The sequence below is a fragment of the Tenrec ecaudatus genome, chromosome 6, assembly GCF_050624435.1.
Source record: "Tenrec ecaudatus isolate mTenEca1 chromosome 6, mTenEca1.hap1, whole genome shotgun sequence".
Lineage (NCBI taxonomy): Eukaryota > Metazoa > Chordata > Mammalia > Afrosoricida > Tenrecidae > Tenrec > Tenrec ecaudatus.
In genome coordinates this window covers 81,159,013-81,228,385 of record NC_134535.1, presented here as the reverse complement: position 1 = coordinate 81,228,385, position 69,373 = coordinate 81,159,013, and the positions used below count along the sequence as shown (strand labels likewise).

At 53.7% G+C, this 69,373-nt stretch overlaps 3 protein-coding genes and 1 pseudogene across 3 annotated transcripts in view; all 4 read right to left on the bottom strand.

The window, feature by feature from the left end:
• LOC142451012 (keratin, type II cytoskeletal 6A-like) overlaps positions 1 to 299 on the bottom strand; it is a 4,283-nt gene extending 3,984 nt beyond the window's left edge. Inside the window, exon 1 of the mRNA XM_075552952.1 lies at positions 1 to 299. This exon is cut by the window's left edge and continues 226 nt beyond it. Coding sequence (XP_075409067.1) covers positions 1 to 299 — 299 coding nt within the window.
• Positions 300 to 17,167: 16,868 nt separating this feature from the next.
• Positions 17,168 to 24,309, bottom strand: KRT5 (keratin 5). The gene is made up of 9 exons (XM_075552950.1): positions 23,465 to 24,309; positions 22,695 to 22,909; positions 21,923 to 21,983; positions 21,714 to 21,809; positions 20,400 to 20,564; positions 19,912 to 20,037; positions 19,069 to 19,289; positions 18,281 to 18,315; positions 17,168 to 17,821 (listed from the first exon to the last, which is right to left on the bottom strand). The coding sequence occupies exons 1-9, from the start codon at positions 23,996 to 23,998 to the stop codon at positions 17,520 to 17,522; spliced, it is 1,755 nt and encodes a 584-aa protein (XP_075409065.1). The 5' UTR covers positions 23,999 to 24,309; the 3' UTR covers positions 17,168 to 17,519.
• A 16,045-nt stretch (positions 24,310 to 40,354) lies between these two features.
• On the bottom strand, positions 40,355 to 48,190 carry KRT71 (keratin 71). Its single transcript, XM_075552949.1, has 9 exons — positions 47,759 to 48,190; positions 45,889 to 46,103; positions 45,174 to 45,234; positions 44,583 to 44,678; positions 44,106 to 44,270; positions 43,855 to 43,980; positions 42,179 to 42,399; positions 41,293 to 41,327; positions 40,355 to 40,557 (listed from the first exon to the last, which is right to left on the bottom strand). The coding sequence occupies exons 1-9, from the start codon at positions 48,188 to 48,190 to the stop codon at positions 40,355 to 40,357; spliced, it is 1,554 nt and encodes a 517-aa protein (XP_075409064.1).
• Positions 48,191 to 61,064: 12,874 nt separating this feature from the next.
• LOC142451496 (keratin, type II cytoskeletal 74-like) lies at positions 61,065 to 66,637 on the bottom strand (annotated as a pseudogene).
• Between the last annotated feature and the right edge of the window lie 2,736 nt (positions 66,638 to 69,373).

Genomic DNA, 69,373 nt, shown 5'->3' with positions numbered 1-69,373 from the left:
CCACCACCAAAACCAAATCCACTCCCGGCTGCTCCTCCGAAGCCAAAGCCGCCTCCCATTCTGCCACCGTATCCACTCCTCATGGTACAGCTGCTCCCTCCAATGGCGATCCTCTGGGAGCCCCCCAGGCCATAGAGGCTCCTGCTGCCAAAGCCAGCCCCTCCACAGGCCCCACCGAGACCACCACTGCCCCTGGAGCGGGACACAGAGATGCTGCTGAAGCCTGAGCGGCAGGTCCCAGGGACTCTGGCAGAGCTGGTGCTGAAGCCACGGCGGCTCATGGTGGATTTGCTGGACATGGTTCTGTCAAGAGGAGGAGGTGAGCAGGTGCGAGAAGCTGCAGTGTAGGGCTGAGAGTTGCCTTGCTTTCTGTTTGTGCTTCCGGGCACCCTTTATATATAGCCAGAATGGACTGGTCCTGTAAGGTGAACCTGCAGCTTGGGATGGGCTGAGCTTTACAAATAGTGAGGTCATCCCTAGTTTGTAGAAAGGTATGAAATATGAAGATTACCTTTTTGGCTTCCTTTAGTCATGGAGAAATTCTCCTGCCTTCCAGCCTTGACTTGATCACAGCACAATAAGGGTGGATGCAAATGATCTGCAGTAATGAGTTAGTCATGTTTTCAAAAAAAGGAGCGAGGAGCTGATCTGTGATAATTGTCTCTTCCTTGTGCTTACTGCAGACACTCCCTTGTGTGCCCCCTTCCCACAGGGGCTCTCTCTGTCACCAGCAGTACCCTTCCCACTGGGTGGGACTCTTTACAGGGCTTAGAGGAACTTACCCAAAGGTCTGAACAAGAAGTGCCCTCGGACTTTATTTTTTCTTTCTTTCCTCCTCAGAGTTGAACCCTTCTTTCTGTTAGCCTGTCATGGAACTGGGGGCTCCTTTGCGGACAGAATCTTCCTTAGAAAGGCAAGAGAACCCCAGAGTTTCTAATGCCTAAGTCCATTTGTTTCTGCCTGGGGTGAGAAGCTGTTCAATTATTTATTTTGTAAGAGGACAGGAGCAGAGATGGCCCAAGGCCACCCTGTCCAGAAGTCTGACTTCTGTACGTGGTGGATTTAAGCCCTCTCTCCTCAATGTTCGCCCTTCCCATTGAGCTGATAATTCGATAGTTTGTCTTCCCCATTGAAATTCATAGACACCTTTCACTGCTGGTCTGAAAAGTTCCTACCCAACTTCAGCTTTAGGATTCCAAGTGAGTGGGATAAAAGAGTCACCAAAGAATGCCGGGGCTGTGCGTCTGTACACTCTCCAGTGTTCCCTCAGCGGTAAGGGTCATGGAGTTGAGTTGGGTGTGTGTGGAACGTTGAGGGGCACACAAAAACAATGAATCATAAAAATGTGCCCTTACAAGTGGGCTGATGTCACAAGTGAATTCCAAAATTTTTATTTCTAATCTGAGTGCTAGACACCCCAAATCCCTTCACGTTAGAGGAAGGGCAGTCTGCCAAATTAGAGTGGCGCCTGACTTAGGGGCAGTGAGGTTCCCAGTCAAGGCATAAAGTACTGTGTTTGAGGATAATGGGGAGCCGTTCTTGGAATGCTCTCAGAGAGCCCATCATTAAGGAGGTGAACGTGGGCGGGGTGGGGGAGACAAACTCCCACGTTGAGATGAGTATGAGGAAAGCTCTTGATGCTATTTTCTGAGGCCCCATCTCCACACTATTCTGGGGGACATGCATGGGGGAGGCTGGGTGTTTCCCGCCCCAATGAGGCACTTACTCAGCACTTGGGAGGAGAGGGCACTTTCCCAAGACAATGGAAGCAGCTCCTCTCCCCACCCTGGTTGCACAATGGCTGACCAAGAATGTGCTTCCACCCAGTTCTGGGAAAGCAATGTTCTTTCTTGTGGCACGTTGTTTTGATCACTGACCTGTCTAGGTTAGAGCCTTGGCACGGATGATGCCAGGATGGGTAAGGGGTTGGCATGCTCCTTTGGAACAGCAGCATTTGTCCAATGTCCTTTGGCGGGAGGCAGGGGGGTGGGGGTCGTCTATGATTCTGGTACTTTCTCTTGGTGGTTAGCTAGCGTGCCTAGCACCCCAATACTCATTCCCTAAGGTTGGACGTGTTTACACTGCTAGGTAAACAATTCAGTAACTGCTGATACCCTCTCAGTTGAAGAAGAGGGAAGGCTAGTGGACAGAGGTTTGGCTTGTTAGCGTGCTGAAGGTTCTCCTAGGACCAGAGCAATTCTGTGTCTCCCTAGATTGCTCACTATTGACTCAGGCATTTTGGTTGTGACCAGCATTGGTCCTGGCACTGCTTCTTCCAGCAATGTCATGTGGGCAGCATCCCTCCTGCGTTGCATCAGGTAGCTTAGTCTGGGTTCTGGGAACCAGGGTGAGGGCGGGTCCTCGGTGGGCTCAAATCCAGGAGGAGATGGCGGAGGGTAGAGTCTGTAAGAAGCAGCTCCCTGGGACTCCCCAGGAATGACTACTGTTCAAGTGAAGGACTTCAGACAAGCTCACGCAGTTCCCCAGTGAGGATCCCTCGGCGGTATCCAGGTCAGGGGGCTGGACGTGATGATGAGCCCCCCTTAGTGGAGCCCCATGAAGACGAGAAGGGTATTTGTGCCCTTGTCTTTCTCACAGGATCCTTGGGTAGCTTGCCCCTGCTGCCTCCACCGGCTTCCTAGAGCGCCGTCGCCCCTCTCGCTGCAGTCTTCGCATCTTGCCCTCAGAAGGTTGTTGAAAACCCTTGCGCTGCCCTTCCTCTCCGGGTGTTTTATGCGTTCTCGTTTCTCCATCGAGGATGCGGTGGTTGCCAGCTGGCCCCTTTCTTCTGGGCAGTTCCTCCTCACTTCTCAGCCCTACCTTTAACCTCCCCGATCATCCTGCGGACCTCGTGCCTGCCACTTCTTTTCTCCACTAACATGTACGTAGCCCAGGCCAGGGACTGGGTCTCCCTCTGCCTGGCACCTGGCACAGTGCCCTGCTTATTGTGCTTAGGAGGCAGAAACATGCCTGCTCAGACCACGAGGGCCTGTCATAAAAGCTATTGTGACATTTTCACCGATTCTGCAAGCCAGTTAAATCCAAGGCAGCTGGAACTCATCTGGGATAAGAATATTTACACCAGGGAAATGGGCAAATGCTATATAACAGGTTTCTACTTCTTTATTATCTGGTCTCTGTCCCAGACATCTGGTACCAGTCAGGAGCCAAATGATTTTCCCTGCTTCAACATGGGCAAATTGCCACCCTGTCTAGCCATTGGGCAATGCTCTGGGGACAGCAGTTCTGGAATTGATGCTGACAGGTGAATCACCACGGGGTGAGGCTGAGGTCCCACAGGAGCACCCACTTCCCTTTCCTCCACCTCCAGGCTTTAGGTTACCCCACTCTGCTGCCCAAGTGGGTGCTCAGAGTTCTACTTTGAGAGATATTCCAGGACGCCCCTTGCGCCCCTGGCCCACAGCCTGCGGGTGCCCGGTGATGTCTCCCTTTCACACGTTCCACAGCGGTGAGCTGGGCAGCAGCTCCCTTGCTATATGAGCTCTGTCACAACCAGCCTGGACAGGGCTTGGGGGGTGAACCTCCAAAGTAAACCCGAACGCCCCTTTCTTTCCCCAGCCCCTTTGGGGCCACACTGTGGGAAGGATGGTTCGTGGCATTCCTTTGGAGGTCTCTTGCTCCCTCAGCACCCAAACCACTGGCTGCCCATGTCATCCCACCCTACCTCAGGCAGTGGTGGCATCCCGGTGCCCCTCTCACTGGTGGGAGGGCCTGCACGCGTGGGCTGCGAGCCTCACTTCCTGAAGACACCAGCCTTTCAAACGGTCGCCTTGCTTTCGCCCTTTCCCCTCTCTCCCTTCCTTCTCACACTGTACATATTTGTTTCCCTACATTTCCTCCGGACCCTCTCCCCGCTGTCATTCCTCCAGCAACAGCCCCCATTGTGGATCACGTCAAACTCCACTGTCCCTTCTTGCCATTGCTGCCCTTAAAGTGCCTATGGTCGGGTGCTCGGTTTGCAAGCCCTTGCTCAGAGGGCAGGGGGATTCCCCTGGGGGCTGCGTGGTCCATAGCGCGTATTTCTTGAGCCCCTGGGAGAGGGACCTCGAAATGAGATGTTCTGACCTAGACCCTGGACTCAAATATACCACATTTGATGACGGGGCAGAGCCAGGCAGCGTTTCCTTAGATTGCACGTATGCTGGCCGTGAGGCACCGGCAACAGCCCTTAGGGAGGGAAGGAGACGAGGATTGGGATGAGGGTTCCAGCTCAGGCACGTGTGAGTTCATCCCAAGGGAAACGTGTTTGCACACGTGTGTGTGATGAGTGGAGAGCAGCGGACGAGCTCCCACAATAAGAAACTGATCTTGGTCTCGTTAGGGAGCCTTCAGGGAAAAGGGTTCTTCTAATCAAAGCAGTTGTTCAAAGGAGATCCACAGAGACAGTTCAATGCAAGGCAGAAAAGCCCATCCAGAGGGCTTTGCTGATGGTGTGGGAGAGTCCAGAGCGGTTTTTAAAATTGTGTGTGTGTGTGTGTGTGTGTGTGTGTGTGAGAGAGAGAGAGAGAGAGAGAGAGAGAGAGAGAGAGAGAGAGAGAGAGAGAGAGAGAGAGAATTGGGTGAAGGTTTACAGAACCGATCACTATTTCCACTCAACAGTTCATGCGCATTTTTTATCTCATTGATTACATGTGAGGGGAGACCAGCCCCTAACACTATCACGGGTTCATAGGCACAACTGTACAGTTATGATATAGAAAGCTTACAGTAAAGTCATAGAGAATAAGAGACAGAGTAAAATGAAGGAGCCAGACACATTTAATGGAAGCATGCTCATCTCAGCCCCTCTTGATGGTCCCTTGGAGGTGTGGGAGGAGAGGGAGGGAGCAGGGAAGGGGGAAAGGAGAGAGAGGGAAGGAGGGGAACCTGGAAGACAGCGATTTATTTCTAACAAGATTTCTATATCTTTGGGGGCATGTAAGCCCCCTGATTACAGATAATGACCTTTTGTCACAGGAGGGGTTGTACCATGGCAATACAGCAATAGGAGGGGGATGATCTAGGGGGTACATGCAATAGGAAGAGGGATTAAAGGTACACATGATAAGATGGGCAGACCCGAGATTCATGATGTCAGCCTAACATTGGATATCACTGAGTTGGTTTGACATGTTCTGAATTCTCCATCAGGAAAATAATCCTCTGTCCTTAACAGTAGGGAGTGAGCCCCACCTATGGTGGGACAGACAGTAGGGTCTGCTTGCTCTGGATGGCTGATGCCTTCAGGAAAATAGCTTGACAGTCATTTACCATTAGCTGCAAGCAGAGTCTGAGGTCTGACAGATATTGGGGGAGACCAGCTGGGGAAAGGCCTCTTTGTATCCCACAATTAACAGTCCCCACAATGAAACATCCCTTATCCCACTCGCTCCCTGTGTTTTCTATTTCTGCCTCCTTTCCTAGCCCTCTGATCTGGGTCCTTGGGTGACAACTGAGCCATGGGGGTGAGCTCATTTCCCTATCTGAAGTGACCAAGAGCTATAGTGTCTGTCTGTGTGTGTCTGTGTGGGGGTGGGGGGTGTTTCCACCCACCTTTATCAGACCAGTAAGTCTGATTTTTTTTATGATTTAAAATTTTGCTTTAGATGTTTCTCTCACACTCGATGGGACTTTCTAATGTGATCCCCTTCAGAGCAGTTGGATGTCATGGCAGGGAACCATCTAGTTCTCCTGATCTCCGGGCAGTAGAGACAGAGTCATGTGGTCCCTTAGTCCATTTGACTAATGGTTTCCAAGTGTCTTCAACTTTCATGCACCGGGAGAGGCCAGTGGCTGCGCTATAGATGACAAGTCACAAACTTTTAAGACCCTGGTCCTCTTTCACCAATGTAGAACGGAAGCCATTGCCTTTGTGGACTCTCAAGCCCCAACTGCCCATCATATCCTCCGAACGATTGTCTCAAAGGATTCAGGATGATTTCGGGGCTAATCATGAAGTAGTTTGGCAAAAACTTAAGAATGTATTGGTGAGAAAAGGGCCAGGAAAGTTGTGCTGAGGAATTTTTTGCTTTTCCCAACATGGTGCTCGTGCCCATTCTTTGATGGTAGCAAGGACTATCTTGGGAGAATCGTTGGGAAACCTTAAGCCATTCACTTTATAGCCCTGATCTTGCCTCTGCCAGACTTCCTTTTGTTCCTTCAACTCAAAGGACATCAAAAGGAACACAGTTGGAGACCCTGGAGGGTGTCATAATGCCTGTTTTGATGTGACACAGCACTTGGCCCAAGTGCCTGGAGGAGCACAAGGCTGGAGGCAGGAGGCCAGGCCCTTGCAGATGGTTCCTCCTCTGCTGGCTGCCCATCTCCCCTTGAGGCCATGAACACAGGGACAGGCAACCAGATGCCGCAGTGGCAAGATCAGGCCCTCTTTAGTGCTGAGCTTGCATATTTTTGAGGGCAGGGGTGGGACTCAGTCTTGAGTGAGGTACTGAATTACAGCAAGCACCTGCCATTCAATCACCGAGTCTCCAAATCCAGACCTGGTCTAGGCATCAGACAAGCGAGACCAACAATATCAAGTATTGTGTTTCATCTCCTGACACATGTATTTCTCCTCTTTACAGATGGACAAGAAGGTCTCTAATACATATACTCTTACTGGGAGCTGGACTTTTAAATTCCTCCCTACCACCTGCTAGCGGTGCCCTGGGAACTAATCCCTGGGGCCCTGGCAGAGCGTGAGGTCAGCTGAGAGGCTCCGGGAAGGTGATGAGAGCTTGCTGAGAGAGTAGAGTTAGAGACGGAGAGGAGACACCGCCCCCCCACCCCATGGCTCATCCATTTCTGAGTTCATGCATCACCAACTTCACAAACCTTAAAGGGGGACCCCTGGACTCAATTTGATCATCCTTGTTTTCGGTATCTCTTTTGTCTCCGTCCAGAAAGTGGCCAGGGTCCACTTTGTCCTGAGACTGAGCACCCTGCCCTAAAGTCCAGTCTCCTCTGCACTCTCCCTGTCCTGGCCCCCAGGAGAGGGCCATGTTCATGGGCAGGGGCAGGGCCCTCCCCCCACCCCGGGGGACAACTGGGAATCTCAATGAAAAATCGCTGGCACTCAGAATGGTGGCACCAGGGAAGCTCTGTTTTCCCAGGGGTGGGGAAGACTGAATCTTTATCCTAAGATGAGAATGAAGAGTGATAGTCCAGGTAACTATGTGAGGGAAACTCAAGCCAGCCATGTGAGTAATACTGATGACAGACCGCCTCCTCTGCGGTGGGCAAGTGAGCCCAACCTCTTCTCTGCCAGGGAAACTGCCTATGCTCCAGTGCTTGCTAAGAGTGCCCTGGAGCCCGGAGAGCCTCTGGGCTGGGTTCAGAGGTTGACCCGAATGTCTTGCATTTTTTCCCAGCATGGAGGAAAGCAGGAGGGAGAGCCTATGGAAATTCTGTCTCAAGGGATTTGCCTTGTCTTTCTGTTTCTCTGGGGTGTGGCTGGTATCAGAATGAAGGATAGGCTACTGTCATCATCCACAGCAACCTAAAACAAAGTGCCTAATCCCGCAAGCCGCAGGGGAGGAAGCTAGGCTTCAGAGGGAATCCCATGGGCTGGTTCTGGCCCTCGGAGTAGGAACACATGCACCTGCGCACAGGAGCAATGGAGACCGTAGCAGCCGTCCTGGAGTGGACAAGGCAGCCTTCTACAATACACAGTGTGACTCAAACGCTATTGGGGCCATCAAAATGCTATTACCTCGCCATCATTATTGGCGTCTACACGTGGGCTCTGACTCACGACAATCCCATACAGAGTGGAATGAGACATTGCCCAGCTCTCCTCCTCATAACTGCTGGCAGCTTCCAGTCTGTCACTGGGAGGACGACAACAATGCCAGTCCTTCTTGCCGAGGCTCTCCCTCGCTCTACTGGCCGTCTGTGACACCGAATGGGACTGGCCCCTCTAGGAACACATCCGCCTGATGCCCAAAGCAAGTAAACTGGATGATGCTCTGTTGTCACCCATAATGTTGTGTTGCTCGTCTGCTTTTCTGAATTGCCTTCATTTTGTTGTTGTTGGAAATACACACGCCCAAACATACACTTATTCGGTAGTTGTACATGTCCGGTATTGAAGGGACCGCGGACTGCCAAAAGAACCAACACCTCTGTTTTGGAAGAAGTCCGGCAGGAATGCTCCTCAGAGAGGCAGGTGCAGTCATCTTCTCATGTACGGTGGGCACATTGTCAGGAGAGATCAGTTCCTGGAGAAGGACGTCTTACTTCATACTTCTTAAAGTAGAGGGACAGGGACAAAGAGGAGAGTCTCCAACCAGATGGGCTGACACCGTGGCTGCAGCAGTGGGCTCAGTCATAAGGACAGTGGCGAGGGTGGCGCTGGACGGGCAGGGTTTCCTTCTGCGGTGCACAGGGCTGAGCTGACCCCAGGACCCCTCACAACAACACAGTCACCACATTTTTTTTTTTTGCTGCCGATTTTCTTTCTCCTATTTCTTTTCTTTAGAGAAGAAAACTTTGTATTGGGTAGGTATTAGGTGAAGGTTTACAGAGCACATCATTCGGCAACTTACACACCGTTGGTTTCCGCTCACCCACTTGAATCCTCTCCATGTACCCGAGGGGCTTCTGCTACTTCTTCTCTGTGCTGTTCGTTCCCATTCCTCCTTTCCTAACCCTCTGTCCTTGGGTCAGTGCTTCCCTTTTGATCATAAACAGTTGATTATTCAGGTCCAGACTAATGGGTGGCTAAGGGCTGTAGTCTTGGGGGTCACTCCCTGACCGATACTCCTGATCTTTTTTCAGATTTGGGGTTTAGGTCCACACTTTTATCTCAGTTGATTCAGAATCTTCTAATGCGATCCTCTTCAGAGTGGTTGGTGATGGTGGCAGGGCACCATCTATGCCTTCTGGTCTCTGGATGGATGGTGGAGGCTGGTGCTTGTGTGGCCCATTCATCCATTGGACCAATCGCTGCCATTGTTGATGCTTCTCCACTGGTCTTCCTTCTGAATGGGGAGAGGGCAACAGCTGGCTCGTAGATCACGTAGATGACTGCTCTTACATGGCCTCTTAGGTGAGCTTTGAAGACCCCATTGTTAATCATCCAGGTAAGCTGTAGAGCATTGTCTTTGTGGACTATGTTAGGTTGATGAGCCTTGGTGTCTCCGTAGGGTTTTTAATGGCTAACATTCAGTAGATCACCAGGCCGTTCCCCTGGTCTGGGTTAGTCTGGCACCCCCACTGAAACTGTCCCTGCTCGGATTGGAAAGGCTCGTGACAGAACGTCCAGCATCACAGCAACATCCAAGCTGGACAGGTGGATCGTAAACATAATTACTTAGTAACCAACATGCAGGGTTGCTGTGAGCCTGAATCCGCATGATGGCGGTGAGTTTGTTTTGTCTTGAGCATATTAATGAACGTGTAGCACCTACTATTAAATGATAGAGCTTCCCTTATATTTTTCTATTGCACTTCTTGTTTATTTTGAGAGCACGACCAAGGATGATGGGGCCACCTGTCGGAGCATACTAAAGGAGTGGTTCTCTCACAGTGACAGGAAGACTCTGACAACTCCATTTTCTAATGCAATTGGCGTGTTTCCTTGGGCCAATCATGGGATAAAGATCTCATCTGAAGAACACACCACAGTGCTTGAGAAAGCGATTGGTTCAACACATTGCCTGTCTGGGGAACTCTCTCTTGTCCCTAATCATCGATGCCTCTCCGCGTGGCTTCTTCTAGTGAGGATGTATACCTGCCTTGCTTGGACCCCCTGTCTTCCATGGCCTTGAGAAACTGGAGGAAAGCGGCGCGCCTCAAAACCAGTGGCGGGAGCGCAAACATGATGGCACAGGATTCCTGCCGCTCGTGTTCTCGAGGGCGAATCCCAGGGCTCCACAGTTACGGGATGAAGGCTCAGGGTTTGCTCACTTTGGTGACTTGTTCATGCACCACCCGGTCATAGACACACTGGAACAGGATGGTACTGAGCATTTGGGACATATTGCATTGAGCAGGGGCACCGTCACATGAGTGATTAAGTCAGTGATGCGCTCATCATGGAGCCGCCACGGGAGGATGGGCATGGGAAGGAGAGGGGGACAGTGCTTGGCTTTCCTGATCACTGTGGGGATGTTAAGACAGGTGTCTCCTGCATGAGGTGTTTTGACGCTCTGAGGTGGAACATCATGTCAGAGGTGGACAGGGGCTTGAGAAGACGATGCGAAAGTGGCAAGAATGTAGGCGAGAAGCTGCCCGTCAGGAACAGGGCAAAGGGAAGTGGTGAGGGCCGCAGGGGAGTATCTTGTATTGCCCCTGAGGTCCTAAAACACACAGGGCTGGGAGGACCAGCAGAATCTCCGCGGGGGTCCTCAGTCAGTGGGCTGTGTTTATTTTTATTCCTTTATTGCCCCCCTCACACCTCCGAACCAAACGGAACTCACTGCCATTGAGTGAATGCTGCCTCAAGTCAACTCCTGTGGGTTTCTGAGACCATAACTGTTTACGGTTCGCCCAAGGGGCTGCTGGTGGATTTGAACTGCTGACCGTGCAGCTCACAGCCTAATGAGTAACCACAGCGCCACCAGGGCTCCTTTCACGCCCAGATTCCCTATGCCCAGCTTGACATTGAGCCGCTGGCTTTTCACCTTCTTCCCACTGCTGGGCCCACCTCACTCTGCTGTACCATTAAAGTATAGTTAGGGAAACACTCCAACAGCCCAGGGGGATGATGCCATGTCTTCTTGTTAGAAACTTCCTTTCTCTAAGTCAAAGAAAACTGTCTGGTTAACAACCCATGTGGTGGGTAACTCATACCCAAAAGGTTCATCTAAAAATCATTTGGCTCTTACAATAGAAATATCCGAGAGAGAAACACAGCTTGGATGGCCTGCCCTGAGATTTCTTGGCATTTAATGGATCCCTCCCTCTGGTAATCCTCTGTAACCTCACTCCACGCCTAGGGTTGGGATGAGTGATAGATCACTGGTACCCTGGCACAGGGCTGAGGGGCTAAGTGTAAGGGAAGCCTCAGGGAAGCCTGATCCATTTGATTTTCATCCACGTTCCCTCCGTTGCTGTTGGGAAATAGCCTGGAGATTGGTTTTTCTTTCCTGGACAGTACAGAAGACAGCCCAACCGGAGCTGAGAGGCTGGGAGCGGTCGCAGACACCGTGGTTGGCTCATCTCTCCCGCATTCCAGTTCACGTCTTCCTTTCTTATTTCTGCTGTAGAAGCAGGGGACTGGAAATGCCCTTTGGCATGTTGTTGTTGTTTGTTGAGATGGAAACGGTGGAATACCCACAGTTCTTACATGTAGCGTGCCATCACTTCTGACAAACTCCTGCCCATCTTTAACTCACACTGTCACCAGGCTTTCCAGGCCGCAGTGACCAGGAATAAAGCTGGGACATGCCTGTAAGTCTTTTTGTTGCTGTGTGTTTTCCTTTTGCCTCAATAAACACCTCAGAAGGCAAGAGGTCATTCCAAAGATAAATGTACACCAGGTTTCCAAAGTGATGGGACCATGTTTTATTCCCATCGGCAACACACAAGAGTCCAGTTTGCTCCACATCTTGGGAAGCACTTGGTGCGGTTTGTCTTTTTCATGCTTGGCTTTCCAGAGGGTGGGTACGAATCCCTTGTGTGTTGGGTTGGGCCCTCTTGAGAAGCAAACCCAAAGATGCTGGCTTGAGTGTTGTACATAGAAAGAGAAGTGGGTCATGTTATGGAAATCGGTAAGCGCAGTCTGATGCAAGTCAGGCTTCTCCTGTCTGGTGGGAGCTGATGAATGGGAAGTGGGACAACACAGCAGAAGCAGCATGGTGCACAGGGTGGTGGATGCGGAGGTGTGCAGTTGGCAGAATGAATCCACCACTCATAGTCTGCTGGTGGCTCCAGAGATCAGCAGGCAACGCAACAGGAGATGGAGGAACCACATGCAAGATCCAGCTCCAGCAGCAGGTGAAGGGCCACAGAAGATTCCACTCAGCCGAGTCTCTCTTTTACAAAAAAGGCTGATGACACCAAGGAGGTGTCACCAGGTTGTGACGCAATTGATAGGCTGAGTCCCACCAATGACTCTTACTCAGCAGTGCCTAGTTGACATAATTGTTAACCATCACACTTTGTGTGATTTTAATTTGCATTTCTCTGATACGGAATTATGTTGAACACTTTTATGTGCTACTGACCGCTCACGGACGTGTCTGAGTAACTTGCTCCTTTGATATTGCGCTGTCTTTTCGTCATTGAGTTGTGGGAGCTATGAAAGTCTTTTGGCAGTGCAGTGCAATGCAGTACATTACTTGATATGACCGTCCTCTCATTACCATCGAATTGATTTCCCTAGTCAGCGCCCCGGTGGCGTCGTGGTTACTAGTCTGGTTGCAATCCAAAAGGTCAGCAGTTTGAGACCTGCCCTATCGAGTCACCTGAGTCAGCACAGACGAGACGACAGTGAGTTGAGGGACCCTCCAATGGAACGGAGTCACATTTCCCCTGGGGTTTCCAAAGTGGTGACGATTTGTGGGAGTAGAAAGCCTCATCTTTCACCGCTGAAGCAGCTGGTCATTTTGAAGAGCTGACTGGAGGCTAGCAGCGCATCTTATAACCCACTATGCCACCAGAACTCTCTAGTGGTCCTCTTTGTAGTGTCTATCACATGCTGGGGTGGGCAGTGCAAGTGTGGACGACCCAGGGGATTGGATAGCTTGCTAAAATGTAAATGAAATACCGTTGAGTGGTGGGGCCATTACAATAAGATGCATTGAACAAACCCTGCTGGGAGGATTGCTCAGTTTGCCACTGGGCTCATATTTTAAGAGAGCCATCCCAGAGGTGGAGGGGAATCTCGTGACATCAAGAAAAAGGAGCCAGGAAGGAAGTACGACCTGACACCGCTGTGTTAAACTACCTGTAACCAGGAGCAAGAGATCCGTGACAGCAGAGACAGTGATGGCAAGAGGCAGAGAGGGCAGCACCGGGTGAGCTTCTGAACCCACGAAGGAGGCAAGTTGAACAACTTCAGGCAGAGGTGGAGTGGTATGCCTCTGGTCACTTACTGGAGAAGTGTGACCACAGAGTTGGGGCTGGGGACCTTTGGATGTAGCACAAGATTAAAAATACTTCCCTGAGCAGGATCGTGGCCAAGTGCGGGTGCGTCTGACGGTGCGTGCCTGTGAGAGATGGCTATCCTGGTTGAAGACCTTTATCCTGAGCATTCCTGATCCTGATTTGTTTTTTGTTTAATTTAAAACTCATTTTATTGGGGACTCAGAGCTCTTATCACAATACATACACGCATCCATTGTGGCAAGCACATTTGTATATTTGTTGGCATCATCATTTTTTAAAAACATTTTATTAGGGACTCATACAACTCTTATCACATTCCATACATACATCAACTTTATAAAGCACATCTGTACATTCTTTGCCCTCATCATTTTCAAAGCATTTGCTCGCCACTTAAGCCCTTTGCATCAAGTCCTCTTTTTTCCCCTCCCTCCCCACTCCCCCCTCCTTCATGAGCCCTTGATAATTTATAAATTATTATTTTGTCATGTCTTGCCCTATCCGGTGTCTCCTTTCACCCCATTTTCTGTTGTCTGTCCCCCATGGAGGAGGTCACATGTAGATCCTTGTAACCGGTTCCCTCTTTCCACCCCACTCACCCTCTACCCTCCCCATGTTGCCCCTCACACCCCTGGTCCTGAAGGTATCATCCACCCTGGATTCCCTGTGCCTCCAGCTCCTATCTGCACCAGCGTACACCCTCTGTTCTATCCAGACTTGCAAGGTAGAATTCGGATGATGATAGTGGGGAGTGGGGGGGGAGAGAAAGCATTTAGGAACTGGAGGAAAGCTGTGTTCCCCATCGGTGCTACATCGCACCCTGACTGACTCATCTCCTCCTCTAGACCCCTCTGGGAGAGGATGTCCAGTGGCCGACGAATGGGCTTTGGGTCTCCACTCTGCACTCCCCCCCATTCACTATGCTTTGATTTTTTGTTCTGGTGATGCCTTATACCTGATCCCTTCAACACCTCATGATCGCACAGGCTGATGTGCTTCTTCCATGTGGGCTCTGTTGCTTCTGACCCTGAATTTTAATCAGTTATTTCCGTAATAAACCCTATGATCACGAGTATTGCTTGTGAGTTTGGGGTGGCGATTGCAGTGAATTGTCAAACGCATACAAGTTGGAGGGTGGCAGTGTGGCTGATCTCCTCCTCATAGGAACCACACTCGAGCTAATGCTAGCAGCCATTCCTCTCTTCCCGTTGCTCAGTTAGAGGTCAGAACCCGTATCCAGGCCATTGCTCCGTCAGCTAATTTGCTGAGACTATTTTCTCCACTATTCTATTTCTATTCTGTTTCTCTGGTGTCCTGCTTTCCTGCCAGAAACGTTGTCATTTTGGCTTTTAAACTTAAATTTATGATTCCTCTCAAATTTGTTTGTGTGTACAGCACGGAGCGAAGGCTGAGGCCCGCTTTAGTCTCTAAATCATCATTTCCTACAATACCATTGAAAGCGATGCTCTTTCCCCCACTCCATTGCTGTGGCTCCCTTGTCAAACTCATTTGGTGGTTTCTGGACTCTCGGTTCTGTTCCATGATTTCTGTGCACATCATTAATGCGATTGCAGTGTTGTTTTAATTACTGCCTCTCTAGGGTATGTCTTGAACTTAGGTAGAATGGGTTCTCTCAAATTTTCTCCATTTTGGAGACTGGTTTTCCTTGAGATTTCTTAAACCCATACGTTATTTACAACACAGCTTTTTAAACTGATGGGTCTCGATCCCATAGATCAGTGGTTCTCAACCTTCCTAATGTTGTGACCCTTTCATACAGTTCCTCATGTGATGGCGATCCCCCAACCATAAAATTTTCATTGCTACTTCATAACTGTAGTTTTGCTACTGTTATGAATTGGGCGACCCCTGTGAAAGGGTCGTTCAACCCCCAAAGGGGTCATGACCCCCAGGTTGAGAACCGCTGCCAGTCTCATAACTGGATGTGGGAGTGGGAGATCACAAAACATTGGGCAATCATAAAAGTTTTCCAGTGTGAAACAACCAAAAATCGGTGCAAAAGCTTACTGACCCTGCAGTGTTCCTGGCAGCACTTAACCTGGCTTGCATGTTTCTCCAGTGAGAAGCAGTTGAGAGGGAAGAAAGTCTAAGTAGCCCCGAGTTGGCAGTGTGTTGACTAGCTTCTAAATATTTGGAACATTTGGAAACCCGTTTGGGTCTTCTGCACACACAGCCATGCTCTGTGGGAAATCCTACACTTGTCTTCCTTTCTCTCCACCAGGTGTCAGAGGAGCTGATCCCAAGGGCTCAGGCAGAAAGAAAATGTTTTGAAAAGGATGATTGTGACATATGTACAAATGTGCTGGGTGTATGGATGTATGGATGGTGCGAAGAGCTGTAAGAGTCCCTGATAAAATGATTAAAAACAAACAAACAAATGGGGTCTGTTTCTTTGCCTTTCCTTATTGCGCCAGATCTATCTCTAGGATGATGTTGATAGGTACAGGGCAACAGGGCCCTTGGCCTCCCCGTGATCCCAAAGGGAAACATTTCAATCATTCACTGTGAAGTAGATATGTTCTGTTTGGTGTAAAGTGTTTTCTACATGATCATGAAAAGATGCTTCTCTTTATAACTTTAAAAATGATCACTGAGTGCTAAAACACTTTCCTTGTAGCTCTCAAAACCATCATTTGATGTCTCTACTATTTTTTTCCTTCTGTTTCCTGTTAATGTGACATGTTATGTGACTGATACTTTGAATGAAAAGACACCTTGTAATGATGCTTGGATCTTGTGAGCCCTATCTCGTCCCTCTATCTACATCTGGAAGAACCAGGAGAAAGGCCAAGGGTCTACTGGCCACGGAAGCCTGACCCATGTGTTAGAACCCTCCGATGGACCCCACTCTCACACCAGAAACACCCCAATCTGTCTCTTTCCCTCTCCTCTCAAGCCATTTTTGGGCCAACTAGAGAGGCCTGTCTTCCCTCTCCAGGCCAGAAAGCCTTACTGTATAGTCATCAACCGCTTCATGCCGTGTTGGCGTTTGTCAGAACCGATGAGTCAGACTGCTCAATGGAAGTGGAGTATCTAAGACCTACTTAGAGACGAGACGAGTATGCTCCCTGCTTCCTTATTTATTTAGACTTGTTTTTAAACTCGAGTCGAATGAATGGCACCACACCCACAGTGCATTGCCACCACCCACTAAAGCCCCAAGGCCAGTATCATTGGAATTACTGACTCCATTCAATCAGCAGCCAGCACATATTTTGCTATTATCGAGTTGGCGGATATGTTCTGTCTAGTCCCTCCTTCAAGAGTCTCTCAGCCACCGTTGTTTGCCTTCCCCTCAGGAGGGGCATAAGCCACCTTTACCTAGCCTCTCATCAGATACCTCAGCAGCCTTACGACCAATGCACAGTGTGTGCAGGCGAGCTCTGAACAGCACCTGCCATGAAATGACACCCACGATGTGCTCCTCTGGAGAGATTGGTCGACACGAAGTCATTTAAGACGTGGACAGAGTCACAAAGGCGTTGCCAGCAGAGGACAGCCTCACACACACTGCTGCCTCAGTTGCATTTCGTCAGCCCAGGGCCCTTCCAGGCCTGTCCCAAACCGAGCAGCCCCCGCGGTTGGATCTCAGCACTCAGTGCTGTCTCAAGCTCATCTCTCAGGCCTCTTGGGTGTGGAGGCAACCTATTCCTCATCTACACGTTTCACTCACGTGTTCCAAACCGGTCACCTCCCCTTGAATAGGCCCCCTCCAGTCAAATGCTCGCTGTCACTGAGTTGGTGCTGACTCGCAGTGACGCTGTCGGGCAGGGGAGAACTGCCCTTGCGGTTTTCTGAGACTGTCATTCTTTGTGATCGGATCAGAGCCTCCTCTTTCTCCCACACAAATGCTCTGGAACTGCCCACGTGGCAATACCGCAATACGCCCGCTAGCACCCTCCAGAGACTGACTCTATTGTAGAAGATTTAGCAGCCTCTTCTTACACCTCCTGCATCCTCTGGACTCCCTACAATAGCTTGTTTTCCCTTCAAGGCCATTCCATTCTCTCTGTGAACTTGCAACAGAACCAGGCACGCATGGTGGGTCCCTAGACTGGGTTTAGATCTGGAAAAACAATTCCGCACACCATCCTGTATTATAAAAGCATTTTATTTGAACACGCTCTGGAGGGAGTCAGAACCAGAAACAACGGGGTGGCTGGGGTGGGAGCTCTGTTTGGATTTGGACACTAGGAAATCTTGGATTCTGTTGTCATCGTGGACCAAGACTAATGTGAAGCAGAACACACCATCATGCTACAGGGGAGCAGAGCCTGGGGTGTGGCCGCTCTAGTGGATGAAAGAATGCGGCGGCTCGGCAGTAGGGTTGGTCTGATCTATACTCCAGAAAAGAGAAAGCTTGGGCGTGGGCGTCTTCCCAGGAAAAGCAGTCACCACAGGCCTGGCTGCTGCATGTGGGCGCAGTGAGTTGGTGGTGCTGACTCTTAACTCTTGAAGCTCTTCCGGGTGGAAGAGGTGGTGGAGACGAATTTGACGCTGGAGCTGCTGCCCCCGCCGCCGCTGCCAAAGCCAATCCCCATGCCTCGGCCACTGCTTCCACTGAAGCCAGAGCCCCCCACACTGAGCCCACCGCCCATGCCGAGGCCCCCGCTGCTGCTGGAGTAGTAGCTCCCGCCACCACCTCCGCCAAGACCGCTGCCAAGGCCTCCCCCAAGGCCTCCCCCAAGGCCACCTCCGAAGCCACTGCCACCACCGTAGGCGGAGGAGACGCTGTTCGTGACGACGGCTGCAGAGACAAGAGGGGACTTGGTGAGGGCGGACTGCGAGGCTCATCCTACTGGGGCTGGATCTCACCCTTCACCCTTGCTAGACCAATAACCTGGTTCCTTTGGGAGCATGACAAACAAGGCGGGGAGGCCTGATGCCGCTTTGTTACAGAACATATAACCGTGGTGGGACTAGGGTGGGGTGCAGGGACACTGCAGGGGACAAGGGCCAAGAAGGAGAGATTATCCCTATCGTGCTGACCTTGAAGACATGGGGCATGCGCCAAGTGACCTTGAGTCCTGATTTGTCTTCCTTCCCCTCTATCAACTGCTTTCACACTGAGTATTTTTAACTAGCAGTGTAGTTGGGCGGAAACGTCAAGTGCTTCAGCAGGTTGCTAAGTTGGTGCCAAATCCCCCAGGCCATCATCATTTCCAAATCCCCCAGGCCATCAGTTTTACTACACGCAGTTACTTACAGATATTGACAGGTCCGACGCCTTCTCCACTCAGCCTGAAAGAGAGAAAAATTGAAATAAGAGTGGAACCCTCAAAAAGAAGAGGAAGAAGAAAACACAGAATAAATCCATGTGGACAACTCCTACAGTCATTTTTAGAGCTCGTTCCCGTAGACTAGGAGCCTGTGTGCCTGAAAACATACGTAAACTAGAGCCAGAGCTAGGTCTCAGGAGGGAGTCCCCAGCAACAAGGACTTAGCAACAGGTTGCCAAAGGAAGATTAAAATTCACATCCTTCTCCGTCCATTACTTGGAAAGCACAGTTGCAAGGTTTGGGGGAATGTGAACCTCTATAATGCAGTTTGGCCTTGTAGAGCTTATTTCACAGAACGAGAGACTGTGACCCAGACAGATCTTTCTGGCAGAAAGGACGCCATGGTTTAATGTCAGAGATTGACTCAAAGACCTAGTTTGAGAGCCGGAAGGCAGCTGAAGTCACCTCAGGTGTAGCAATCATGAACGGCTTCTAGAGATGCCTGAGACCAAGGGGACAAACTTCAGGACACGCATGTGGACTTGCTTAGTTCCACGATCAGTTGAGATGAGGAACGAGATTAGAGCAGCCCCTTATGACCAGATTGCATGGGCTTGGCTGCATGCACATGTGTTGGTTTGAAGCCCTATGGGTAATTGTCGTACACAAGATAGTGGCACTTTGTAGGTACATTTTACAGCATGTGGGGAAGTAGAAACTCCATGTTATCAAACAAAAGGCCATCCTGGGCAACTGATGTCAGGTGTTAACGCACCTGCACTCCTCGCCCTCCAGCAGCTTCCTGTAGGTGGCGATCTCCACGTCCAGGGACAGCTTGACGTTCATCAGCTCCTGGTAGTCGTGCAGCAGCCGGGCCATGTCCTGCTTGGCCTTCTGCAGGGCATCCTCCAGCTCTGAGAGCTTGTTCCTGGCGTCCTTCAGGGCCAGCTCCCCACGCTGCTCAGCATCAGCGATGGCGCTCTGCAGGTTGGCACACTACAGAGGGGAAGGAAGGAGGAAGGGCAATAGGGACACTGATGGTTAAGCTGGGCCTTCGATGTGTCTTTCTGAGGCTCAGGTGGTGCCCAGTGAGACTGCCTGGGCATTGTGGAACGGTGGGACTTGCTTCCACTCACATCAGAAAATTAAATAATAGGTGTCTGTGTGGACTCACCAGAGCCTCAGGCTGGTTTGTTCTGGTTAGCCCCCCTGCTGAGAATGTGCCTTTCCACCCCAGATCATTGAGTGAATCAGAATCAACAATTTAACAACCTCCTGGGATGAGAACCAACTTCAAGTCCTGGAGCCCCAGGGGCATGCACACAGAATTTAAGCCAAACAGTCTTCTCTTTCAGATTTCACACCCCTTTCTTGTCTGCTTAGCAACCCTGGTGCTGGAAGGGGTTATGCATTAGGCTGCTAACCGCAAGGTTAGTGACCCGAACCCACCTGTGGTTCTGCAGGAGGACAAGAGACTGTCTGCTCCCATGAAGACCTCCAGCCTCAGAAACCCACCGGGGAAATCCACTCTCCCTCTCGGTCGCCATGAGGCAGAATTGCCTCGATGGCAGTGGGTTCGACTTTGTGTTTCCCCCGCCTTCTTGCAGGCTCACCCTACCTGCTTCTTGACATTGTCGATCTCGGCCCTGAGCCGCTGGATCATCCGGTTCATCTCGGAGATCTCGTGCTTGGTGTTGCGCAGGTCGTCGCCATGCCGCCCGGCTGTCTGCTGCAGCTCCTCGTACTGGCACGCCGGAACAGAGAGAGGATGGAGCTCCCGTGAGCACGGACGGCCCGCCCCCGAGGTTCACAGGCAGTGAGCCAACGAAACATGGCGAGCACTGTGCTTATGTAGGATTCTGGGATTGAATTAGGCTCCACGCTGGCAGAACACGAAGCTGGTTTGAAGTAATGCCCTTCTCAGGGCCTGTCCTTTACGAGCGACACCGGTGTGAAATCAAAGGTGAGATTTCTGTTAAGATTCTAGGATTTCCATGGGGAAAAATGTGTCTATGGCTGTTGCCATAACTCCACCCCAAGAGACCCATTGCAAGGTTTTAAGACCCCAAGCTGTGTTCATGTCCATCCCTCACGCATGGCACCCACCTTGGTCTGGTACCAGGACTCGGCCTCCGTCCGGCTGCGGTTGGCGATGTCCTCATACTGGGCCTTGACCTCAGCAATGATGCTGTCCAGGTCCAGACTGCGGTTGTTGTCCATGGACAGGACCACAGATGTGTCTGAGATGTGCGTGTGCATCTGGGCCAGCTCCTGCAGAAAGGCTGGGAGTCAGTCATCATGTCCTGTGGGGTCTGATGTCAGTGCATTCACGATCCCTGGCATGGCGTGCCGACTCGAGGAAAAGGCCACTCGCACCACAAGATGAGATCGTTTAATTGCACAGCCCCAGGCATTACTGACTCAAAAACTAAGTACCTCTGAGCCCCCGAGAAACTCCTACTGTGTAAACTCTCAGATTCACATCCTTTGGGGGCCATGGCCTATTTAAAAGTCATCTAGGTATGCAGCCTCTCACGCTGGGAAGAACAAGAGAGGAGGCAGGTGTCATTGCGTCTCTAACAGCTCGCTCTCAACCTCACTCTGAGAAATGGCACTTGAAAGGGTTTTTTTGCTTTCAGCTTGTCTTTTTTTTTTCCTTTCCAGAATCAACCTTATAAAGAATAAAAGGTGAGTAGTATTAATGGAGAGCCCTGGTGGCACTACTGGGTCACTATGAGTTAGAGTCCACTCAACAACAGTGAATAGTATTCGAAGAGTAGTATCAGGAGAGTGACATTCGATGGGTACTATCAGGAGAGTAACAGTAGAAGGGTAGTATCGGAGAGGAGTATTGAGAAGGGTAGTATCGGAGAGGAGTATTGAGAAGGGTAGGATCGGAGAGGAGTATTGAGAAGGGTAGGATCGGAGAGGAGTATTGAGAAGGGTAGGATCGGAGAGGAGTATTGAGAAGGGTAGGATCGGAGAGGAGTATTGAGAAGGGTAGGATCGGAGAGGAGTATTGAGAAGGGTAGGATCGGAGAGGAGTATTGAGAAGGGTAGGATCGGAGAGGAGTATTGAGAAGGGTAGTATCAGAGAGGAGTATGAGAAGGGTAGTATCAGAAGAGGAGTATTGAGAAGGGTAGGATCGGAGAGGAGTATTGAGAAGGGTAGGATCGGAGAGGAGTATTGAGAAGGGTAGGATCGGAGAGGAGTATTGAGAAGGGTAGTATTGGAGAGGAGTATGAGAAGGGTAGTATCAGAAGAGGAGTATTGAGAAGGGTAGGATCCAAAGGAAGACCATGTTGTGCCAGTGTTTCAGTTTAGGAATCACTGAAAATCACCTACGCCTGGAAGAATCCCAACCACCCATCCCTGATGGTGTCCATCCTTTTGGGCCCTGGATCAGGGACACTCCTCACCGCCTCAAAGAAGAGCTTCAAGAAGTTGATCTCATCCATCAAGGCATCGACCTTGGCCTCTAGCTCCACCTTGTTCATGTAGGCAGCATCCACGTCCTAGAGAAGCAGGGATGGTTGGCATTGGATCAGATTGCCACCCTGACTTAAATGCGCCACTCCCTTGAGAGAAAGCAGCCACAGGCTACGGGCTCTCTCCTGCCCACACGCACCTTCTTCAGCATCACAAACTCGTTCTCAGCAGTGGTTCGCTTGTTGATTTCATCTTCATACCTGATGATGAGAGAGGAGGGGGAAGAGGCATGAGGTCAGAGAATGAGGCACAGGTGACGGAACCAAGTCAAGGGTGAGCCTGCTTCTCCACTGGGAAGGGGCTCCTCACACCTCACAGGCAGACAGGTAGCCAGGTAGGGCACAAGTAGAAGGAGCCTGTCAGCATTCTGAGCGGCATTCTGCCTGGGGGCACTGCTTTCTCTGTTTGTGCCTACCTTTTCTAATCTCGCTATGGTTATTAGAATTCAGACGCTTAAGGAATCATCCTGTAGAAAAACTGTTGCTCCCCTAAATCCACTGCTAGTTCATTTCTAGGGTGCTTTTTTTTTTTTTCAAGCACTCACAGCATCGAAACAAAACCAAAAATCCCACGGAATCCGGCCACTGATTCCCAAGAATTTAATAAATGATTTGAGGCACCACGCTGGGCTGGGCAATGGGTACTGGTGTTTGTTCTAAAGAGCAAGGACCCCCGGATTGCATAGTTCACTGGACAGTGCCAAGGGTGTGGCCTGTTGGTGGGCTGTTGGCTACGTGCCTGGTCGAGGGACCTTGGGACTGCAATGAGCCTGGAAATGGATGATTTTCAAGTACTTTGAGAGTCTGCAGGTTTGTTTCTAGCCCATGAGCATAAGATCTGCCTGGGGATTAAGCCCATCTGATGTCAAGAAGACATCACCCTCTCCCACCTCCAACCCCACCCCAACTCACTTGTTCTTGAAGTCCTCCACCAGGTCCTGCATGTTCCTCAGCTCGGCGTCCAGGCGGCCTCGCTCCCCCAGGATACTGTCCAGCTGCCTCCTCAGGTTGTTGATGTACTGCTCAAACAAGGGCTCTAGGTTCTGCCTCACGGTCTTGGTGCCCTGCTCCTGCAGCAGGGTCCACTTGGTGTCCAGGACCTTGTTCTGCTGCTCCAGGAACCGCACCTGGAGGGGAGCAGAGAGTTGAATGATGCATAAACTTAAATTTCCTATTTGATTGTTCAATAACCAGCTTACCTTCCCACCCTATGCTGCCTGGTCCTAGACCCTGAAGGCTTGGGGAATGGATTGAGCATGGGGTGTGCTGAGGGAGGTGTCTAAGCTTGCTTGCCCTTCGAGGGCAGACAGGGCACGCATTAGGGTACAGCAGGGGCTGGTCACAGTGTTACCCCAGCACAAGGCTGCTGCCCAATGACCTCATAGACCTTGCTGTGCAATTGCTCCCGTTAACAGGGCATCTGCGATGCCCCTTTCTGCTCAACAGAAATCAAAGCGTCCGCCTGTGGTCCTGCCTGCACTAGGAGGAAATTACAGCCTTCCTGCAGATCCCAGAAGCAAATGGAAACCCAGCATCACAAACTCTGTGAGCTGTTGCCTAAGGCCAAACCTAGCTCCCTGGTCTCAACCTGTGGCTTGGGTATTGACTGCAGACTCCCAGGGGCGAGGGGGGGAGGTCGTTTTGTTTTTCATTTCCTTTCAACCCTGGGGATCATGTCTCACCTTGTCGATGAAGGAGGCGAACTTGTTGTTGAGGGTCTTGATCTGCTCCCGCTCCTCGGTCTTCACCCGCTGGATGGTGGGGTCGATTTGCAGGTTGAGGGGAGTCAGGAGGCTCTGGTTGATGGTGACTTCTTGGATGCCTCCCGGAGGGCAGACAGGGAAGCCAGAGCCACCAAAGCCCCCTCCAAAGCCAGCTCCACCACCCAGCCCAAAGCCACTACTAGCACCACCGCCCAAACCAAATCCACTCCCGGCGGCTCCTCCCATGCCAAAGATGCCTCCAGCACGGTTCCTGAAGTTGCTGAGGCTGGTGGTGGACATCCTCTTGCTGCCCCCCACATTGTAGAGGCTCCGGCTGCCAAAGCCACCTGCTCCACAGGCCCCCCCACCAAGGCTGATCCTGCCAAAGCCGCCACCACCACCACCAGAACGGGACACGGAGGTAAAACTGGTGCGCGAGACAGATGGAGTGACGGCCGAGGCGGTGCTGAAGCTCCGGCCGCTACGGAAGGACACATTTGACTGACGAGACATGATGCCTTGTTCCTGGTAGAGCAAGAGTGCTGGGCACCGAGGGGCTTGAGAAGGTGCAGAGAACAGTGCTCAGCAAGAGGCAAGGTGGCTCTGTTACCGGAACGGCAGGCCCCTTTTATCCCCCACCAGACTGGGCAGGGCCCAGAGCTGTCGAGATGTGAATGATTAAGTGGGCTGGGCATGCCTGGAGGGCAGCTGTGAGCTCACCGCACCTGCACAGTGGTGTGGGGTGCAGACACCGTTTTCTTGCCAGCCTATCTCAGGGAGCAAGAACCTTGCCTTGCAGCGCTTAGCTGTTGGCACCAAGTCTGCAGCCCTGCCAGCAGGGCTCTTCAGCAGGAGCTGGGGGCTGTGAGCAGACCCAGAGGGATGCCTGGGAGCAAGAGGGCACAGCCAGGGTGTTGAGGGAGCCTCCCAGGACCAGTGCCCGGAGACTATAGCAAACATATGCTCTTCCAACCCATGGGACAGCAGTGGGGGTGGGGGTGGGGGGGCACGAGGCCCTTGTTGGCAGGGGTCTTCTCTTCTGGAGCATGTCTAGCCAGGATGCTGCATGCAGGGACCTCAGTTTTGGGAGAGGCAAATCCATGGCCCACTGTCTGAACTCCGCACCAGACAGAAAACCAGACTTCAGCCTTTTGAGACAGCACTGTTTCTCTGTGGGGAGAGGGAGTGGAGGTGGGGGTCCAAGGAGAAGGCAAGTTAACCCAGCAGCTCCTGGGCAGATTGTCTGGTAGGTCCTGATCAGACAAGCTCCTGCCTTCCTGGGGCGTGCCCACCCTCCCCACCACTGCCCCTGCAGCCCTCCTGGGAGTCTCTGGATTCGGCTTTTTACATGCCCGTTAGCTGTTTCTCTTGCTTTTCAGCAGGACCCGTGATGAGGAGGGGGCTTGGCAAAACCCGGGGGCCTTGCTCGTTTCCCCCTGACGAAAGCTCCTGGGCCACAACCTGAAAGTCACGTCTCCTTTCAGGGGGAGTCACTCGCTCTTCCTCAAGCCCCCACCCCCCAGCTGTGCTCCAGCAGGCCCCCAGCTATTCTTCCAGGGAAGAAATGAATCATCGGATCTGTTGATACAGGCTGGGCGGCCGCAAACACGTACCTGCAGGACCTTCTAATCTCATCAGTAACATGTTGAGAATCTGCCGACCTGTCCTAACGGCGGGCCAGCTGCCTGCTCCAAGCAGAGGAATTGCTGCTGCCTCTCCCCTAAATGCCAGCTGAGGCCCCTTCAAGGGCCACGGATGGAAAATGGATGTCCCAGTCCCGGGCTTGGCCCACCAGAGAGATGAGGCAGAAAGAACTGGGGCGGGGGGAGACCAGATGGTTGGCATACATCTAGCCCAATGGATTGACACAGGCCCCCGTGAGAGCCCCTCTGTAGGGCTACTGGGGATGGGTTGTGGCCCCAGAGGGAAGAGCGCCAGTTCTGATTAGATTTCCATAAGTATCTGTCCTAACCCAAGCAGCCCTGGTGAAGCAGTGGGTTAAGCCTGGGGCTGCTAGCCAAGAGGTTGATGGTTTGAAGCCCTGGCCATCCCAGCTCAGAAACCCAAGGGGGCAGTTCCACTCTGTCCTGCAGCATCACCGAGGGCCTGGATGGCTACGATGGCTGTTAGGTTTTTGTCTTAAACCAGAACCAGCTGCTGTCCGGTGGATGCCAACTCCTGGAGCCCCCACATGGTCCCAGCTGTGCTCCGAGGGCCTTTCCGTGGCAGCGACCTTTTGGAAACAGACCACTGAGATTTCCTTCGCAGGAGTTTCGGGGTGACCCCAAACCTCCAGCCTTCCTCTGTTACCTCTGCAACATGGCCACCGACCTAATGGGGGTGGGGAGCACTTCTTCTACCTCACCCGAAACAGCACAGGGACACCGAGGCAGCAGATGGAGTTTGGCCCCCACAATGAGGACTGTTGGGGCTCTCCTGAAAGGGGTGAGAGTGGGCGCTAAGCCTCTGAGCGGTGGCCCTTCCTTCTAGAGAGCCCAGCCCAGCCCCAGGAATCCTGGTCAGGGCCTGCGGTCGGCCACAAGGAAGCCCAGGCTGTGGGAAAGTGACTCAGGGTGCAGCCAGCGGTGCTAGAGCTCAGTGGCAAGCGGTGCCCAGGAAGCGGCTGATGAGTGAGTGCAGGCTGAGCGGCCAGCAGCTAGGGCGGGTGCCGCAGGGCTTGGGCAGTGAGCTCTGGGTTGCCTCCCTGGGGAACTTGTAGACTCTCAGAGAATTTTACAGAACCCACCCATCTCCCACTTTGTTGTCCACTGGGGAACAGACGTGGGGGTCTTGGTACTCCCTGAGTCATAATAGAGAATGCTCAGCCCTGGCAGATGAGACTGAACTGGAAGAAAATGCCAGGGGCCACCAAACACCAAAAGGACATCCTCAGGGAATACCAACCCCACAACACACACCCATGCAGGATCCGGGGTGCAGCCCCCACTGTCCTTGGGGGAGGGTAACCCCACCTCTCGGGATACACTGGGACATTCTCTCCTCCCCAGCCACCCTCTTCCCAGCCGTGCTGTGGACACAGCAGGAATGCATCTGGCCACCCTGATAATAGATGTGATTTGCCAAACTGGAGACTCAGGCACCAGGGCCCATAGGTGCGGGGCTGACAAGTGACTGGACTGTGGCAGAGGGGGGTTGGGTACCTCACTCACCTCCAGGAAAGTGGCCCTCCTCTCTCTGAGCCTCCTGGGAATCCTCTCCCAGCCCCTCCCCATGCCAGACCTGGACAGTGTTAAGAATGATGACAAGCCCCAAAGCAGACCAGGCACCAGCACCTTGTGGGAGAATCCCACCCCAGCCTGGAATCTCTCTGTAGCAGGAAGAGAGGGATTACCCTGAGCTCAGGAGCTGTTCTGCTGAGGACCCCATGGGGGTGGGCATTGCTGAGGCTTGTTTGTCTTGAGTCTCTGTGTCAGCAGAGTTGAGGGCAGGACTCTGGGGTCTCTAGAGGCTCACCCTGGTGGGCTCCCCATCAGAGCAGTGGGAGCGATCAGAGAGGGGCGAGCACTGTGTAAATGGGGAAGCACTTAGATACCAGAGAGGGCGTAAAATGAAAGTTCTCAGGAACCTTCCGACCCCAAGCCTGAAAACTGGCCCAGAGAGAAATGCAAACATGCAGAAGTAGGGCTATCACTCTGTGCGGGCTCGGAGTGGCATGGGACTAATATGGGCCTAAGTGTCCGACAAGTCCTTCAAGATCCACCCCAGGACTTTCACTCCCAAGCTCCGGCTCTGATCTGTAGGAAGACACAGGTCCAGGTTGCACACACTCCCTCAGCCTCACACTACCTCAGGTATCTTTGAGGTTGGCTCCCCTTGACAATCCCACACTGGCACCCAGCCTGGCACACTGGGGGATGCTAAACAGAAGCTCCAAACTTGCTGCCAACTAGTCCATTCCAATACATGGTGACCCTACAGGACAGGGTAGATCTGCCCCTGTGGGTTTTCAAGACTGGAACTCATTTGATGGTGTAGAAAGCCTCCTCTTTCTCCCGAGGGGGGGGCTGGTGGTTTCAAACTGCTGACCTTGGGGTTACAGCCAGACGCCACTGGGGCTCCTCGTATCTTTGTTGAATTGAACAGAAAGAAAGGACACACCCCTCCCTTCTCCCCAGATCTTTGTGTGAGGGCCTCATGCTGAAGCCCAGAGACCCGTCTGTCCCTGCCTTTCTGGGTGCCTCTAGGGGCAAGCCCTTTCTCCCTGCAGTCTGAATACTCTGCGAACCAAGCTCGTGAATCATCCCAGCCTCCCCTCTGCTCCCTTAGTCCTCACGGGGCCTGAGAGTCCTCTGCAACCCAGCCCACTAATTGTGGGCATTTTGGGGTACCTGCAGAAACAACCACAACAGTGCTCAGGTCCTGCGGAGCCCCCCACCCAGCAGCCCTCCTCCAGGAGAGAAAGCAGGAAAGGCAATAGTTGAGACATGAGTCACACTATTCATTGGGCCATGGCTGGCAACCCCCCGGGGCCAGATGCAGCAGGATGGGGACGGGCAGATGGAACACAGAGCCAGCCCCAGACAACTCACAAAGCCCTGGCCTCAGGGAGGAATTTTCCAGCCTCCACCCAAAACCATCAGGAATCCTGCTCCCACCCCACCTCGGGGTCTCGATGTGCTCTCCGCCAGACTCGCAGGGACACACGGGCAACTGCTCCCTTGGTGGGCCTGGAAAGCTGGAAGCATCCCCAAGTCCCAGATAGTCCCTTCTGGCTGGGAACCACACCAGTCTCTCTCAAACCTTCAGACCCCAAGTCTGAAAACTGGCGCAGAGAGAAATGCAAACGTGCAAGAGTAGGACCATCACTGTGCGGGCTCGGGCAGGCTCTTGGAGCATTATCCTACTGTCCTTACTGGGGTCACAAGGAAGCCCTGATCCCCTGAGGGGGGGGGGCTCTTCTTGGGTGAGGGCTTTAGGAAAACCATGGGTCACGGTGTACGTGCAACGGTTCCTAGTCCCACACTGCATCCTGTCTTGGTTCAAACCCAGGCCTTGAATTGTTGGGAGCTCCTAGACCTCTTTCTGTACAAGTCCCCCCTCCCTGCCCCCCGCCCCTGTCCGGGCAGGGAGACTGCCTACCACTAGGAAGGCCAGGGGCCTTACTTAGCTCTCTGGAGGGGGCCCTACAAGCAGGCACTTTTATTTGCAGCTGCCTAGGGGTGAGACAGGAAGGGTGGGGCAGACCTGCAGGGGGCTGAGGAACAGCCCTGGCCCCCATTCCTGGGGCTCAGCCAGCGATTGGCATTTGGTGCCCAACGAGCTCTCTGCTTCCCTCCAGCAGGTCCCTGCAAGTCTGGGGAATGTTCTTCCCTCTTTGGAAGGGTGTTTTGCCAGTGGCATAGCAAGGCCTTTGAAAACCCCCCTCGGTCAATGGAAACTATGGGCTAGAAATCAGCACATACTTTAATTAGTCACAGGGACTACAAACAGGATACACAGCAAAACCTCTGTGCTTTGCTTTCTCCCGAGAAAGGTTTTAGGTCTTAAATCAACCCTTGCAGCTTGTACCAAGTTCTGGGCACTGTCCCATGATCTTTGCACAGGCAGCCCGACTAGTGAGCCCACGGCACACGGGGTGAACCTTTCTCCTGGAATTGCTTACAACGTGTGTGTGTGTGTGGTGTGCTCTGGGAATCTTTAGCCTCTCCCCATGATGTTGAGGTAGGGATTCCATTTATTTATGGTATGCTTTTCATTAGGCATTGGGCTACGAATCGCAAGGTCAGCAGTTTGAAACCACCAGATGCTCCAGGTTCCTCAGGGGACAGATGGGGCTTCTGCTCCTGTGATGAGTTAGCACTCTCAGAGACGCACAGGAGCAGTTCTACCCTGTCCTGCAGGGTCTCTGTGAGTCAGCGTCGGCTTGGTGACAGTGAGTTTGGTTTGGTTTTGGTGCCTCCTGAATGGGATGAGGGCGGGAGGCAACCTTCTGCACCTTTTCAACCTGCCCCATGTTCCTTTTCCTGGCTCTGCAGTAGCTAACTAGGAATGGAAAGAGTCTGGGCTCACAGAGCCACTCTCATGGCTTCTGCTTGGCTCCCACCCTCCTAATCCCAAGGATAAGCAGGCTCAGGGCAGCCTCATTTTCATCTGGCTTCCCTTTGGTTGTGGGTGAGCATGGGGTAAGTCAGTCGAGACAGCAATAATGTGACTGGGCAGGAAGAAAGTCAAGGGCAGTGTGGAATTTGCAAGGTTTTCCTCGCTGACACTCACTCCTGGAGAGACAAGGGAGAAAGGGAGCCTTGTCTGCCCCACCCGCCCCTCTGTGTCCTTTCTTAGACCCTTCCCCAACTCCATCGGCAGACTCAACCACTGACGTGCTCATGGGCCACTTGGACCAGGAATAATCACTGTCCAGGGTGAGTGAACACAGATTAAGGCTTTATTCCCCGCCCCCCCCCACTGTTTTCCAAGAGAAAACCAAATGTTAAAAGCAATGAATAAAAGGTGCAGGAATGCTTGTAACAGTCACGCCACCATTACGCTGGGAGCGCTCGCACCGTCCGTCGGGGCAAGAGCAGACAGAGACAATGCCCTCCATTGCAGAGCGCAGGCCCAGGGAGAGACCCAGGGTCACTTCTTGACCTTGGTCTCTCGAGTAGAGACCGGGGGATGGACCCTTAGAAATACAACCACCCCGAACCTGGACTGCCGAGCAGCTGGGCTCTGACACAGGTCTTCACTGGACACTGACTTATATTCTCTGACAACCCTAGGGGTGAACTTGGAGTGTGTGTGTGGGGGGGAGGTGTCACTTAGTGTCCCTCATTTCCTTCCTTCTCCAGCACCAGACACCCGAGTCTGATGGCTGAGAGATATCTGCTAATTTATTCCCCAAACACCCTGAAATGTGGTCTGGTGTTTGGGTTCCGCTATTGGTTCTGTTTTTCAGCTTTCAAAGCCCACAGCGACCTTTGGTCAAGACACCCAGGCAGACCCATAGGATAAGCATGTGTAGTGGGAAAGAGGGAGCGATTGGGGATAGCCCTGAGGGTTACTTGGCATTTGAGGGTTCTTTGGGATGGATCCAGTTCCCCGGAAGCCTTCTAGGGATGAGACCAACCCTTTCCATAAAGCTACCCCACTCAGAAAAGACAAAGCCCATTTCATTCTTATATGTGACTTCACCTCTTTGAGTGACCCTGGCCTGACTTCCTCCAGCCCTTGACATTGATGTGTGCTTGGCTTTGTGCACTGTGTCATCTAATGCTCACCTCTTGCCCCAGAAGTAAGCACTCTTTGCATGTCCACTCCCTGAGCTCCAGATGTGACTAATCCAAGGTCACACAGCTAATACGAGTTAACAGGGGAACTGGACCCCAGGTCTGGCAGCTCCCTGAGTCTGTGCTCTCAACCAACACACAGGGAAGGAGCCCAAGTCCCACTGCTGTCAATCAGCTCCCGCTCACAGCAACCCCCTAGGACAGAGCACAACTGTCCCTGAAGGATTCTAAGAAAATTAAGTCGTTAGGAGGCTCATCTTTCTCCTGCAGGGCTCAAACCACTCATGGTTAGTCACCCAAGGCTTACTCCACAGTCCCACCAAGGCACCTTCCACACCACCACCACCACCACAAAAGACCCGAACTCACTGCCCTCGAGGCTGTGTCGACTCATGGCCACCCCACAGGACAGGATGGAATGGAGCCTGTGAGTTTCCGAGACTAACTCTTTCCAGCAGTAGAGAGCCCCATCTTTCTCCCGAGTCCACCCAATAAAACCACATCAAATAGACATACCATACAAACAAAACCTGTGTGTGTCTCTGCACACCAGCTTTAAGACCAGCTCCTTTTACGCAGCTCCCAAAACCAAGCGCACAGACAGTGAGCCCATTCTTTCTGACACTGACAGGGAGCCCATTCTGACGCATAGCAACCGTCTAGAGCAGGCAAATCCGCCCTGGTGTAGCTGTAGCTCCTTTTGTTGTTGTTTTTTGTGATCATTTTATTGGGCCTCCTACAGCTCGTATCACAGTACCTACGTGCATCCGTTGGGTCTAGCACATTTGTACATTTGACTGTAGCTTTTCATGGGAGTGGACAGCCTCATCTTTTTCTCTCAGAATGGCTGGTGGTTTTGAAGTGCTGACCGTGGGGCTAACAGCCCAATACACAACCACTCTGCCACCAGGCCTCTCCTAAGGAGAGAGCTGCCCCTAAGTCCCAGGCCCCACCCATGGAGTCACCACTGGGATCAGCAGCAGTTTCCCACACGAGAGCAGCTCCTAACTCTGGCTTGATCAGGCCCAAGTGCTCTCCCAAGAGGCCGTGCCAAGGAGTAAACAATGGCTCTTATTCACGATGACCCTCCCCGCCGCCCCCACCATGCCCTGCCTCTCTCCAAGGCCTCCCAGAAGTCCCAACCGGTTTCTGAGTCTTGCCCCAAGGTTTTACCCCACCCATTGGCCTCTCCACCCTCCAGCACTATGCAGAAGGGCAGCCCGGGGTCCAGAGATCTGGGGATGCTCAGTGGGTCTTGCTGTTTCACAGCCAGAATGTCGTGACCCTCCAACCTTCTTGGGCAGTCTCTAGCCGCTAGCTGACCTGGGCGTCCCTGAGGGCTGGGCCCCCTCACGCTGGCGTCATCAATGGCCTCCTGCAGGTTGGCACACTGCCCCCAGCAGAGAACAGTAACACCTTATGGTCTGCAAGGCCTCAGACATAACATGGCTCCATTGTTCTGTGCCTGGAAAATTATCTCACGCTAACCTTGGGAACAAAGGTTAGCCACAATCCCTTGGAGAAGCCGGCTCTCCTGAGCTCCACCATAGGAACCAGCATCTCAACCCCTTAGCTCTCTGCACGTGCCTTCTCTCCATCCCGACACCCTCGCTTTCCCTACTGGGGGGAAGAATGGTTCCCTGAAGATATTCACCTCCGGGGCCCTGAGCTTGCGAGTAGATTCAGTTATATGACCAAGAGGAATGAAAGTTCTCTATGGAGTTGCAGGTGCTAGTCAGTGACCATGAAAATTGAGATATTGTCTTAGTGAGAGTCTCTGGGTGAGGCCAAGAGTTAAGCACGCAGCTGCTAACTGGAGAACAAGAGGTGCCTGGGAAGGGAACCCTGACGTTCTACTTCCGGGATATCAGCCATTGAAAAGCCCATGGGGCACCGTGCTACTCTGATACACGGGGGTCATTTTAAATGGGAGCCAATCTGATGGCAATTGATTGTGGGTGTGGGTGTGGGTGTGTCCTGGATTAACTAGGCGGCCTCAAGGTCATCACAGGCCCTTAAGTGTGGACGAGGGACTCAGAAGAAGAAAGGTGTCGTGTGCAAAGGACTCGATCTACTTGTGAAGATGGGGGAAGAAGACAAAGGGCATGGTGGCAGCCTCCCCTCACTGCCTTCCAGTTGACGCTGACCCCACCGACCCTGTAAGATGGGGTAGACCCACCCTCTGGGAGCGTCCAAGAGTGTAACTCTTGGCTGGACTAGAAAGCCCCATCTTGCTCCCAAGGAGTGGTTTTGAACTGCTGATCTGGTGGTTAGCGGCCTGACTCGTAACCACTTACACCACCAGTGGCAGCCTCGGCTGTTGCTAGAGGCCAACAAGTCAGTCCCTGCCCGTGGCGCCCTCCTCACCATTGTCCCTGTGCCTGAGCCCATTGTTGCCGCCACGGTGTCGGTACATCTCGTTGAGGGCCTGCCTCTGTTCTGCTGCCCCTCGACTTCACCAAGCGGGGTGTCCTTCTTTAGCGATTGATCTCTCTTGCCAGCATGTTCAAAATAGGTGAGATGAAGTTTGGCCAGAAAGACCAGAGAAGAATGACGTCTGTGGATTACGACGTCGGTGAAGGACATGGCAGACGCTACGGAGTGCCCAAAGAACAAACAACTGTCCAGGACAAAGCACCGCCAGAATGCTCCTTGGAGGTGAGGTCGGCAAGACTTCTGATGTGTGATGAGCAGGGACCAGTCCCTGTAGGAAGACACCATGCTCGGCAAAGGAGAGAGACCGTGAAACGGAGGACCCCTCTGTGCAGAGGGAAAAATGGGCTCTGCCACATGGGAATGATTTGGAGGATGGCACAGGACCGGGCACTGTGTGGTTCCACCGCACACAGGGCTACGGTGTGTTGCAACCAACTCAACAGTGCCCAACGACTGTGTTCCTTGGTGAAGAATGTGTCCTGGAATATGGCCCCAAGGGTTGGCGGCTCCCTGCCGGCAATGGTCCGGTTAAGAAACGGGGATCTTTTCCATGCTCCGGCCTCTTGGAAGACGTTGTTGTTGTTGTTTTTAGGTGCCATGGCGTCAGATCAGACTCGCAGTGACCCCAAGTACGACAGACTGACACACTGCCTGGCCCTGCACCGTTCTCACCATCGTTCCTGAGCTGGAGCTCATTGGCTGCAGCCATGGTGCCAACCCGCCTCCTGGTCAGCCTTACTGTTTCACTGACCTGCTTTATCAAGCGCGATGTCCGATTCCAGGGCCTGGTCTCTCCTGGTAACGTGTCCAAAGCATGTGTTATGAAGTCTCGCCATCCTTACTTTTTAAAAAATTTTCCTTCTTTTTAAAAAAATCATTTTATTGGGGGCTCATGCAACTCTTATCACAATCCATACACACACTAGTTGTGTAAAGCACATTTGTACATTCATTGCCCTCACCATTCTCAAAACATTTGCTCTCCATGTAAGCCCCTGGCATCAGCTCCTCCTTTCCCCCCTCCCTCATGAACCCTTGATAATTTATAAGTTATTATTATTTTGTCATATCTTATACTGTCCGACATCTCCCTTCACCCACTTTTCTGTTGTCCGTCCCCCAGGGAGGAGGTCACATGTAGATCCTTGTGATCAGTTCCCCCTTTCCGCCCCACCTTCCCTCCACCCTCCCGGTATCGCCACTCTCGGCACTGGTCCTGAAGGGACCATCTGCCCTCCTTACTGTAAGAAGCGTTCAGACTGCACTGAATCCAGCCATACCCTTTCCCCAGAGAGGCCACAGAGGTTCACTCTCGAACAGAATGGCCTTTGTCCATCTTCCCAAGGCCCCTTTGTTGGAAGAGAAACGAGAGCACCCTTTGTGTGAACATGTTGACAGAGGTCCTGGTCCTGGAGGAGACTGAGGGTGTGCTGAGTGTGTTTGTCTCATAATGACCTCAGCTGGGAGCACAAAGGGAAGACAGAGTCCTTCACTGGACGATACCTTTGGGCTGCTCGGGAATCCCATCCTCCCATTTGCCTGTGCCCTAGTGAGATTCCCCTGTGGCTACTTGCCCTTCGCACCCCCCCCAGGAATATGACCTCAGCAGGGCTACACTTCTCCCACCGGCAAGGGGTGAGGGGTGAGGAGACCTGATGGAAATGGAAGGTACAGGGACGTGAATTTGGGGTTTCCTCTCCTAACAAATCAATCCTGTAGAAATTTTCTAGCTCCCAGACAGCGGGCTCCAATAACCAACTTGGGCCCCACCTTGTGAGTCAGTTGGGTGAAAGAACTCCCAAAGCCTCCAGCACCAATATTTATCTGCCTTTTTCTGGAACCAGCATTTGAGCTCAGCCTGAAGTTGGCAGCAGGTTGGCCACATTCTTCACTCTGGTTTCGCAGGTTCAGACTACAGCTGCTCCCATGGACAAGAGCCCTGGGCTATCTGAGACAGGGTCTGTAGCCAAAGATTTCCTCAACCCAGGAAGGGGACATCTGGTGTTGGATATCACAGAGCCTGTGCGCTCCCTGCCTAGCTGTTAGTCCCGTTGTGCTGGTGTGTGTGTGTGTGTGTGTGTGTGTGTGTGTGTGTGTGTATAGGATACTGGAGGTTATGTCAACATTATTTCACTCATGGTAGATAGGTTTCTGTAGGGCTTCCAGACTCAGGCAGGCTAGGAAGAAAGGCCTGGTGACCTGAAAACTGGTCAAGGAGCAGCTGATGGCTTACAACTGGACACTGTCTCCTGTTGCTCTGGGTTAGGAGCCTCCTAGGATCAGACTCGTGTGGCATTCTCTAGGGGCACAGGTTGCACATCCCCATGGGTGCAGTCTCATCAGTAGAGCTTAAGGTTTAGCTCACAGCATCAACGAGAGCCTTCCCAGGTCAGGAGGTGCTCGAAATGCACAGGGCTGCCACAATGCACTCAACCAAACCGTGACCATGAAGATGGCACAGACACTAGCTCTCCTTGACCTCCCTCGTCCATTCCCAGCCACCACGTGGCAGCTACGTCATCTCCTGTCAACTTGCAAAGGGGTGGAGTCTAGCCTGTCAATCAGGTCACAGCTTGATGACCTCATTTGGAGGTGCCACGGAGATAAACAGCTCACTGGAGGGCAGACATATACTCTGCTTCATCTCCCTGAGAGACATTCCTGTTGACAAGCCACATGGGGTTATGCTGATGGAGCCAGAGCGCTGGAGCTGGAGGAGCCACATGGAGACCCACACCAGCGCTGAGATGCTTCTGGAACATCAGCTTTGGATAGGAGTCCCTAGTGACTCTTTAAATTCCTCATGGTTTCCTGAATAGCTGTCATTGTTGCTAATAATAGCAATAATAATAATATGTAACATTTATTAAGCCCTTACTATGGACCCGACATTAAGCAGTTCATGCTTATTAACCAGTGCATCATGGTTCAGGGGTTATGGGTTGATCTGCGAAGTTCAAATCAGCAGCTCAAACTCATTAGCTGCCCCACATCAGAAAGATGACGTTTTCTGCTCCTGTAAAGATTTGCAGGCTCCAAACCCCAAAGGGACAGTTCTACTCTGTCCCATCAGAACACCGTGAGTTGGAATCCACTCGATGGCAGTGAATTTGTTTTTTCTGTTTGTTTGGGGTGTTTTGTTGTTGAGTTTTACTGCATGGGCCAGATCTGCTGTAAAAGACCTCTCCGCCTCGTGGGAGTGCAAAGATACCACCGAGAGGAAAAAGATGGCCTGATCGATGGAGCCAAGGCATTTCCAATCGTCTCCTCTGCATTCCAAAGCTGGACAAGGACTACAGAAGACTGGAGAATTGATGCCTTCCAATCATGGTGTTGGTGAGCAATTTGGAGAAGGTACAGCTCCCATGGCCTTAGAAGCGAGCATGGAGAGGCTTGGCCTCATGCAGTGATCAGGAGGGACCCATCCCTGGAGAGGACACGATGCTGAGTAAGGTATGGGGTGAGGGGAAAAGAGAAAATCCCTCAACAAGGTGGACCGGCCCAGTGGGAACGGAACTGATGACACCTAGCAGCCAGAACCACATCTCCAGTGCTTCATCCAACCACAGTCAGGCCAGGGACTCATTGCTGTGGTTACTCTTGTCGTGATCAGGATCTCCGTGTTTGCAAAGAGGAAACAGACGGAACTCTCTAGCCAGTGGCAGCCCTGCCAGGAGTCTGGGGAGCAGCGTGCACGCCCTTCAGCCCTCCCCCGAACTGTCCTGTGGTGATCACTTGTCCACCGCAGTGTCGTCACCATGCTGTGTGACCCATGTTGCCCCGCATGTGTCTGGTGATGGCTCCCCCGACACCAGGCAGTTGGCAAGCCATGGGCTTTCTGCTGAGCTGCAGAGACTGCAAAGCAGATGCCCTGGCAGGGGCATGCCTGCACTGTTCACCGGGCTGCAGCTGACTGAGCAAAGGAAGTGCCCTGAGAGGGCACAAGTGTGTTGCACAAGTGTGTTGAGGCACTCACGTCCCCCAACCTAAATGACTGGACTCAAACCGACTGTCATTCTCCCTGCTGAAATATCTCTTTCTTTCATGAAATTATGAAGGTCATAGATGGCAGCTGTTGCTTTTCGAGATGACAAACAGAAAACACACACCTCACTGCCACGGAGCCCGCTGTAACTCACAGCCATCCTCTGGGACCGGTGGAGCTGCCCCTGTGGGTTTCCAAGATGGTAAACACTCTACGGGAGCAGGAAGCCTTGTCTTTCTCCCCCAGAGCAGTTGGTGGTTTCGAACTCTTGACCTTGGGGCTAGCAGCCCAATACATAACCACGATGTCACCAGGGCTCCTGTTTAAAAGGCCAATTGGAGGCTAGCCTCCCAGGGACAGCGCTGGCATCTGGTTGGACCCTCGGGATCTGGGTCCTTTGGTGGGCAGCGGAGGACCTGCTCAGCACTCTCTCAGTGCTCACCTTTGCTGGGTGCGACATTTATCTAGGCGTACCTGTAAATCACGAAAGGCAGCGCCCCCACGACCTCCTGCCATCACCAAGTAGAACAGATGCCCTCTCTCTACCACTGCCAGCCATAAGGAGGAAACTATAGGGCCGGGTTGGACTCACCTGCTGAGAATGGCAGAAGGCTGGTGCCCCACCAACTCTCTTGTCAAACCTGCTTCAGCCTGCATCAGGGGCCTCCTTCTCTGACACTCCATTGCTTATTGAAGGGGAAAAAAAGTCAAGAATCTTCCCACTACCTACCTCCTGTCCCATGCAACCCTGGGGCAATCCGAGGGGCTGATTTCATCAGCCTGTTCTGTGTTCTGCGGGTTTCCCATGACAACCCAGAGGGCTGTCTCTCCTCTCCCAGGCTGGGTTCCAAGCCAGCAAAGATGCACCCACCACAGAAACCCACCTGGGGAGGGGAACCTAGCGGTAAGTTTTCGCCTCCCTGTAAACCAGTGGTTCTCAAACTGTGGGTCGTAACCCCTTTGGGGGTCACCCGATTCATAAAAGTAGCAAAATTAGTTTTGAAGTAGCAACAAAAATAATGTTCTGGTTGGGGGTCCCTGCCACACGAGGACCTGTAGGAAAGGGTCGCGGCATGAGGAAGGTGGAGAACCTCTGCTGTAAACGGAACTCGTCCGCGGCTCATCCATCCTTCTTAATGATCTGTTTTCTGGCCTCTTGTTAATGTTTGGATGATCTGTGGCTGTTGATTCCCCTTCCAAGAGCATCAGTCAGGAGCCTTGATTGCTTTCCAGTCTGGACTGGAGGGGAAGAAGCAGACATGGAACTAGCCACGGCAGAGAAAGGATGGAATTTTGACTTAAAAATAACTCTCCTTGAGCTGCCGTTGTGATCAGGCCACAGCTGTAGAGGTTGGAGGTGGGGGGGGGGGTGCTCCAGGGAATTGGGGACGCTCCTTGCGGTCAGGCTGTGGGAACCCCGAGAGGGCCCAGGGTGAGTGAGCAGTGTAAGAAGCGGTCTTCACTGCTGAGAAGCAGGGAAAGGAAGGGCCCCTACAGCTGGAGGGGTGGAGGTCAGACAAAGTGGAAATTTTCTCGGGCAAGGCGGTGAGGCATGAGGACTCTGGCATACCCAGAGAGGTGACCACCTCTAGCGGGCTGGCCTGGCCACCACATCAAGGTCTACAGGGTGGACAGTACTCAGAAGAGTCCACTCATGGACCCCGGCCATCTCCTTCCTGCGTGTTCAGATTCTTCTAGATGGTCTTCATGTGTAGGACTTGCTCCCAGGGCCCAGCCGGTTTCTCAGGGTAGACTGCCCGTCCACCTGTTTCAACCCTTCACCTCCAGTCCACCACCACCTCTTTCCTGGATCTGCGATGCCCACGCCGTCTCTGCTGCAGACGTCTGGGGCTTCAAGGAACAGATCAGTGGGCTGGGAGCTGGGGCTTCCCTGCCCTCCCCTCCCACTGAGGGCTCAGCCTCTATTTCTTTTAGATGGTACTAGGTCACAGCTTTGCAGCCAGCCTGAAGGAGGGAAGCCAGAATGGGCAGCCTGACAAGTGAGGGCAAAGAAGGCTCAGCCCAGGGTTTGGGATCTGGGCAGTGAGTCTCCAGGACGACAGAGGAGGGTGGAACTGGGCAGCAGCTGGTGGACAACAGACTGTTCCCACACCGGGAGGCAGGGAGGTGATATGGAAAGAGTGTGGGCCGTGGAGAGACTGAATCTTGGCTAATCCATCTTTCGGTTTTGCAGCACTGGATTGAGCAAGCTGCCTGTGTTTTAGGCAAAATACTGTCCACCTTAGAGTGTAAACACAAGTGGCATGCTCAGCGGAGGGAGAGGCTGGCCCACAGTAGGTGCTCCATGAACACCAGTTTCCATCTCCTCCCCTCAGGCGGCCACCTGGGATTCTGGGTGGCCTGCGTGGCGGGTGTGGGGATGTCTGTGCAGTGTGCGTTCATGTGTGTGTCCATGTACTGTGAGTGTTCCTGTGTGTGCGCATGTATTTGTGCTGCTTGAGCATGCTCCTGTGAGTGTGTGTTCGCGCCATCTGAGTGTGTCCTGGGCATGTCTTTGCACGTCTGCATGCTGGGTGAGAACATGAGTGCTATGCTATGTGGAGCTGCGTGCTCATATGCTGGTGCTGTGCACCTGTGTTTGCAGGTCTGCGTGTGAGTGTTGTGTGGGTGGGAACATGTAGTGCACGCACATGCCATTCTTCACACTGGGGTGCGTGCACACACACATACACACAAACAAACACTGGAGACCAAGCCATCAGATTGCGCTGTTTATTGGTCATGCAATAGGGTGGGCTTTAAGAACCAGAGAGGGGTGGTCCCGCCTCTGCTTCTAGACAAAGGAGGGAGAAGCAAGGGACCCACTCTGAGTGAGCCACGGGCCAGAGCCAGGGCTGAGTGGGGCCCTGGCCACGCTTGGTTGCCTGTCCGCCGGTGTCCTCCTCCTGAATGGGGACTCAGCTTCCTTCTATCCAGGCAGACGCTGGCACGAAGGCCCAGTGTGGGAGGGGACCTCCAGCTGAGGACCAGGGAGCCGGGGTGCAGGCAGCCAGGAGGGATGCTGTATTTGCGGAGGCATTTCCCCAGGTGGCATAGTGCAGCCTTGTCTGGGCTCAGGGAGACACAGGCTGGGAGAAGTGAGCAGGGCCAGTGGGCTGCTGACAGGTGCAGGCGGAGATGACAGAGGGCTGGGGAAGGGCAGCGTGGGGGTCACGGGCGTGGTGGGAAGGCTGGGGCTCCCCTCTATCGGCTGGCTTTCTTGGAGGGCATGCTCAGGCTGGAGCCCTTGCCCAGGACATCCTTATAATCCCCGGCACTGCCCCGGCCCCGGCTTTCCCCGCCGCGGACGCTGCACACGCCAGAGATGCAGCTCGTGCTGTTGGCCACGTAGCCCCCGCTGACCGAGTTGGGCCGGAAGCCACTGCCGCTGGTGCTGCTGATGATGGCTGTGGGAGAGAGCCTGGGTCAGGCCTGCGCAGGGGACCTGGGGGAAGCAGGGGCCGGAGGAGGCTTCCCTCCTCAGGATAGATGGGGCAGGGCCAGTTGTCCCACAGAGAAAAAGGGCCCCAAGCACACTTCCTTGCGCATGCTGCACCCCGTGGCTGAGCCTCGCACCATTTCACCTCAGAGGCCTGTTTGGGGGGGCTGGCTGCCAACGTGCTCACCTCTGATTTGGGGCACTCACCGCCGGCCTTTCTATCAGTCTCTCTGCTGAACCCAGAGCCCCAGTAGTTTTAATCTCTAAGATCCCCTTTCTTGGATTCCCCCTGCCCCATCAGATTTCTCAGCCCAGATCTGAGCCAAACACCCCAATTCCAGTTCTCCTGGCCTCACACAGACCCAGAAAGCAATTTTCTTGTAATATGTCCTGTGTGTCCCCGCCTCCCAGGCACTCGCTGCCCCCTCACTGCCCTCCCCTGGAGGCAGCCAGAGTGAAGAGGGCTAGGAGTCGGGAAACCTGAGCTCTGCCCATGCCTCCGTCCAGGTGGTTGCTGTGTGATGTTAGGCAAATCGTTTCCCTCTGATCTTCAACCCATCCTGACCCAATAGGACAGCGCAGAGCTGCCCCTGTGGGTTTCCGAGACTAACTCTTCATGGGAGTGCAAAGCCCCATCTTTGGTTTCAGATCCCCTGTATCCCTCAGACCCTACGGTTTTAGGACAAAGGATGTAAGTACTTACAGATGCTGACAGGGGAGGGGAACTCTCCCGACATTCTGTTAAGGAGAGAAATGAAAGAGTGCAGTCAGTCATCAGAGGGCCAGACTTTTCTGCCTGGAGGTGCCAAGGGAACGCCTCAGAGCTAGCGACCCTGTGGCTTGAATGGCTTCTGAACCCCAGACCTCTCTGCTGCAGGAAGAACCTGAGCTACTTCGGGGGCAGTGTGACTCTTCGGAAGAACCAGGCAACTCTCCAAGTCCCAGAATAGTTGGCATGAACTGTAATGCGCCCTCTTGCCAAGGGTTAGGCCACCACACCACGCTGGACTTTGGGAGCCTAGTAAGGCTACTCCGGGATGGCCCTGATTGATGATTGCACCTGAGCAGGCAAGGAAGGAGAAGGTCTAACAGGGTAACAGGCTGCTGCGGGGGCTGTCTCTGAGGATGGTGGCAAGAACGCTAGATCTAGCGTCCCCAGGTGCACTGAGGGAAGTGGTAAGGATCACATGGGCCAATCCACGGAAAGTAGTTGGCACAGCACCTGCTGTGAAAGAAGCACTCAAGCCTTGAGGGACACAAAGCAAGGTTGTCATGTGAATTCGGCTCCTGGCGGCCCCACAGCTGTCGGGGAGAGAATGGTGCTCGGTGGGGCTTCCAGTGGCTGGCTTTTCAGAAGCAGATCGTCAGGGCTCCCTTTGAAAGTACTTCTGGGTGGACTTGAACCTCCAACTCTCTGTTCAGCAGCTGAGCGTGTTCATCCTGTGCACAACTCAGGGACTCTTCATGGGCGTGAATTACTAGTCTTACTCCTACCAACACCCACGCCCCTCAGGCCTCCTTGTTCCCTGGAAGAACTTGTGCTGAGCTTTCCCCTTTGGCTCTTCCCCAAACCCCTGCTCCACCCTCACCTGCACTCCTCGCCCTCCAGCAGCTTGCGGTAGGTGGCGATCTCCATGTCCAGGGCCAGCTTCAGGCTGGTCAGCTCCTGATGCTCACGCAGCAGGCGGGCCAGCTCCTCCTTGGCCTGGTGCAGGGCGGCCTCCAGCTCGTCCAGCTTGGCCCGTGCGTCCTTCAGGGCATTGTCCCCCCGCTGCTCGGCATCGGCGATGGCCGTCTCCAGGTTGGATGCCTAATAGAAAGAACTGGAATCGTCAGAAGCCCAGAAGGGGTTTTTGGGAGTCACTCACATCACAGTCCCTCTCGTTCTTTAAGATTCTGGGGCAGAGGTGCCCACCCAGATGCTTCCTGCTACCAGGACCAGATTTTCCTTGGTTCTACACCCTCCCTCGGTGTCTAGGCGTTAGTGGGGATGTCACCGGCCCTCCCCTGAGATGGGTGGTCAGTCAGCACAGGATGCAAAGACATCCGCTCAGCACCCTGTGCGGAGGGTGCAGAGGGAGGAAGGGTAAGATGGGCTTAGGAAGGCAAGGCCGTTGTGAGTTGGTGAGGTGGGTGCCACGGTGGCAGCTGCTTGGCTGCAGAGGACCACAGACAAGGGCACTGGGAAGGCTGCTCCCAGGGCAGCTCTTCATTACCACACCCTCACTGTGATCATGACAGCACTCAAAGTCCACTGCCATGGAGTCCCCTGCAACTCACGGCGACCCTATAGGATGGGACAGAACTGTTCCTGTGGGTTTCCAAGAAAGTAATTCTTTATGAGAGTAGAAAGCCTCCTCTTTCTCCCACAGAGCAGCTGGTGGTTTCCAACTGCTGACCTCACAGTAAGCGGCCCAAGGCACAACCCAATGCGCCTTATTCGGGGCTTTGCCTGCGAGGGGAGGTTCAGCCACTAGCCCAAGGTGGCAGAGACACAAAGTGTTTCACCTTGGGGCAGAGCTAGGTGAGCACTGGGCTGTGAGTCAGGCAAGTTTGGTGCAGGTCACAGCTGGGCGACTGACTGTGTCATCCAATGACCCTCTCTAAGCCTCTGTTCCCTCATCTGTAACAACGGGGTTAATGGTTCTTGCGTCCCGGGATCGGGAGAGGGGTTCAGTGTGGTGAGATAATGGACTTGCTGCAGTTGCTGCTATGGGTACGTACATCTTCCCTCTCTCCACACCTCCTTAAAATGGAAGCTGCATCCTATAGTCCTGGAAGGGCCCCCAGCAGGTCCCCATGCTTATTTGTTGGGGGCCCCTTAAGGGCTGCCCTCTGAACTCATTTCTCCTCCCAGTCATTCAGCCCGCAGGCCTTTATAAATACAGCTACTCAATAATATGTGCCTGGCTCTGCCACATGCTGGGAAAACAAGGGTTAACCAAGCAGCCAGCTCGCTCGCTTGGGACCTACTTGGAGGTGGGCAGGTTTCCCAAAGTATGGACAGTGCCCAGCAAGCCCAGGGGCCAGGAGAGCAAGGGATGGCAGAGAAGGGGTGGGTCCCGGGGCCGTCACAGAAGACCGGCCAGGGGAAGGGGCTTCAAAGCAGAGGTGATGAGATGAGGTGGCTCCCGGATGCCCTGGTCAGTCAGTCTGAGGCCATGGACCCACTGGCTATTTCCAATCCCCTAGGCAAAAACTAGAAGCTGCCTTCCTTGGCCACCTTCCCCAGCCCCACTTGCACTCGGGCCGCTGGGCCCCTGACCTGCTTCTTGACGTTCTCGATCTCAGAGCGGATCCTCTGGATCAGCCGGGTGAGCTCTGAGATTTCATTCTTGGTATTTTTGAGGTCATCGCCGTGCTGGCCAGCTGCCAGCTGCAGCTCCTGGAACTGAGACCACAAGCGTGGGGTTGGTGGTGACATCATGGGGACAGGATGACTTCACCCCGGGCCACATGAATAGGCCCGGCCTCTGCTCTGAGGGCGGTGGGCTCCCGGATCTCTGTCTGGCTCACCTTGGTCTGGTATAGGGCCTCGGCCTCGGCCTTGCTCTTCAGGGCGATGTCCTCATACTGGCTGCGCACCTCGGCGATGATGCTGTCCAGGTTCAGGTTGCGGTTGTTGTCCATGGACAGGATGACGGACATGTCACTGATGTGGGACTGGATCTGGGTGATCTCCTGGGAGGGAAACACAGGGGGTCCTGGGGCTGGGCTCCCACGGAGCAGCCTCTCCCACGCCCACAAGTAAGGTGGGCACATTCCAGTGGTGCCGACCTCAAGGGTCAAACCCCAAGGCTGTTGCCACTGAGCCAGCCAAGATCACCACCATGCCCGAGAGAGATGGCTCGAGTCCCAGGGTGGGGCTTCAGAGGCCACTTGGAATTGACAGACCTTGAAGGACAAACAAAGGAGCTCTCCCTCTTCTGGGGGCTCTCCCAGCCCCCAGAATAGAGCTCTGCCCCCGGACCAGTGGAATGGACACAGACTTACGGCATCAAAGAGGCACTTGAGGAACTTGATGTCCTGGTCCATGGTGTCCACCTTGGCCTGCAGTTCCACCTTGTTGGCATATGCCGCGTCTACATCCTAAAAGATGCCCAAGCCATTGACTGGTTATGCCGGTGAGGACCCAGCAAGACACCCCCACCCAGACTGGCTGCCCTGCACAGCAGGCAAGGCCCCCAGACAGCCTTCTGCTCTCTCCATGGGCTCAGGGGCAAGAAGGTGAGGGAGCAAGAGGTCCGGCCCCACCTGCACCCTGGATCTACCCCCTCTGCCAGGGTGGGTGCTGTGGGCCCTCCCTCTGTTGTCTGGGCCAGATCCTGATGGCTGCACTGGGAGCCCCCCGACCCCTGAGTCCTCCAGGCAGAGGAGCCTGCTGGATGGATAACACATGCGCACGCGCATGCACAACCAGTGCTCTCGAAATCCTCCTCCTGCCTTTGTATCCCTTCGCTCCTGCCTCCATCTCACGGGGGCTTGTTTCTGCCTTTCTCCACATTCTTGGTGAACCGGTTGGTCTCCTGGCGGAAGTGGAGCGCCTGGTCGACCCCCGCCAACTGGGACAGCCATGCCCCTCACCTTCTTGAGCAGCACAAACTCGTTCTCTGCGGCCGTCCTCCTGTTGATCTCCTCCTCGTACCTGTGGGAGTGCCAGGGCTCCATCAGGTGTGAGAGCCCGAGAGCCCTCCCCTCCTGGGAAAGACCCTGAGTGGGAGTGCTGTGTCAAACAGAGGGGCCCGAGGGTCCAGCCAGGCAAGGAGGACTTCCTGGAGGAGTGGACCTTGGCCACCAAGTGTATGAGAAGGGGATGGCTGCAGTTCCAGCTGGGGAGATGTGGACATGAGCACAGGTGGTGAGAGTCCCGTGGGAAAACCTCGAGCGCAGGGGAAACAAGCCACTGCCCGCATACTTGAGTGACACCCTCCAAACGGCCAGGTGCCCTCCACTGAGTCTCCTCAGCTGCTCCTCACTGCCCCCGTGGTACCAAAGAGGACATGACATACCGGGAGACTGGGGCAGGGGTGGGGGGCTCGGGGGCTGCTCCTGAGCTTCACTCACCCCAGAGCCGGACTGCTCTGATAACTGCCCGGTGGACTGAATATTTGTCCAGGCGCCATCCCAGAGGTGGCAGGGGCAGGGGGAAAGCCCCGGAGGCTTGTCAAAGCCACTGAACTTGTTGTGATCCAGGACACTGGCCTCCCCATCCCCAAAGTCCAAGGGTCTGATGAAAAAATGGGGGTCCCCTGCCCAGGCCCATAGGATGCAAGCCCCGTGGAAGGAGCTTCTCACTCACCTCTTCTTGTTGTCCTCCACCACATCGCGCATGTTCCTCAGCTCCGAGTCCAGCCTCACCCTGTCCCCGGACAGCGTCTCCAGCTGCTTCCGCAGGTTGCTGATAAAGCCCTCCAGGATGGGCTCCAGGTTGTTCTTGCAGTTGTTCAGGTCCAGCTGCTGCAGCAGCTCCCACTTGGTCTCCAGCACCTGGTTCTGCTGCTCCAGGAACCGTACCTGGAAGCCAAAGCCCCCAATGGACACAGTCACACCTGCCACCCCAAGGATACTGGACACAGCACTCCACCTTCCTCTCCTCAACTTTCCCTCTGTAGCCCCGCTGCCTTCAGGGGGTTGGGGGAATGGTCGCGGAATCATCACCTCTACTCCATGGAGAAGAAGCGGGGGCAGGGGGGAGCTTAGCAACTTCCCAACGTTGAAAAGTTTGACCAGTGTCAGGGTCCAAACGACACAAAACCACGTGCACTCCATTACCCAGAACCCACCATGGCCAGAGCAGCCGAGGGCCTGGGAGAACCTGGAAACACCGGAACAGAGCTCAGGGCAGGCCCACCCCCCTCATTGGACAGGGTGGCCATCCTGAAGACGGGGTCTGGGGAGTGAAGACCCTGTACAAGTTCGCCTCCACCTTTGATCCTAGCTTGTCCCCTCTCCCCTGACTCCTTCGTTAGAGACATCTTCTCTCGGACATGGCAGGGCGGTGGCATGAGGTGGGCAGGCACTGCCCCTCTTCCATCGCGACCCCTCTTGAGGCCAGAAGATGGGCAAGAGAGAGGTGGTCCGCATAGTCTGATTTGGGGGCCAGTTTTATCAAAGTTGGACTTGCCTGGTTTCCATTGTGTGTTCCCCAAGGTCAGAAACATAGGCAAAGGGAAATGCATCTGGAATTTACGTGGGTGTGTGATTCTTCGCCCCACAGCTGTCTCTGTCAGAATTTCATTGATTCAATGAAATTCCGAACTCTCTCAGATGCATCGTGGTCAAGGGAGGGAGAGTTGTGATGGCCACTTGACTCTCACAGTCCTAGTCTTTGTCCTGGGCCCACCTGTCCTCGGTGCCTGACTGTCTGGCTCTGGGTCCACAGGCAGGAGGCCAAGGCCCCAGCCGCACCTTTCCCCTCCTCTCCAGTGATTTAGACGGGTCATTGGCCTCCATGCCTCTGCTGACTCATCTATGAAAGGGGTACGCTCGGTTCTGAGACTGCAGGGCCTATCTGCACTTGATCTCCCCTGGGACTGCTTCCAGCCCTTTGATTCTCCCCAGCCCCGCAGAGACGACGAGGATTGCTGACCCTAGCCATCGCTGTGATCTACTTAAGGTGGCACATTGTGCCAAGATCTCCACGCGAGTTTCATGTTTAAAACCTGGCAACCGCCCCCAAGCCGAAGGCTGCTCTGTCCAGATATGTTAGAGGTGAGGAGATGGAGACACAGAGAGAATGAGAAAGCTTCCCAGAGCCACATGGCTTGCGGCTGACACCAGGTCTGACTCCAGAGGGCTCTGAAGAGCCGCTTACGAATGACGAGGGTACACAGTCCCGGGCTGAGCCCCGCGTGCGTCAGAGGCCTCAGGATGCCCACACACCGACTGGCTGATGGGCAGGAGCAGCATGCAGTGGGGGAAGCACAAGCCTCCCAGCTACTCGGGGGATCCCCATGCCCACAGCCTCCGTCTCTTTCCTTCGGATCTCCTGCTGGGCCCCTGACCAGCCTCTTCCAGGAGTAAACAGAGAAGCTTCTACAAGTCACCCTACTCAGGAAAGCACCTGTCTTAGCCATAGTTAAGCTCCAATCTTTCCTGGCATAGCAAAACCTCAGGTACCAAGAAGAGAGGAGAGGAGCGGAGCTCTTGAGAGGCCCTGCCAGACCCACCTTGTCGATGAAGGAAGCAAACTTGTTGTTGAGGGCCTTGATCTGCTCCCGCTCCTGGGCCCGCACTTTCTGGATCTCAGGGTCCAGCTCTACGTTGAGCGGTTCCAGGAGGCTCTCGTTGACCGTGACCTGGTGGATGCCTCCAGGTGGGCACACGGTTGAGCATGTAGGTCCCAAGGCCACACTGCCAAACATGCTGCCGGCAAAGCCACTGGCCCGGCCCCGGCCGAACCCATAGCCTCCGCTCCTCCCATTGAGAGCGATGGTGCGGGCACCGCCCAGGTTGTAGAGGCTCCGACTGCCGAAGGCCCCACCGAGACCTTTGCCCCCTGCCCGGTAGGAGGTTGAGCTGCCCCCAGAGAGCACTGCTGAGCAGCCGCTGAAGCCCCCCTTGGCGGCAGCTCCAGGCTTGCAGGTGAATTGACGGCTCATGTTGCTGGTGGAGGTGGTACTGGGACGCAGAAAGGAAGGGAGAAGTCAGAATCCCACAGGGTCCTGTTGGTTGTGGTGAGGACTGGTGGGTCCCCTTTTATGTGCTTGGCACTAGGGCTCCTGGATGGGCCATCAAGAGCTTAATTCGTGGGTTTGGTTTGCCTGGGAGCAAGAAGTCATTTTCTCTGTGCTGAGCTAGATAGCAAGCCTTCCCCACCTCTGAAACAACACGAAACCTTCAAAGTGCTGGGCTTGCAAGCCTTGCTCATGTAATTTGGGCCTGAACTAATTAACTGGCTCTTCTAGGGTAATTTGCTTCAGGCCTAACCTCTCCAGGGGGATGTCACTGACACCTCACCCTTCCCGTGCTGATTAATCTTCTCGGGCATCCTCGCTTCCTCTTGGGGGCTCTGGGGACAGGTGTGGGATGGAATGTAGACAGGTGTCCCTGGACAGAGAAGGTTGCTGAGCAGGGATCTGGAGACTCCAGCCACAGCTTCATCCTTCCTGGAAATGGGCAGCCCATCCAAGCATTCGCCCCTCTGCCAGTCCACCTGGGGACACAGCCCGCGAGAGTACCCTCTCCAGATACACAGAGGGCAACCGCTCTATGCCCAGGCGGTGGGGATGGAGTGACCCTCTTTGCTGGCATGGGACTGAGTGGAAGCAACTGTGGGCATATGAGTTGTGTGTTTCCGTGAGTTCTCTAGGAGCGGGGTCTCCACATTTCAGGTCTCAAACTCCCAAAGTAAGGCAGGCTGGAGCCCGTGCGAGGGGCAGTTTATAGCTGTCCAGCCCTACAAGAGAAGACCAAGGAGGAAGGCGTTGGGAAGGTGGCAACGTTGAAGTTCACAGTGGACACGCGATTCTTTACCCCACAGCGGTCCCCGTCAGCATTTCGTTTGAGTCAACTAAGTCGTAACTCAGACACGTCGTGTTAAGGGGAGGCAGAGTTATGATGGCCACTCGACTCTCAGCCCTAGTCTTTGTCCTGAGTTTACCTGTCCTCGGTGCCTGACTGTCTGGTGCCAGGTCTACAGGCAGGAGGCCAAGGCCCCAGCTGCACCTTTCCCTGATTTAGACGTGGCATTGGCCTCCATGCCTCTGACGACTCATCTCTCCAAGGGGTGCACTTTCAGCAAGAAAGAGGTACAGAGACAAAGAGGTGCGGCCTGTGTGCTGGAGTTCTCAAGGAAAGATTTCCCCGTGTGTTTCTGCCTGTTGTTTTGTCTCTCTGCTGAGGGGCCTAGGACCCACTCAAGGACAGGACTCCCACCACGGGATGTCCTTGTGAAATGGAGATGCTGAGACGCCATCTTGCTTCCTTCAGCCATCCTCTGGGGAAAGACCCGTCGCTAGAGAAAGGCAGTGAGTTTGGGAGAGCGGAGGGTCCGGCAAAACGCGGCAGCCCTCAAGGAGATGGACGACTCAGGGATGAACCTCATACCTACCCAAGATGACGAAGGGGCATTCAATGCGGTGACTCCTGGGGTTGCCACGGGCGAGCGAGGCAGTGCCCACTCCATGGCAACCCATCGCAACAGGATGGCCACCACTGATGTCACAGAATGTCCATCCGAACATGGCAAGTGTTGCATTACATAGCCATTTGCCACAATGGCAAAAAGGAGGGGTCGCTCCGACGTGGCAGTGAATGCCTGTTGCCTCTCCAGGTTCCAGAGAGCCAAGAGTGCAGGCTGCAGGGGCCTCCTGGGAGTCCAGACCTCTTCAAGATGGCTCCGGTTGAAACCCTCCCCCCCAGCAGGTGACCCACTGAACAGTGACATCCTCCGCCCCCACACAGTGGTGTGACCTGCCCTGTGATGCCAGCACGGTTTCCTCCGTCCGTCCCGGGCCACCGGCGGCAGTGATGGACCCATGAGTGGGCAATGCCACTCCTCATGGTGCCTCCTGACTCATTGCTGGTGCTGTTGGGTCCTTTGTCAGCCCCTGCTGCTGCCCCGGACATTGCCCTTGGCCAACAAGCCCTGGCTAGGGCCCGTGGGTGAGCCACGGCTCTGGGTCCGGTAGGTAGCGTAGAAGGAAGGAAGCCCAGAGTCAGGCTGATTGGCGTGCCCCTTCCCTTGGTCTATGTTGTAGAGCTGAAATCCATTCTCCTCCCCCCCCCCCCAGTTTTCTTTCCTCGTCATGGGTCAGCATAGCCCAGGTCTGACCTCTGCTCACCTTCTAGAGCCCTAGTTCGTGGACACTTCCCCTGAAGTTCCTCTGAAGGCCATGTCAGACGTCACGGTAGCTTTCCTTCACTGGGAGAGAGGAAGCTTCACAAAGACAGAGACCACCGAGTGTATTTCTCCTTTCTTCCCTCCCTCCTCCCCATTCCTTTTTCCCTTCTTTCTTCCCGCCTCGCTTTCCTTCCTTAAGCTTCTATCAAGTCCCTGTGCTGAGTCAGGCCCTGTTCTCGCAAGGAGCTCATGGCCTTTCACAGCTCTCAGAACTTTGTCCCAACCTGGCAGCTCCTCAGTGCAGCTTTTAGCATCCCTATTGAGCCATCCTACCCTCTGCACCCTGGGCTCCTCTGTCCCTTGGCACTTGTGTGGATGTTGGGTCTCAGGTTCCCTAGCCAACTCCTCTCCTGGGCCTTTCTGCCGAGTCCAGAGCCAGCCTCAGAGCGCAGGACTCCCCGTATGGGAAGAGAGATGAATGGCCCCTTACCGAGACAGCAGCTAGACAACTGAGGTGACTTGCCTTTAGGAACCTCTGGACCTGCTTCCACTGTAAATGGTACCAAAGAGGGGCCAGGGGTCTTCCCAGGGATCTGAATTCCACTTCCCCCTTAGCAGGGCAGCTTTGCCTAAGCGCTCTCTGAATCTCTGCTACCCCCAGCTGAGAACAGGAGAAGACTCTCTTCCCGGGGTGGCTGTGGCAATTGTGTATCCTAATCCATGAAAAGGGATCAATAAGATCATTAACATCCCATGGACGTCATTATTAATCGTAAAGAATAAAGTGGAATTAGACCATCGGTCTGGCCTCTATTTCTCTCTTTTTTCCCTTCTTGTCTGATTGTCCTATGGGATCATCTGGTGATGGAGGACAGGGACGGGACATGGGTGAGGTCCCAGATTCAAAGAAACTCTCTGCTCACTCCATCTTTGTTATTGGAAATTCTCCGTTTGAAATAATAAAAAGAATGGACGGGTGAGCGAATGAATGATAGCCATCCCTAAGAAGTGCTGACTAAGTGTGAGGGCCCTGGCATAGGAGGCTCTCTGCAGATGCTTATCTCACGTATACTCATTGGTACTGACTTATCACAAATGTAGGTCTACCAAGTGGTGACAAAGGAAGTACAAAGCTGCCCACTCTCAAAGAACTTGGAGTCTCTGGGTCCCCTCTCTCAATGCAGGTGTCAGTGAAAGAAGTAGCTCATCTAGCTGTTAACAAGTCATTAGCTCCTCCATGTGAATGCATTAATCAGATACTGCCCATTAGGAACGAAACACCCAGTGATGTTGTTGAGGACTCATGACTGAGGAGTCAAGAGAAGGGTTCTGGACACCCACAGGAAGGGTGGACCCAGGTGGGGCTCCTGGAGCACTGTGTTTTGATGAAGAGAGGAAGCAGGTGCAGGGTTTGGAACAAAGAAAACCAGAGCAGGGCCACAGCCTGGGTGGCAGAGGGTTGCCCCTGCTTCCACAGTTTCATGAGCACTCCATCCACACGTCCCCCATAATTCAAGAACTCATTCAGATCAAGAAGAGTTTGGTGTACAATGGTCACAGCGGCCAATTCTGGAGCATTTTCTTCCTCGCACTCATTGTTAGGTCATGTAACTTTTTTTCCTTCTGATTGTGGCAAAAATACACACCACAAAACACTCTCCAGGGCCACCACTGCCGCCTGTATCATTCTGGGCCACGGATCCTCCACGTCGAGTCGTACCACCATTGGGAGATCCTCCGTGGACTTGGTGACGCTCCCTGGGACGTCGTAGCTCGGTTGGTAGTTTCGTTGGAAAATGACCCATTTGATACGTTCCTCTGTGACATCTCTCGGCCCTACTTTGCTCCTGGTTGCTCCCCTCCCTCGGTGTTCTGGGCTCTGATGCATCTGCAGAGAGAAGGCCTAGGGAGAAAAGGGAACGAGAAGGTAGAACAATTCAAAAGGGCAGCTCTGCAAAGCAGGGGAGAGCGAGGACAGGCCCTTGAGGACAGAGGTGGGCCCGATCCAATCCACGGCGTCGTCAACGGCCTCACCTGCCGGTGAAACCGGGACAGTGGCTGAGGGAGACGGCAGGCGAGCCGATGCTTTCGATTGATGGTGCTGGCCAAGAATATCGAAAGGACTCCGGGCTGCCAGCCCAGACGTCACTCACTGCCTTGAAAGCAGTGCCACCAGAATGCTCCTTAGCAGCTGGCGTGCTGAGACGGGGCCTCGCCTACATCGGATGCGTTATCAAACAGAGACCAGTCCCCTGAAAAGGACTTCATGCCTGGTAAAACGGAGGGGCAGGGAAGAGGAAGATTCTCAGTGACGTGGGCCGACACGGTGGCCTCAATCATGGACTCCGACCTCGCAACAATTGTGAGGATGCCGCAGGACCAGGCAGTGTTTGTCCTGCTGTCCGGGAGGTCGCTTTGAGGGGGAACCAGCCTGATGGCACAGAAGGGGGTCGTGGTTGCCAAGTGAGGAGGGGCAGGGATGCGCGGGGACACTGAGTCTGTGAGGGCTTCCTGGGGCGGGGAGCTTGGATTCTAGGCTGTGAACAGCCCAGCTAGCAGGAAGCAGGTCATTTTTGAAAATAGGAGGGGACCCTCCAGTCTCGAGCAAGTACAAGTGAAGGGCAAGTTATGTGTGAGATACGGAGAGTGATGGGGACCCGCTAGAGCAGTAGCCTCTAGAGCCAGCGAAGACCTAAACAGAGCATGTTGACGGCAGCAGAACCTGACTGCTGTGTGGGCAGGCGTCCCAGGACCAGGACAGGGTGGAGGTACTAACAAAGGGGCTCTGGGTCTCTGGGCAAATAATTGTCTCTGAAATGAGCGAGAATGAGCTCGGCTATTTGGATGACATCAGCCCTGGTCTTGTCAGCTTTCCTCAGTGGACGGACCCGGGACGTTGGCATGTTGCCCACGAAGTACCCCCCGGCTCTGTCCCTGCCTGCTGCAGTTTCAGGCAGGCAGGAAACTCAGCCAGGGGCCAGTTGGATGGGTGTAGCCCTTGTTCCCCCAGATACTCATCAGGGGCAGGAGAGCTGTTCAGCAGGTTTGCACCTGGCCAAGGCCAAAGGTGAGCTCACCAGAGGTGAGCTCCTGGCCAAGGCCAAAGGTGAGCTCACCAGAGGTGTTGGGCTATAAAAGGCAGAGACCGGCTGTCCTGCCAGGCCCTGCGAACTGTCCCTACCCCACCATCCTGCCAGAGAGGTACCATCTGGCCTCCCCTGCCACCCCACTTTCCCCTCACGCCTATTGCTGGCCGGATGCTGCTCCGCTGATCTACTGGCCATCTCGCTCCCTCAGTCCCACCCTCAAGCCTCCAGGGAAGCACTTGGACTTGGGGCTCTGAGGACCTGGCCTGCCTCAGCCACTCGTGAGCTGTGTGACCGTGGCCCGCTCTCACAATTTCCTGTTTCCTCATCCTCAAAGGGGGTGCTCATGCCTTCTCCACCTACTCCCGAGGTGGAGGGGAGGCCCTTCGTAATTGATGATGATGATGATGACGACGGTAACAGTCACAGCACCCAGTACTTACACAGGGCTATCTCGGTGCCAGCGACGGCTCCAAGCAGTCTGTACACGTATCAACTTATTTAATTCTCGCAACCCCCTAGGAGGCAGGCGCTCTGATCACGCATGTCCCCGAGATGACAGGGAGGTTAAGTAACTCACCCAAGGTTGCACAGCTAGAGTGAGAAGCGACACTCAAATCCAGGCCACCTGGCGACAGAGTGCACGTGGCCTTGACACTGAATCCACTTTCTCAAGGACGGGTGTCTCATGCAGGCACCTGCCCAACTCTATGCCCCAAGCTCTGGTTTCCATCTGCCCTGGTCCCTCAGATGCCTGAGCTGTCCTGAAAAACCCCAAGCTGACCCCAGATGGGCTCCCTGATCCCAAGACAGCCCGTATCATGGCCCGTGTTCCCCCAGGCGCTCCTACTTTCAAAAGTCACCTGCCTGCTCTTTCTGTATCCTCTGCACCCTTCACCACAGCATGGTCTGGCTGCGTTCTTCTGGAACTTTTTCCAGTAGCCTCTTGGACCAAACCAAACTCCAAACCAAACCCACTGCTATCCAGCCGATTCCAACTCATAGGTCCCTATAGGGTTTCTGAAGCTGTAACTCTTTCTGGGAGCAGATAGCCTTGTTTCTCTCTTGGAGCGGCTGGTGGGTTTGAACCACTGACCTTAAGGAAATCTGTCCAAAGCTCACCAGAGAGTGGTTCTCCCACATTCCACCTGCCCTCAGCCTGGCAACCTGACTCCTTCAGCCTATTCTGCAAGGCATTGATTCCAGGGCTGATTTCTCCTGTACTCCTCCCCTTCCCCCACCATGATGTCTTAAGTCCCTTATCAGCCTTCTTTACTCCTTTAAAGCAGATAAATGCCATTCCCGAAATGAGTGATGGGGTGGGGGTATGCAACAGGACCGACTCAGAGAGACCCTATGGGACAGGGTAGAACTGCCCCACGTGTGTTTCTGAGACTGTAACTCTATGGGAGTAGAACCTCTGGTCTTCCTCCCATGGAGTGGCTGGTGGTTTTGAACCGCCGACCTTGCAGTTAGCGGTCCCATGTGCAACCCCTACACCACCAGGACTGAATGCTGACATAGAAAACTCTGTTTCTCACACGCAGCTGACTCTGGACTGAGTTCCTGCCCCAGGGTGTTCTTCCAGCCGACTGCACTCCTAAACAGCCTTGTCACATTCTGTCAGATCAACCAAGACATGCCTCTGAAAACTCCAGCACCCACACCCTCTGCTGCCCAGGTGACGCTCGTACCTCACCACCCCAAAATGCCTCCCAGGCTGGGCAAGACTCGCTGCGCCTGCGGTCCTGGGCTCCAAGGCTCACTCACAAACAGTCAGTGTTGCTTGTCAGCTGCTGTGTGTGTTCCTAAGACAGGCATGTCAGAGGGTGCACATGTGGGTGCACATATGTGTGTCACCACATGGGGGGCTGTGCGCTCAGCTGTCCAGTCAGGATTGACTGCCAGAGCTGCCTCAGCTGTCCATGGCTGACCTCGACTCTGATTGCCTGGTGTCCGGTCGCACCAGTCACTACGCGCTTAAATGTTATTAAAAATGGGCATAACAAGTATCGGTGAGGCTGTGGGTGGGGGATGGAACCCACACAAATTGCTGATGGGCGTGAAAAGGGGTGGGCCACCGTCTGAGTTCTCACTCAAAAACCCACTGCCACCGAGTGCGTGCGGACTCACAGCCCCAGCTGTGGGATTCCCAGAATGTCACAGTTGACGGGAGTAAAAGGCCCAGTCTGTCTCCCGAAGAGCTGCTGGTGGTTTCAAACTGCCAACCACGCGGGTCACAGCTCCGTGAGTCTCCACGTGGTCACCGGACTCCCTCCCCTAGTTATCCAGTGCTGCTGTACCAGAAATCTCACAAGGAAGTGGCTTTCACAAACAGGCATTTATTGTCTCACAGCTTTGGAAGCTAGAAATATGAATTCTGGGGGCTGGCTGTCAGCCTAGGCTTTCTGCCTGAGTGGAAGGTCCTTGTCTCCTTGAGCGTCTCCTCCTGGGGGATGTGCCTGTGGCTTTGGCATCTCTCTTCCCCGGCTCAGCTTCTCTCACTGGCTGGTCTTGTCTCTTTATATCTCAGGAGCTATTGACTCAAGATCTACTCTACACTAGTTCTGTCTCGTTAGCATAACCGAGACAATTCGGCCTGTAACTTCAGGCACAGAGGTTAGAGTTTAGGGCACAGAGGTTGGGAGTGGAAGGGAGGGTGTTTTGGGGGGGAGGCACCGTAATTCAATCTCTAACAGAAACCAAGGAAAGTAGTTTGGCAAGTATGAGACTTGTTCAACCAATGAACACAGATGATCAGTTCCACCTGGACAGGGAGGTGGGAACAAGGGAGGGATAATGTTAAATATAAGATCACCATAACTAACACACACACACACACACACACACACACACACACACACCTTAGTGCTACCTCTTCCATTCTGGCTCATTGCGAGTATATAGGACGGTGTAAAACTGCCCCTGTGAGTTTCTGAGACTGTAACTCTTTACCAGAGTAGAAAGGCTCCCCTTTCTCCCAAGGAGCAGCTGGTGGTTTTGAACTGCTGGCCTTGCAGCTAGCAGCTCAACATGTACCCACCACATCATGAGGGCTCATACGGACCACAGGAGCCTGCAATCCCCATCATAGGTAAGTACCGAGATAATGTGAGATCAGGGACTCACAGAGATGCTTGCACACCAATGTTCACTGCAGCATTATTCTCAATTACAAAAAAAAGATAATAAGATAGCTCAAGTGTCCATCCATGGGTGAATGGGTTTATAAACAATATACACATAGAGCAGATTAAAACTCAGCCAAAAATAGATGAAGTTCTACATGCTACATGCTACATGTACACGGGTGAATGAATCCTGAGGTCATTTTACTAAGTGAAATAAATATGAAGGACAAATACTCTTATGACCCTGACTATGTGAAGTATGTTCAACAGGTCAATAAAGAGCAGAAAACCCATCAGCAGAGATTAAGCTGCTGGCAGATCCCCTCAAGTCACCAGCAAATGTCTCTGGCAGCTTTACTATGAGAGATCATTGCATTCCTGATTGTACTGGATCGAACTTGATACTTGGTCAGTTGACCTCCCTCTTGACCCAACCTGAAATTGTTCTAGGTGCCAGCATTTCTTGCTTGTTCCGTGACAAAAATTTCTTCCCTGGATGTTTGAATATTTACGGGGGGGTCTTTTCTTTCTTACTCATTATTTGTATTTGGATCTTTATATTATCATTTTACCCTTGCTGCTTTATTTTGTTTCTGTTTCTACTGTTTCTGTTAGGTTTTCCAGTTTGTGAAGCACAGAGGAGTAGAGGCATCGAGATCTAAGAACTGTTGCGAGGGTCTATAGGGGAGGGAGGGGTGGGGGTGGGAGACAGGGAGGGTTGGGGGGGCAAACAATATATGTGGGAGGGGGAGGGAGCACTAGAACTGACTGATTACATATCTCATTAACCATGAAAAAAAGAGAGAAAATATTCTAAAATTGGTTGGGGGTAATGATTGCACAATTACTGATATAATTGAACTACTGAATCATATGAAATGTGGATGATGTGCCAAGAACACTGTAAAAAAAACATTTTAAGAGAGAGGGAGACAGTAGGTGAGTGGTTACTAGGGACTGAGCGGCTGTGCTTATTGGATACAGAGTTTCTGTTTGTGGTTGTGGAAAGGCCCGGAAATTCAACAGCAGTGATGGCTGCCAACAAAGACCCTTTCTGAGCACCCTCTCCTGAGATGAGCCTGAGAACTCATGGGAGATCTAAGCAAGGGGCACAGGTGCTTTGGATGACAGACGGGGCCTCCTGGGACTCATGGTGACTTTCAGGTCTTCCTAATGCCCAAGTATGTCGCCAGCCAGCTTTCTTCACTGGTGCCACACACACGGGAGCTCTTTGTACAGTCTTTCAATCTGCTGTTCTTCAGTAATAGCTGAGAGAGAAATGTGACTCCCCACCGGTGACCAAGGGAGGGGACCAAATTCATGCACCCTTTAACAACCAGGTGATGACAGGGACAAGGGAGGGTCTCACTAGCAGGGCCTGAAGTAATGTGTCTTCCCGGATGTGGTCATTACATAAACAGTTGTCAATTTGAGACTTACGAGTGAAGGGATGGAGTTTAGCCTGTCAAATCAGGTCACAACTTGATGATCTAATTTGGAGGCACTAAGGAGATACATAGCTCACTGGAGGCGGGACACACGCTCACTCCCTGGGAGACATTTCCATTGATAAGGCACATGGAGCTGCGCTAGTGACCTGAGCTGGAGGAGCCACACTAAGACTCCTGCCAGCGCTGAGATGCTTATAATGCCACTGGATCCACAGGATTTCCCACCCACTGGCCTGTGAGCTTCCTGCATTCGGCATCATTGTATGTGTTTCATGAGTCTGAAGAGGACTTTCTAGATTGGTGTCAGACATATGGGCTAATTTTGGACTTATGAACTTGATCTGGACTGGGATGAGATGTTGTCTTAATGTACAATTATTCTTTATATAAAGCGCTTTCTTAAACACATATGAGTGTCTATGAATTTGTTTCTCTATTCCACCCAGCCTAACACACTGGAGTCAGAAAGAAGGCAAGGTGACTTTTCAAGGACAATAGGGCATCCATTTCAATGAGACTTGCTCAGCCAATGAACACAGGTGATCCGTTAAAGTCACCTGGACAGTGAGGTGGGCACCAGGTAGGGAAGGGGTGAGATAAAGGTCGGAAGACAGACAGTCAGGGGCAGGGAAAGAACAAGTGAGGAGGGCCCAGGAGACACGTGGAGGGCAGAGGCACATGGTTGCTGTGTTCTTTCGTATCCAGTGACTCGTCCATCTCTCGCTGAGCAGCTGGTCTTTGCCACATACCAGGGCTGGAAGAAGATGCTGGCCTGTCTCCAGGCCCTCTCAGTCCATGAGGTAGATCTGGCCATGCGGTGACTGGTATCTTTTGCTCCATTCCAAGTAGCGAGAAGGTCCCAGCCTCAATTGTTAGCTGGTTGGGCAAGGTAGAGAACAGGTTAGGGAACGTCAGTGAAAGAGACAGTCCAAACTCTGATCCAAACCAGTGTGCGGAGGCCACAGCCCACGCAGGTGGAGGGAATGCTACAGGTGGACGGCTTCACCTCTGTCCACTCAACACACCTCCTTCAGGGACAATGGCAGACGACCAAGAGCTCTAGGGCTCACTCCCCATGCCCAGTCCGAATTTGGCTGAACAAGCACTTACTCAGCTGAGAGAGCCTATGGGTCTCTTCCTCTGGGCGGCATAGAAGTGTCCAGAGGAGAGCAAACTCTTTGCTCTCAGATGGCCATCTCCCCAAAGGCCGGTCACCGGCTTCCACTCGGCCAGCAGAACGGAAGATAAATGATCTTCCTTGCTGGCCCCAGAAAGCCCTCTCATCAGGGTGCTACTTCCCGCTGCCGGGAAAGGATGGGAGTGAAGTCCAGGAACATGGTTCCTCCGTCCTCTTCTGGATGAGAGATGGGCATTAAGGGAGGACCTCTTCTCGGCTCCCTCAAACGTCTCGTCAACACATTTGTGTTGGCAAGAAAGATTATCGAAGCATGGCCTTCAGGGGTTCTCTGCTAGGGGAACATCCCTTCAGGGCCCACCAGTCACTAAGCACAGAGCGAAAGGCCGCCCTTGCCCTGCAGGCGATGGGACCAGGCTCGCAGAAAGGCCGCCTCAATTACTTGAAGGACCAAGTTGAAGGTGCGGCGGGAATCCAGAAGACAGGGACCCTACCCAGCCTGAGAGCTCAGGAAGGCTTCCTATAGGAGCAGGTGCCTGAATGGAAACTTACCGGAGTGAGAGAGTGAGAATCACTAGCCCTCCACGGAGCTGCCCCCGAGGTATATGCACAACAATGTCGCTGGACACCTGAGCCCCCATCCCCGCTCCCCAGGGTGCTCTCCTGCCAAAGTCACCCACAGTGACCCAGGCCTCCTCCACTGGTCTGGCCAGCCTCGTGTCTTAACCATGACTGCAGCAAGTCTGAGCTGTGGGGCGGAAGCTCATGATCACCCCCCAGGTCCATGTTCACGGTTTCCCCTCTTGGGCTGCAAAGGAATTTCCAAACTGAGTCCCAGAGCGAGAGCTGAGGCCCTTGTGTGCTCTTGTGTGTGTCTCCGGGTCCAAATGAAGTCTCAGATGACAAATGCTCGCTCCATGCCTTGGGCAGGGAGGTTGCAGCCAGGGTGGGGTGACCTCTGAGAAGGATGGTCCTTGGCTCAGCGCCCCAGAGGAGGCCACCTCCTCTCTGCCCCCTCAGAAGCACAGTCACTGGGTATTTGGGGCCCTCTGCCTACCATCCAGCACTCAGGGCCTCCTTGTAGCCCAGCAGCTCGAGAAGTCGGGGGATGGGGGCTGATCTTGGAGAGAGTCATTTCACACAGGGCTTGTATATCCCATTCCCCTTCACCTCAATCCTTCCCTGTAGGCCACTGGACATTTGCTTGTCACTTGGGAAAGACACCAATTTGAGGAAGGGACATACATACAGGTCATTTGGTTTAGGGATACTTAATCTAAGACCCACCACCCAGGAGATCCATAGGTGGGCCCCAGAGCCTATGAGCCGCAGAACTTTCACCCATAGCTCTGCCTATTGGAGGAAGCATTCATGACCCCCAGCAGCTCACAGACCCACCAGAGTAAGAAGTACCGATTCTAGTCTGAGTATTCTTGTGACCGGTTAGTGGCAGGGTGGGAACAGAACCCCCATAACTCCCAGGACGATATCCCCAGTACTCACGGCGATGACAGCAAGAGCCACAAAGGGAGGCTCTGAGAACAGAGCTCCACAGACTGTCTTTCCAGGTTCCCAGCATCTTCTACTTGCCCAACTTGATTGCACCCTGCCACACAGAGGTGGCGGATACAGCTCCCAGGGGTAGCGGTCGCAACTCCACATGGCTGGGGACATAGGGAATTGAGAGGAAGAGCTACAAGCCACAGAGAGTGGACCAGAGAGGAGGCTTGGAGATGATAAGGCGGCATAATCATTCTGGCATCTGCCCAAGCCCAGGTGACTCTGACATTCCTTGGCCAGAGAGGCCATGTGCAGAAAGAGCTGGAGTCCAGCCTCATCTCCTGACTCTGGTGGGGAGGGGGGAGTGACGTGGGGGTTATGAAGCCTCTCAGAGGGCCAGCGTCTTGACTGACCGAGGTTGCCGAGGGCATATTGTTGGAGGGGTGGGTGCAGATTGGCCGTAATGCGTGCTGGGCGTCCGGCACACAGAGGAGGCTGACCGTGGCAGTAATGCTGACTGCAATGAGAGGTGGAGGTGGGACGTGGCTCAGGGAATCTGGTAGACCGAGCATGGACGCATCTCCCTACAGCTTGTTAATGGAGCCATCAGAGGACAGGGGAAGACTGTGAAACTCCTCACCTCCGGCTCGGATGTCTCCATGCCTACCCTCCATGCAGGGTGCAGGGAGGGGAAGAGAACCTCTCAGGCAACCAAGAACCTCCACCCTCAAGAATGTTTCCCCTCCCTGGCTCCTGGCTCCTCCTCTCTCCCCACTCTCCTCTCCTCTCCCGACCCCCATCCCCACCCCCCTGCCTCTCTCTCTGATCACAGTTTCCATAGGACCAAGGCAGTGACCATGGTTAGGGGTTCTGAGTTAGTTTATGGTGCCAACCTGGCCAATTAACACATGTGGGGTTAATTGAAGGGCAGAGAGATAAATGGCTCAGTAAGCCTCGCCTTTCGAGTTCTCAGGTCTCTTGCTTTGTGATGGTTGGACCAGGGTGCAGCTGCCTTAGCCAGTTCTTTGCTTCAGCTGGCAAGGCTCAGCTCACTTCCTGCAAGACATGCCCAAGGAGAAGCCACCTGGACCTACCCCGATGCAGCCCTGGGTGCTGGAGCAGCCGTGTGGAGAGCCCTGCCAGCGCTGAGATGCTTACACACTCACTAATCCAGCTTTCCTCCGGCAGTTGGCATCAGAGCATGTGTTTTATGAGATGGAGGAGGACTTTGTGGACTGGTGTCAGACATATGAGTTAATGTTGGACTTGTGGGTTCGTACAGCACTGGGCTGGGATGTTTTCTTGATGTGCACTTAACGCTTTATATAAAACTCTCTTTTATACACGAGTTTCTGTGGATTTAGTTCTCTAAAGTACCCAGACTAACAGGCTCCAAAGCCCCCTGTCAGCTAAAGGCAACAAGGACAAGTGAGGACAACAAGTCAGAGTCCAGGAGGAACCTGATGAAGCAGGGATGCGGGGTGTCTCTGAGAGATGGAAAGCAGATGACATCTCATCCTTGATGTGTTTGAGGTGGTCGCCTGGCCAGCTGGCCACCAACTGCAGCTCCTGGATCCGGCTGCCCAGAGATAGGAAGGAAGGGATGAGAAGGGCTGGCCCTGCCATGGGAGGGAGAAGGGTGGCAGGAGGCCACCTCCAGAGCCCTTCCACATCTACAGACATCCAGGGCAGATGGCTCTGAAGCAAGAGGTGACAGAGCTGGGGGCCTGATAGCCTCCTAGCTTCTTGTGTGCAGGAGCCTTGACCAAAAGTCCATCCTCTTCCCTAAGCAAAGCCTATCTGCTGGCCCTCGCCTCTCTTCTGAGCATCCTCACGTTGGTCCTCCCTGGGCTGGATAGAGCAAAGATGCTGTTTAATCTGTATTAAGCTCTAAGCGCAAGAAGAGCCCTGACCGCCTGTCACTTCTCATTCACGCGTTCATTCATTTAGGGTGTATTCAGAGAAAGCCCGCTTCTGGTGCTTCTGTTCCAGGCTGAGCGGATACAGCAGGCGTTCTAGAATCCTGGGTATCAGGGACAGGAGGACAGAGGAGCTGCGGGTCACCCCCACCCTTGGGGCTTGTGGGTGAAAGGCGGATGGATAGTCACAAAGCATCACTCCTGCTCCTCTGCATAGGACTTCCTCTTCCCCAGCCCCGCCCCACTGTCCCCAGATGAGGCGCTCTCCAGAGAGACTCTGCTCCACATCCGTCAGGCCCCTTCCATCCCATAGTGCGCTCGTTCCAGCGCCTGAATCTGCTCTATAGAGGTCGCTCCCTGTCGGGTACATCCATCTAAAGGAAGTCTATCGTGTCACCTTGATAACAGTCTCTGCCAGGAATCCTTTGGAAGGTGCCATACGGTGGCAGAGTGGATCACGAGTTTGGCTGCTCATCCCAAGGCCAGAGGTTGGAGCCCACTGGCTGCTCTGCAGAAGAATGACGAGGCTTTCTGCTCCTGTGCAGCCTTACAGCCTCAGAAACCCCGGGGCGGTTCTGCTCTGTGTGAGTTGGCACGGACTTGATGGCAGTGAGTTGGGCCTTTTGGGATTTTTCCCATGACCTGTTGGACAGAACAGGATGAAGAACCCTTCTCCCATCCAGTCAGCTTACAGAGGGGTTTCTCTCTCTCTCTCTCTCTCTCTCTCTCTCTCTCTCTCTCTCTCTCTCTCTCTCTCTCTCTCTCACTGGGGGAATGCAACCCTGTGAAGGGGAAAGGGTGCTCACCTTGGCCTGGTACAGGGCCTCGGCCTCAGCCTTGCTCTTCAGGGTAATGTCCTCCTGGTGCCTGTGCTCCTCGGTGATGATGCTGTCCAGGGCCAGGTCCAATTGTTGTCCATGGACAGGATGACGGAGGTCTCACTGGGGTGGGTCTGGACCTGAGCAATTTCCTGAGTTGATCGATGAGGACCGAGTGAGGATCCACCCCACACACACCTGGCTTCCCCCTTCCACCCTCCAGACCTCCACTCTGGGCCCGGGCTCTGACAGAGGGGCCCACTCCCTCCCACAGGAAAGGAGGGCCTGCTTCTGAAACAGAGAGAATGGCCAGGGCAGCCGGAGACTCCAACTCGGGGCCCCTGGCAGCAGGAGGCCTGTCTATTGGGCGCAAGAATGTCCACCTTCACCATTCCATGGAACCCACCCATCCATCCTTCTGGGGTGGGTCATTTCTGGCCCCGGCAATGGGCCCTTCCACAGGGCCTCCTTTGTGGTGCAGATGGGATTGTCTCCTGTGAACGTGACCTCTGGAACCCCACCGCTCTCACTCTGAGGCCCCTCCATTGTAAGGCTTGGAATCTTCCCTTCCAAACAGTTTCATTCCATTTATCCTCCTTCCCTCCGGTGAAGGCCTTCCCACTGCCAGGGACCGCAGTCAAGAGAGGGAAGGGCGGGGCTGAGGGCGGGGCTGAGGGCGGGGCTGAGGGCGGGGCTGAGGGCGGGGCGGGGAGGGGCGGGGCGGGTCCTCACCAGCTCCTACAGACACTTGAGGAACTTGATGCCCTCGTGCAGAGCGTCCGCTTTGGCCTGAAGCTCCACCTTGACCACATAGGCTGCATCTGTGTCCTGCGGACAGCCATTCCCAATCATCAGCATGGACAAGCCTTGCCCTGCCCAGCGCCCCGCCCGGCGCCCTGCCCCTGCCCCCAAAGCCATTGCCTCATTCTCTTCTTTGCCCACAAAGGAAAACAGCTCATCGAATAAGATTGCTCAGCATCAATTTCTCCGTTTTCTCAGTCTCTGAGCCTTTGGGAAGACGCCTTGAGGCACAAAACCCCTAAGCGAGGCAGACCTGCGTGTCCTCAGGTCACATGGGAAGACCCAGCAGGACCACGTTCCTGACTCCCAGACCAGACTTCTCTTGGTCTCTGTCTCTGTCTCGTGCCTGAGTGTTGGTGCTTTTTCTCTCCCTTGCTGGAGGCCGGCTTTGATGGCTTCACCCTTGTTCAGGGACCAGCCAGCCCCCCACCCCAGATGGAGGGTTAAGAGAGACTCAAGTCCACACACCTTTCTCTCCCTTACCTTCTTTAGGGCCACCAACTCATTCTCGGCAGCAGGGAGGCTGTTAACCTCCAGCTGGTATCTGTGGGCAAGGGGGGAAGGTAGAGAGGCCGCAGTCCCGCTCAGCCAGTGCCCACTGAAGAAGCAGAGTCCTCAAGAAGCACCCCAGGGGATGAGCATGGCAGAGGGGGTTGGGGGAGGGAGATGCCCCTGTCCTATCTCCATTGCATTCCGCCTATTGGGAAAATAACCAGAGGCCTCACACCAGCCACTTGAACCCTTCTGTGGGTGGAAAGGACAGGATGCCCTAACCAAGTAGGATGTGCCTGCCAAATAGCTGGGCCTTTCTCGAGACACCAGAGAAGGGAGTGGGAGTCTCTGACCCAGGGGCTTGGTCTCTTTCTTTAAGAATGGCACAGGAGCCCCGGGAAGCATGACCCACCACTTTTTGGAGAGACCCACCCACCTCTTCTTGTTGTCCTCCACTGTGTCTCTCATGTTCCTCAGCTCCGAGTCCAGCCGCACCCTGTCCCCGGACAGCGTCTCCAGCTGCTTCCGCAGGTTGCCGACAAAGCCCTCCAGGATGGGCTCCAGGTTGTTCTTGCAGTTGTTCAGGTCCAGCTGCAGCAGCAGCTCCCACTTGGTCCCCAGCACCTGGTCTGCTGCTCCAGGAACCGCACCTGGAAGCCAACCCATCAGACATCTGGAAGCATCCCGAATCATGCCATGTTCTGTGCACTCGTATTGGGAAGCACCGGCGTCAGCGGGATGTCTGTAAGGCACTTGACTCTCCCCCTGTGGCTTGCCACGCAGGCGAAACCCTTGCAGGTGCTCATTTCATAACCTCCGAGATCACAAAGCACCCAGACTCCCTGCCACCAAGTCAGAACTGACTCTCCACCCTCCCCGTGGGTTTTCTGAGACTGTAACTATTTACAGGAGCGGAAAGTCCAGTCTTTCTCCCGAGGAGCTGGGGGTTTCAAACGGCCGACCATGGAGCTCGCAGCCCAACATATAACCATGACACCACCCGGGCTCCTCTGGATGGCCAGTCACTAGTAACCCCCAGCAGCAGGCGCTCCCACAGCTGCCTTCCAGGGCTGCCCCAAGGTTCAGGAGATGTCTTCTCTAGGTCTCTGTTAAAATTTCCTCCCTGGACCAATGGCCCTTTCCTGGGAATGGTGCTCACTTCATCAGGCCTTCAGTTGCTTTGTAAGAGCTGTGGGTCTACCCAGCTGTCCTCTATCAAAGGCGGGGAAAGTACTCTTTGGTCCCATGGCAGGCTCCCTTTTTCCTAACAAACCTCTCACCCTTTTCTACCCTACACCCCAAAGGAAGCCTGCAGTTCTGTATGCCATTGCCCTACCTAGTGTCCGAGTCTGCTGTCCCCAGTGACCAGCAGCTCCTTCCTGAGGTCTACCTGCAATGCCTAGGCCCTAGTCCATTCTCGGGTAACAGGGAAGTTGGCCATGCCTCCCACTCCTCCTCTTAGGACACCCACCTGGTCGATGAAAGATTCGCTCACACCTGTTGTTCAAAGCCTTGATCTGCTCCCGCTCCTGCGTCCAAACTTCCTGAATCTCAGGGTCCAGCTCCACCCTGAGCAGGGCCAGGTGGCTCTTATTGACCGTGACTCGGTGGATGCCCCCGGGTGAACACACTGATGGGCACGCAGGTCCCAGGGTCACACTGCCAAAGATGCTGCCAGCAAAGCCTTTGGCCCAGCCCCGTCCATGTGCAGAGCCACACCCTAAACCATTGCCCCAACGCCGCAGCCTGCCACATTGAAGGCCACACGTCAATTCCCTCCTGGGCTGCAGAGGCTCCAGCAGCCAAAGTCCCTTTGCCAGAAGCCAGATAAGAAGTTGTGCTGCCCACAACTTCCTGAGCACCATGGCCAAGCACCCCCTGAACTCACCCTTGCCACCACCACCAGACTTGAGGTTCAGTTGTTGGCTCATGGTGGGACAGATGGAGTCAAGAGAGGCAGAGAAAGGCAGTCAACCACTGGGGCAGAGAACACATAGACAGCATCCCAGGACTGCTTCCTTTTATTCCGGCTCAGCCACGAACACCGGAAAAGGGCGTCTCTACACTGTCTCCTGTCTGCTGAAGGGCCAGGGGCTGTGGGCAATTTGCAGAACAGAGATCTCTGACCCCCTTGCAGCAACAAAACCTTTCTGATAGAGCTCGGAAAATGTGCCACCCTTGCAAGCGGCGGTGATCTAATTTGGAACTTATCTGTGCTCCCTAATTAGGGACCAGGAAAGTTATCCCCACCAGAGATCTCTTACCTCTGGTTTACTGGGGCCACCTCCTTTTCACTTTTCTATCAGCAGCGAACAGGGAAATGCTCGGCTTCATCTGGAGAGGGGCTGGCTAGGAGCCCCAGGGTCCCTCCCAAAAGGCCATCTCCCTGCTGTCCAGTCATGGCAGAGTGGGGACTGTTTACGTCCCAGGAACGTGGAGCAGAGCAGAGACGAGGGTAATCTCCAAAGACCCAAAGGAAGCTCCAGAGAGTCACTCTGGGGTCACTCTTGGGACCCCATATGCCAAGCATGGTAGGCCCGCAGGGTGGTCTGAAAATGACCACCCGACAGGGCTATTGTCTAGGGCAGGGGCGGGGGGTGTCCTGTATTGTGTAGAGCCTGTGTTGTGGTGACCTTGAAATTGCAGGCTCGACAATGAGAACCTTTTCAGGGGCCCGGCATTTGCTCCAGTGTCACAGTCTCCCCTGGATCACATGATTGGGTCTCTCTTGCTCTGCAAGACAGGCCTCTCCTCAGGTCTCTCCCCATCACACCTCTTCTCTCTCTCCCTGAGGAACGTCTCTCTCTCTCTCTCTCTCTCTCTCTCTCTCTCTCTCTCTCTCTCTCTCTCTCTCTCTCTCTCTCTCCTTCCACGTTCAGCCAAGCTGACCAAGGAAGAGGACCCTGAGCTTCACTTCTGGGCTCCAAAGGGCTGTTCTGCTGATTCCCTGAAAGCACGCAGGTTGGACACAGGAAGCACTGGTAGGGGGGAGTGTTAAGAAATGATTTCAAAAATGGCCATCTATTAGGGAGCCTGAGGCAGAACTGGGCCACTCTCTGTAAGTCAGTGAGGGAGTCATGACCCATTTGGGTGAGCCAGACAGTGGTAGTGGGGAGCTGCCCCACTGGTGAGGAGGGAAGAGAGAAAGGAGTCCAGTTGGAGCTAGAGCTGAAGTATAGGCAAGGTGAGATTCCAATAATTTAACAAGCGGTTCTTAAAAATAGATATCCCAAAGGGTAGTTTATTATTTCATAAGCTAACACTTATAAATGATCAGAACAATAGAAGAGGTACGGGTTAAGCAAGAGTCAAATTCAAACCAAGCTCACTGTTGACAGTACAAAACCCAGTCTTTCTCCCAAGGAGTGGCTGCCCAGCAGGTACCCAGGACACTACCAGGCTTCCTTAAAAACAATAATAACAACAAAGAGCAAGGACTGTACGTGTGGGGTTTCCACCGTGGGCAGCTGATTAGAGAGGACCCTGATGGCAAGTGCATTTTAGCCATCAAGTCATTCACCAAACTCAAAGAATTTTAGACACCAGTTCTGCCCAACCAATGTGAACCAGCTGGATCCTGCCACGGAGCTTAGGCCTGGAAGAGAGGCTGTCAGGGACCTCCTCTCAGCCGGGAGCTCCTCCTCCGGGAACCTGTCACTCAGCCTTCCCCACAGAGAGGAGCAACTGGAGGGCAGTAAAGTCAGTTGTGGGAACCAGGGTTAGAAAATGTGGCTCTGTCCAGTCCACCGACTGCAATCCCGTCGGAAAAGATTGACGCCCTTCTAAGCCAGGCACCGTGGGCGGCAGGCTCTGCAGCGGATGTCTTCTTGACCCTCACTTTGTTCATTTATCGTTGGAGAAACTGAGCCTTTGGGACGGTTAGGAACACGCCCAAGGCCACTCAGGGAACGATCAGAGCTGGGATGGAAACCCATGTGGGAGTTTTGAACCATCACGTTCTGGGAAAGAGACGCTGTGGGGAGGCAAGGAGCAGGCGGGGGAGCCGATTGCGTGTCTCTTCTGTGCGGGAGATGAGTTTGTGACCTGAAGAAAGGAGGTCACACAAGGTAGCTGGTCAAGTCAGCCCCGATGAAGATGGGGAGAGAAGTGAAGGGGGGGGGGGCTCATTTTCATGGAGAGTACTTTACTCTAGAACAGCAGTTGCTGAATTGAAGGAATTCAGATAGAACATAAGAATGGGTCTGGTTCTCTGCACCCCCAGGCCATCTTTGGCACCTCTGCTGCATGGCCCAGGATGAACACCCCCCCCCCCTCACAGGGGAGCCTGGGCCTCCGGTGGGGAACCTGCACAGGGACACTTAGAAAGCAGGGAAAGATACCAGGCTGCATCTTCAAGACTGAAGAAGACTTAGTGTGTGTGTGTGTGGGGGGGGGGAGTAGATTTTCAGGTGCCGATACGAATACTACAGCCTGAACCGAACCCATCTGTGCCCCTCGGGAGTGAAGAATGAAGGTGGGAGGGTGTGGGGGGGGGGGTAGGGAGCAAGGGAACAGATCACGATTATACAACTCATTTTAAAGGCAATTTAATCATGGGGGTGGGGGCAGGAGAGATCGCTCTAAGATGGGTGTGGCGGTGATTGCACAATTCCCCGTGATAGGATTGAATGATCAAGCTACTCAATTGTGTGATACGTAAATCATGT

Excerpts from the sequence above, each read along its gene's own strand:
- KRT5 (XM_075552950.1), bottom strand. The coding sequence starts at position 23,998 with ATGTCTCGTCAGTCAAATGTGTCCTTCCGTAGCGGCCGGAGCTTCAGC. Across the intron at positions 22,910-23,464 it reads TCGCCTCCTTCATCGACAAG|GTGCGGTTCCTGGAGCAGCA; the intron begins GTGAGACATGAT and ends GCTCCCCTCCAG. Across the intron at positions 20,038-20,399 it reads AGTCCTGGTACCAGACCAAG|TACGAGGAGCTGCAGCAGAC; the intron begins GTGGGTGCCATG and ends CCGGCGTGCCAG.
- KRT71 (XM_075552949.1), bottom strand. The coding sequence starts at position 48,190 with ATGAGCCGTCAATTCACCTGCAAGCCTGGAGCTGCCGCCAAGGGGGGC. Across the intron at positions 45,235-45,888 it reads GTGGAGGACAACAAGAAGAG|GTACGAGGAGGAGATCAACA; the intron begins GTGAGTGAGAAG and ends GCACTCCCACAG. Across the intron at positions 42,400-43,854 it reads TCGAGAACGTCAAGAAGCAG|GCATCCAACCTGGAGACGGC; the intron begins GTCAGGGGCCCA and ends TCTTTCTATTAG.